At 38.4% G+C, this 72,089-nt stretch overlaps 3 protein-coding genes across 3 annotated transcripts; 1 reads left to right on the forward strand and 2 right to left on the reverse strand.

The window, feature by feature from the left end:
- Positions 1-2,520: 2,520 nt before the first annotated feature.
- LOC111875237 (trypsin alpha-3) lies at positions 2,521-16,656 on the reverse strand. Its single transcript, XM_023871296.2, has 5 exons — positions 16,537-16,656; positions 14,213-14,283; positions 10,422-10,510; positions 5,711-5,849; positions 2,521-3,085 (listed from the first exon to the last, which is right to left on the reverse strand). The coding sequence occupies exons 1-5, from the start codon at positions 16,628-16,630 to the stop codon at positions 2,678-2,680; spliced, it is 801 nt and encodes a 266-aa protein (XP_023727064.2). The 5' UTR covers positions 16,631-16,656; the 3' UTR covers positions 2,521-2,677.
- A 17,845-nt stretch (positions 16,657-34,501) lies between these two features.
- Positions 34,502-41,150, forward strand: LOC111875236 (trypsin-1). Its single transcript, XM_023871295.2, has 5 exons — positions 34,502-34,554; positions 36,221-36,306; positions 37,325-37,413; positions 38,314-38,446; positions 39,785-41,150. Exons 1-5 carry the CDS (start codon positions 34,512-34,514, stop codon positions 40,190-40,192), a joined length of 759 nt encoding a protein of 252 aa, XP_023727063.1. The 5' UTR covers positions 34,502-34,511; the 3' UTR covers positions 40,193-41,150.
- Positions 41,151-51,636: 10,486 nt separating this feature from the next.
- LOC111875238 (trypsin alpha) lies at positions 51,637-56,438 on the reverse strand. Its single transcript, XM_023871297.2, has 6 exons — positions 56,332-56,438; positions 55,777-55,862; positions 55,588-55,676; positions 53,745-53,883; positions 52,466-52,565; positions 51,637-52,034 (listed from the first exon to the last, which is right to left on the reverse strand). Exons 1-6 carry the CDS (start codon positions 56,375-56,377, stop codon positions 51,724-51,726), a joined length of 771 nt encoding a protein of 256 aa, XP_023727065.1. The 5' UTR covers positions 56,378-56,438; the 3' UTR covers positions 51,637-51,723.
- Positions 56,439-72,089: the final 15,651 nt, after the last annotated feature.

Genomic DNA, 72,089 nt, shown 5'->3' on the forward strand with positions numbered 1-72,089 from the left:
TCACTTTTATCGGTAATTATGAGTTATTATTAGCAATTTCCAACATTCATTTCTAAATATAATAAGTAAGTACTTTTTAAACATTTCATGGGAATCGTCACCTTCACCGCTGTTACATATTTCAATAACCAGTAGAAAATGTAATAGATTATACCGTGATACAATGTATTTTACTACGTAATAAATGATGGCTTACATGTCTTTACATTGCGCCTTTTTAAATGTACTTTGTGCAAAAAAAAGGTAAAAGTATTTTATGACGAAAAGGGATTTCACGCATTAAAATCTTAATATTATTAGCATATTCTTCATTTTAAATGTTAAATATCTTATACATTTCGTCTAATGACTTAGAAGGACAGTATTCACAGGTTTCTAGAATATTTACCAATGGACATTGATAATTATGAATAATAACGGGAAAATGTTCATAATTACTGGTAAAAGTGTCTATTGCTACGATATTTATCATATTTCCTGCTATTTTTTATATTTCTATACAATTGTTGGTTATTATCCATAACTAATGACTTATTCACATATACCGTAACATACAGTAACATACAGTTAGTTTGTTCAGAATTACAGTCATGAAGACGGCCATTTTATGACTCCTTGTACTTTGTTATTATGGGTCATAACTTTCAACGACTCACAGTCTTGAAATTCATGTTCGACAGATGATAAATAAGTATAAGGGCGGCCGCACACCAACTGCGTCAAGACAAGCATCAAGACATAGACAAAAGACGCAGGCTTGCTTCGTTCGTGATTCAGACTCGAGTCCGCACACCAAAGTAGCACGTGTTTGCGTCTTATCACATCTTCCCTAGTTGATGACATGACGTCATGCCGATACCGTACACTGGTGCTGTTCCTTGAGTACTGATGTCTGAGTCCTGACGCACAGAAAAGCAACTTACCGAGTCTTGCTTCACGTGTCTGCAGCATGAAGCTGACGTCAGCAACATGACTCAGACCGGTGTGCGGCTGTTTTCATAATCTCATTCGTTTCAACTGTTCTCCTTTCTTTCCGTCATGTCGCAGACATCATGTCTTGACAGTTACATGTCTTACGCATGCCGGTGTGCGGCCTACCTAACACAGTTCCAGTTCCATACGACGGTATGCACAGTATAGACTTAATGTTTCAGTTGAACAACAATTAGCGAACTTTCTTGTAATTTCGCGAAAAAACTACAGGTTTTAATTAAGGTTACAACTCTGCAGAACATTCCAAATCCTATCTCTCTTCAGTGTATACAATAAATCTTTAAAAAATCCAAGAAAAATAAATACGTCGGTAAATTTTCTCTCTTCTTTTATTAAAATTTCTTTTACTGAAACAATTGCAACTGTTCCGCTACGTCCTTCCTTAAAGCCACATAAGTCGTTGCCTAATTTTTTGCTGCGTCTCTTAATCTATATGAGAATATCAGCATGTTAATTTGATTCCGCAGATAACGGCGACACATTCCCGTAATTGCCGGCTGTATCTCTAGGACCGGTTCCATAAATATTAATAATTGTAACTTTATGCCAGGAACTTTATAAGACTCATAATAGTATTATCTTCATACTTTCTAGAGAGTGCTTCCATACTGTATGTGTATCCAATCTATTGTTTCGCTACTTTTGTTCTTGCTTCCTTTCATGGTTTCCTCTAGTTTCTCGTACAATGTAGCTCGCTCTTTTTCTACTGAATTTGCTCCCGCTATCCTCGCAAATTTATTTCTTTCAGATGGTCCCATAAGGAAAATAATTTGTATGTGTGTCTTCCGAAATGAAACGTACACAGGCCTTGCCGTACTATTCTGAAATGAATAATTTGAAGGCTTTAACACCTCTGTAAAAGTAAACGTAAAGTTGTCCCTGTGCTTTACCAATGAAGCAGTACGTCATGAAGGCGTGTAGGGGAGTGGATGCATAGCTCCTACTTTTCTTGATCTGGACACTAGCTTGAGGTGAGTGGTCAGCTCCACGGTTTAGCTGCTTTACCACCGGGGAAAGAGCCCCCGGTACACATCGGATAGGAAGTTGGGTGAACCCCAGTGGCGGTCTGGGTGTTGTGGAGGAGAGAAAATTTTCGGCCCTAACGGTACTCGAACAAAGTACTTCTGTTTATGATTAATATAATACTAAAATTCATACTCTTGAAAATATGCAATTCTCTGGAAGGGAGGAGTTTGCGACATTTCGTGTTCTCTCAGCAGTGACCGTGGAGATCCCTGTGATATGAGACCGTATTGTCTGGTATGTCGTTATCAATATTTCGGCTGATTTATCCTTGCTCTTTTCGGGTAGAAGTTAAGATGGTAGTGAAAGGAAGTGGTGCTCTTGCAGGGAGGGTGATGACAGGACAAGGGCCGGAAGGAAGGGTTTCACGGTCTACCAGACTACATGGCGTCACATCCCAGAAGAAAACCTCCGAGAAGAAAAAATGCATGATCATATTCTTTTTGACAAAATAAGAAATATGATTCAATATTCAATAGATTGAAAATCACTCATGTGGCTTATGTGAGAGTTCCAAACGGCGTTTTCTTTAAGTGGTTATACAATATTTTCTTTGCATTTAACAAAAACTATCATCAACTTTTATTTCAGTGCGTTTTATTGAAGAACATTGAAACTAAGCAGTAAGCATTACACATCGCAATGATATGCTCACTACTATTCAGATAGTCAAGCCAGCGTAATCTGCAATCCAGCCCCTAAACTTGGTGACGTCAGTGTACACTGCCGGGTACTTCCCGTCTCCACAACCGAAGCTCCAGGACATCAATCCTATCAGCTGCTCGTTGTATACCAGAGGGTCCCCCGGATCACCTTGACAAGGACCCCCATCTCTGCTCCCGGCGCAAAACATACGCTCCGTCACGGGGTTCTGGATACCCTCGTAAAGGTACTTACAGTCATTGAAGTACAGAATAGTAACGTTCCTCTCGTTAAGCACAGAAGACAGCCACGCGCCAGAGGAAGTGGCACCCCATCCGCTTACCGTGGCAACGTTGCCGTCGAAAGGAACTTCCGTTCCTATGTCAAGACTGTCTATTGTACTGTCGAAAGGTATGTCCTCGGACAGCTGAAATTGAAAATACGTTACATATTTGTACGGGCGATACGTGAAAAACTGAAAGAAAGCACAAATAAAGTTAAAGCAAAATGTTGTTCATTTCACTACAGCTGCTCCTTTTAATATGAAAGTATGTACAAGATGAAATACTGGAATACACGTTCTTACGTCACGGTCAAATGGTTAGCACTCTTATTTCGTATTCTGGATTTCCGGGTGTAAATTGGGGCTATATTGACTGAGGTTTTTAATAGTTTCCGTCAGTCCCTTCAGGTACATGCTGTGACAGAACCTCAGATTAGACAAAGGCCGTTTCCTCCCAAACCATTTCCAATTCGTTAGCAATCAATCATTCAATTCTATACAGTCTTAGCCACTGAAAACGTCATTCAGTGAATCAATAATAAATAAATAAATAAATTAAATGTGTATTTTTAGCCTACTTTCATTATTTTGAAACATAGAAGGAGGCTAATGAGATCACCTCTCTGTCTCTCTGTCTGTGTTCCCCCCCCCCTTTTTTTTTTCTTGGCACTACAGCCCCAGTGGGCCTAGGGCTACCTCCATGAACTCCGTTCACTTCGGTTTTTCTGGACCTTACACATTCGGTAGGACTCCTTGGGCGGGTGATCGGCTCGTCGCAAGGCCTATACCTGTACAGAAACACGGAAAAACGCACACACACAAACTAAACATCCACGCACTGAGTGAGATTCGAACCCATTATCCCGGTTTCCAAGCAAGCGAAGACAGTACATGCCTGTTCCCACCCCTATTACCTGATACTAATTACTCTTACAAAATAAGAATATTCAGACCAAACTGAGAAAGTTTAAACAAGATGAACAATGACAGAAAAAATCTTCGGCAAAAAGAACTTTTCATTATAACCAGAAATGAGCCATTCAACTCGAATGGATGACAATTAGACTATAAAGGAAAATATGTACGTATTATGTATATACATTTTTAGACCTACGGGATAGATGAATGAAACTATTGTCTGATAGTATTAAGATTTAAATCACTTGAGAGATGACAATCCTGACGATGACGATGATGATGGTGGTGGTGGTGGTGGTGATGATGATGATGATGATGATGTTGATGATGAAGAAGAAGAAGGTAATAATGATGACGACATGTGTAGTCGAATTTCACTTGGTCTCCAGAATTTTACTAGAAAGCCTTTTGGTACTTGATTACCGAGAGCCTCCACACTACCGCGTCAATTTTCTCTGGGCTGCTCCTCTTGGCTCTGCTGTGGAAAGGAAATGGGCAGGGCGCAGCAAGTGCCTAACTAACAGGAAACATTGACCCTAAGCTCCATATTCTCTCTGCAAAACATTAAGGGAGGAGGGTCCTGGAGTATGAGTAAAAAATGAACATATTTTGAAATTTCTTTTCATTTTTAAATGATGTTCTGACATTTGAAGATTGTAAATCGCATCAGTACATCTTGATGATCTCTAAAGTCGCGAACCGTCATTTCAGTACTTTTAAATAAATATAAATAAAATAATTTGAGTTCATATTTAGGCAAAATATTTTGGTTCATGGAGACCAAAGACTGTCTATATATCGTTGACTTTACAGACTTTGTTCAAGCGAGGGAATACAGTTCATGCCTTAGACTGCGCGACCACAGGGATCGGCACTAAAGATTATAACTTATAAATGTCCTGACAAAGGACTGCCGTAGATACGCATCTGAAGAACTCTAAGCAAAAAGAAGTGAAATATACAATTCCAAACTGTTTCTTGAGCTTCACTATAAATTGGACTTCGTTCTTTCTAGGCATGCAAAATTTATACTGATATAACTTGGAATCAACTTAACCATTCTGCATGAAATTTATACAAAGTGTACAGCAACGTAGACTAAAGATTTTCAAGAGAGAAACCTCAAAATAGGGCATAGGAGCCTCACAGTAAAATAATTATTTCAACCTCGATAAAAATATAATGAATTAATGTAGCTAATTTATAAGCGAATTAAAGAGCGTATAGGAATTCATTCCTGAATATCGAATCTCTGTCCTTCAGGAGTATTTATAAAAGCTCATGAGATGCCTAGCTCTAAGATAGGCTAAGATGTGTCACAATAATTTAAATACTGCATTTGGGGGTCAGTATACACCACAATTGGGAGATTTAAAATATTTTCATTAAGTTATCACAAAACTCATCACTTTCTGTAATGTTAAGAAGATCACAGACATTTTCATACACATAGGAACAAAGAAAAGGATTGCTGTTTTACTTACAGTGCCCCCCCCCACAGCAAAGCATGACTTCCTTCAGAAAGTAGAATGGAGCGGTGCGCGAGCATAACATCGTAACTTTCCCCAAAATCACTTGAGCGAAAGCTCATGAAAACTGAGGTGGACAGTACCATTTTCTTGCCCCTATGTTGGTTAGACCACAATATACGTAACCTGACTGTAAGTGTTGATGCAAACATGGCGGTCTTGTTATTTCGGCTTCTTGTTTATTTATTTCTTTATTTGTTATAAAACAATGAGACTGAATCCCTTGGTTCTGGTGCCTCAAGTGGGCTCATTCTGGCAACCTGATGGATGTAGAACGTTGATAGACTGATAATAACGTTATTTCGATTTTAGCGCTGCCTACCTTGACAAGAGCGATGTCATAGTCCATGATTTGATCGTCGTAACCTGGGTAAGGTACGTAAAGCGAAACATTACGAAGTGTTCCCAGGATTCCTCTCAGTACAGGGCCAGCTCGAACAACAAGGTTTGCGTAATCTGTTCTAAATGAAGAAAAAATTCATTGTCATTTAAATAAAATTGTAAAAGAAATTATTGTGTTCAGAACTCTGAAACATTTTAGTCGGAAAAAATTTCACGGACGTTTCAGAGGAACATACATTTTCCATTCTCACGGATGAACAGTTAACCAAGCAAGTATCCAGCAAAGAAAATCGAATCCCGTAATGGAAGATGCAGGCTTGAAGGACCAAAACAAACTCCATACCTCCTATAGCACCACACAAATCTATAGTCTCCAAGAGGCTCACTGAAAGCTCGAGGCTGCGTCCCCTCTTCGAACATGCCCAAGAAAACAGAGGGAGCAGGACGCCATCTGGGTTCTTGTTGCTTGCAGCCTCTCTTTTTCTGGGGCTTCCTCAGCTCATTCTTCAACCCTGAAGATGGAAGCGGTATATTCCTTCTAAACGTCGAGGAATTGCTACCGTCACATCCCAATCACGATCATCGCTATGGCAACCTCAGATCCAAAACTTCCATTGTATACAACATGCAGTAGTATAATTCAGGTAGGATTATCAATTATAAGCTTTATTCTAAAATTATCGAATTATTTTGTAATTGTGGAAATGCGTTATTTTGCGTAAACTTAACATTTATTATTACGAGGAACCCTTTACTTGTAATAAAGAAAGGAATTAATTTGCAATTGTTCAATGTTACTTGATACTTGATACGTACTTATTCAAATTGGAGAGAATCCAAAATTTTTACTGGGTAAATAAAAAGGTAATATTAAAGATTTAATATTTACTGCCATTAGGAAATTAAATAAATTTTTAATATTTGGCTCAACGTTATAATGTAATGGAGCGCTTAATTAAAATAACAGCACACGCCTGCTTTCAGTACAACCTAAATCAGTCAAGATTTCCTTCTGCTCCTTCTTAATTTATATTTCTTTAAAAATTAAATATTTTTTTTTGTATAGAATTAGAATTTATGAAAATGTGTACAATACTTCGGCAGCAAGGTCAAGGAATTTTAATTAAAACATATTTATATGTTAAATATAAATCTGTATATTTAGAAGAATTAAACTTCGTTTAATTTCTGAAGATAATGTCAAACATCGGTAAACTTCGTATATGATGGGGAGACCATGGCGATTTTTAATATACGTATAGGAATTTGGAAACATACGCTTGGGATTACCCTATTTTATGGTAAATTCATAAGTCATGGAAAATTTATACTGGGCATTAAATATGTGTGACATTATCCAATAAAAAAATTGTTAAAAATGTGTTGCGCACAGAAAAATATTTAAAATTTTTTTTTATTTTCGTAAAGTGCAGAAAGACCTGCATTTATTCACACATAAAATTCTGTTATTTTTTCCGAATTTATTGAAAATCATGATAAAACCAATTCAATTTCATGAAAGTCTGTTCAGTGATTCTCTAATATAAACTGATGAAGCAAATTATATAAGCGTCCGTCAATTTCGTAAAGAGGATTAAAAGTAGAGTCAGTACATGAAATTATGTAACAATATGGCAACGTGACGGGTAGAAACTCTGCAGTATGGGCCATAATTTCTCTCGTACACTTCGAAACTTTTCAGTTTCAACAGATATATACAGAATTTTTCGTTAAGTATGTTATAGCTCTTGGGGCTACATTGTAACATACGTGTGAATTCACTTGTACTTGCTTTGAGTAGCGAATCAATAAATTGCTGGATTCTTGTTTGCATAGAGAACTGTATTTATTTTTATTGCCAGTGGGATGGGACTAAGTCCCTTGTACTGCGGCCACTTCTGGCCTGTTGTACTAGCCCCAGATGATAGGTGAGGATTATTGTGGAACAAATGGTGGAATGAAGACTGGCAGGGGAACCCGAAGTACCCGGAGAAAACCTACCCCAGTGCCACTTTGTCCACAACAAATCCCACATGACCAGACCAGGGATCGAACCCGGGCTGCTGCGGTGGGAAGCCAGCGACTAACCGCTTAAGCTATGGTGAAGCCCTAGAGAACTGTAGATAACAAATTAACTCTGGGGGAAATTTGAATTCGCTTTTATCACTTTTTCTTAGTATGATCTTAAGTGGTATCAGACTTACGAAACATTCTGAGATTAGCACTTATGATTAAGCGACTTATCGATAATCAGTAGGTCTAAAAGCAGGTTAAAAAAGTGGACTTCGTGACCAAGATTAATAATTCATTTTGTAATTTAATGTTCCAATTCCTAACTAGAACCAACATCGTGAGGACGTAAGTGTGTATGAAGGTATATCTCCACACTTTAACAGAGGAGTCAGCTATACGTGGCTTTCCCCCGTGAAGAGCTAGTCTATATAGCCTCAAATGAATGATGAATGATATACTGGACAGGAATTTGTTAAGAAAGCGGTCGTTGCAATTCTGACATTTGTCTGGAAGGACTGGCGAAAGCCGTGAAAAATCGCAAACAGAATATCCGTTCTCAGCCGAGATATTAACCTCTTACCTTCCGAATGCGAGTCTATAAAATTATCGCTGAGCTAACCTGCTTGGTAATTCTCTCGAGAAGTTACTTCGTGCAAATGTACACTTGAGAAGATTGAAATGAGGAAAACAGAAATCACATTAATTTCTCCTTTCACATGTCAATATGTTGTAATTTAATTAAAATGTTTACACTGTTTGGCCGTGCTTCAAACGAAAGTTCTGAATGTTAACTCTACTTTTGGATTTCTAAGCATTAAATCAATATGCCCTTATATTGCTACACATCATACACAATAATTTTATTTTGGAGCTGGGAGTTCATCATTCAGCTAAAAAGCTACAATTTACGTAAACTTAAAAATCAACTACAACCATTTTGTCCACTATATCTCAGAATATTTTATAAATTTGACAAAACAAAATTTTAAATTTTAAACTTACTCCATACATTTCGAATTCTAGAGGGTCACAAGCCATTAAACCTCAGGTACCCGCGTTAGGTGAACCCCAGAGCCGGTCTTGACATTGTGGAGACGAGAAAAAACTGGCCCATACCTTGAATCGAACCCCGGCCGTCCAGCCCATAGCCCGTCACTATACCGACTGAGCTATCCGCAATCATAATGTATCAGTAGAACTATTAACTGATAAAATAAGTTATATAACAAGGACTTTTAGTTTCTCTTCAAATTATTCTTTCATTTTTAATTTGTTCGTCGTTTAATTAAGGGTTTCTGAAAGATTTAATCCATTCCGAGTTTCGGGGTGAAAATTTGCCTGCACGGAGAAGAGGTTCATTTGCAAAACTTAAAAAAATTGTGTGACGTGTATATCCATTGGTAAGCAACGGCTAGGTAAACAAGCCTCAACAACAGATAAACTGTTTTCTATGGAGTAAGCGCAGAGACCGTTGCTATGTAATGGTTCTGTAAACACCCTTCAACAATAGAAACTATATTTTCTGTTTGGTCCGTACCGGGGGTTATCTTGAAGAAAATCGACGCTAGAAAGCAGTTGAGGGTTCAATTGTGGAGTGTTAACCAGCGGGCAACTGAAGCTGAGGAGTCTCTTTCGCTAAGATTCGTTACCAGGAAATGCCTAGTGAAAACACTGTAGAGGAATAGCCACTGTGGAGGGCTGTTACTAAGTGGACTGAGAAGACAGTGTGGGGTGATTTATAGTGTGTAAAACATCAATATTGTAATAATTATTTGTAGTTACGACCTGTAAATGGGCAATATACGAGTATCTATCCACCAAACCAAACCCCGTCTATAATCACTATTACACGTGACAATAGAAATAGTAGGGTAGTGCCTGACTCGGTCCTGAAGGCGAAGGGTAGCTACGAGTGAGGGGACCAGTAGAGGCAGTACCGCTGGTACATGAAGAGCGGGTGGCTTCAGCACACCGACGGAAAACGGCGAAGTGCTTCACCTCCGAATGCGGTTCGAAACTGCCACTACAATGATCTAGCAACCTTAGACTGTTAGGGCCACGACTGCGAGATGGTTGTGATTAACTGCAGGAGTATAGGCCTCTACAGACGATAGCGTCTCATGCTGTGCCGTCACAGCGTGAAGTGACTAACACGAGATCGGTACATACAGAAAGAGCACACAGGCTTGAAAGTAGAATTGGAAATCTCGTGAAAAGAAACAGTTTTGAGCACATAGACGTAAACGGATGATCAATATTGAAAATATTTTTTATAAAAAATGGTGACGTTAATTATATTATTAATTACGCTAGCAGTAAGTGCACTTACAATTAACTGTCTACTATTGGGTTATGAATTAATGCACACTCCTTCTTTAATAATTATAATGTAGACTTAACTGTTTTTTAATTTCTAATTTAATGCCTAGAGAAATATTATTTTTTTCGAGCACTTCAGAATCTATTCTCCTGTATGGTCACTCTAAGATATATTAGCTTAAATTTATTTATAACTTTCCTGCGAAAAGTGTGATTTGAATGAGACCTGAGTATCAATATTTTTTTTTCGCTTTCTCAGAAAACATTCTTAATCGCTTGAAGCCGATTGATGGTTTCATTCTTGCTATAGTAGCTTGTTTAAATTATTTCGAAACGAGACGTGGTCATGTCTTACTTACCCTATGAGACAACTGGCAACAGTCACTACCCATGACGGGCTCACAATGACGCCGCTACACCGATATATGTTGCTCAACTCTAAGGAGACCTTCAACAACACAAAGAAGAAAAGTCATGAAGAACAGTACTGATTCTGCTCTGATTTCCGAGGTGCACACGCATACACACACACACACACACACAAAATACAGGATTTCAGGTTCTCACAGCCGTGGTTATGAAGAGTTTTGCCTTCTAAGATATAATGCCGGGTAGTCCGCTGAAGTTGACATGCCGTTTCGGAGGAACATTTCAATTCAGTTTTCGGGTTTGAAGAATAAATATATCGGATATATGTAGATAATGGATATCTGGCAAACATAACATTTGTATATTGAATAAAACATTCTTGCAAACCTTTAGAAAATTGGGTCTACTTAATTACATAAAACATTATTTTGTAGAGTTCAGTCTTCTTGGATATAAGACCGTATAGTCCTTTGAAAGTCAACCGAGATTTCAGAAGGATATTCAGGGTTGCAGGCTGTGCTTGCTGCCTCGTGTCATTGTAAGGACAGAGCTTACTACTGGTCCACTGTTTCGCTTTCTTCTATATTATGATATTATGACATTCTAAACACAGCAAGTGTCGCATTAGTTTGACTGACTATAAAATTAGAAGAAAATATGTCTTCTTAATAAGTATGATGCAGTGCAGTTCACGTCTTGTTAATGAGTACGATGTACCACGAATTATGCAGTACAGTTCACGTTTGTTAATAAGTATGATGCAGTGCAGTTAACGATTTCATGTTTCTAAACGTGCTTAAGAAAAATGAAACTCGGGCACTTGAGGAAGAAGTCAGTGTAATCTCGTGTGCAGGATCTCAGGTCCTCACGCCAACGGATATGAAGAGTCTTATCTGCTGGGATATAGAACCGTATGTTCTGGCGAAATTCAATAAAAGTTTTGGGGAAACACGTCGCCTTTTTCTTGAGAGTCGAAGAGAAAACCAAGCAAGAGACAAGGATGAAGCAGTCAGCACGGCATTTATATCACAGAAGATAGAACTCTTCATAGTAGTCACGTAATGTCAGCTGAGGGCCAACTTCAGAAAGTGCGAGTAACACATGTGAGTAGACTTTACGTAGGACGTGGTATCAACACCAGTGCTTGACGCTGCAGATATAGCAAAACATGATTTCCAAAATGTTTCTGTGTGCGTAATTATGCTTGCTTAAAAATGTTTGCGGAACTAAACAACCGAGGTAGAACTGAAATATAAACATGGCTCTATATAAGATAAACAGAAATTTGTGAGTTAAGCTCACCACGGCACTGACTATGTCGATTTTTCTCATTGGTTGTTTGTATTACTGTGTCGGTGTAACATATACAGAGCGTAAATGAAAATTGGGGACAAATTTTTGGCATGAGCTCCAAATTACAAAATAAGAATGAATGTCATTATTAACATATATTCAGAAACACGTAATTTGTGAGTTATAGCTGGAAGAATACTGAACTTGCTTGGTGCTGCTCCGGCACATTGTAGCCCCGCTGTGCGAGATGTTCTCAATAACACGCATCATAGCCGAGAGATAAGTAGAGGAGGACCCACTGCATGGCCTCCAAGCTTGTTAGATTTGAATCCTCTGTGGAGACACCTACAACCCTTGTGTATGCAGCTCCTGCTGACAACGAAGGGGCTTCACTGTCGCGCTGTGGATGCCTGTCAGACTATCAGTATCTACCCCGGCATCTTTGAATGAGGAGGCGGACCATTATGAGAAGTATCGTGGCGTGCACTGAATCTCATGGAGGACAATTTGAGCACTTGTTATAAATGTACTCTTTCAGCTATAACTTACAAATTAAATGTTTCCGGACATATGTGAATATGGACATTTTTTCTTACTTTTATACGTGGAACTCGTTACCAGTGTTTGTTCTGGTCCTTCAGTTATTCCCTGCTTATCAAACTTCAGAGTTCCACATCCCCGAAAGCAATAACATTCACGCTTACAGTTATTTGTAAACGAAATACTACAAATTCTGTAACAAGAACATACATGGAAATAACTAGTGAGAATTGTATTTTTTTCTTATAACAAAAATTGAAAAATAGTAATTATTATTAGTGATAGTTCAAGGGGTTAAATTATCATAAAAATTTCGGGACAAACATTATTAATGCACCAACGTAACCCATGAAGTCTGAGCCCCCAAAGTCACACACTACTCGATCTAATGCTACAGGTTCAATATTATGTGGATTATATATGTTGGGCCCTGAAATAAATTGTCTCTCTGCGGTCACAAATTCAAGCTGACGTTTCGGCCAACCTCTTCCCTGACGTGCCCCTCAACCCTCAAGATTTAAGCGTTAAGTTCATCAAAAATATCATGAACCTTTACCGAACTGCACGGCATTTAAGCCTCTGTGAGGACTCTCAAATCTAAAACATAATATTTACTTAACATTTAATTAAGATTTTTTCTTCATTCTGCATGTGTTGCCTATATGGACTACAGGCTCCTGCCCACAGGGGTCCTTATAGTGAATCAGAGGAGGAGTGCTGAGAGTTTGCAGCTGTCTGTAATAAGAATATCAATCAAACTCACACTCTTCTTCAATTTGTCCCCTCCGATACTGATAAAGATGTAATTCCAAAATGTGTGCCCTACAGCCATAGTAAGGCAGTAACTTAAATGTTACAGTCTATGACTTAGAGACCAAAATAAATCCATGCAGAAAAATTTTCTTAAGAAGTTAGTATTGCCCCCCTTTTTTTGTGAATAAATTATCCGCTTCTTATGGAACCCGAATATTCATTGCCGTGTTTCGAGAGATCGCCGCTGGATTGCGCTCTGAACAGATGAATCGAATCCATATCATTTACATCAAATTTCTCTAAGTTCCATTTAAATGTTATTCTCCCTCCTCTTAAGCAACTTTATGTTCCAGTTTTTCGACCTTATTTTGTATGCTTAACTTTCTCTTTCGTTCTTGCTACATACGAAGCGTATCTGTTCTTCTTTCAATTTATTTCCCTACATCAATCAGTTTTATGCAACCTGCTGTTACATTCTCCATCTTATGCTGAATTTTTATATAATACTGGCGAAAATTTTTAAATGCTCATGTTCTTGTGCTTAAAAATTGAAATCCAGCCCGCCTACTTCTTTGGAATTGAATTTCAGCTCAATGAACTTAAGGATTTACAGCTTTCGTACTGAATTACATTTTCGACGTTATACAATGCATATACGAAAACTTGAAATTCCTTGCGAAATTTCTATCATCCGAGACCTGAGGTGCAAGCAAGAAAATAATTTAAATGCGGTATAACATATATAAATATATGAAATGTTCGATTCCAAATTCTCCCTGCGGTGAGTATGAAGAGTGGTACCAGCGGCGTTGTAACGCCGTGCAATTCTGAGGCATCTCGTCGTTTCGGAAGAATCTGTCACCCCATATTCAGAATATATCAGTAAGTCAAGGAAGGAGCCAGCAGAAGCACGCGGCACCCACCTCCATTAGCAAAGGTCCACTAGAACCATACTGTAACATACAATTCCTGACGGTTCCTTGCTTTGTTCAGTCTTCAGCCTTGAAGAAGGAGGCTATATTTCCCTCCGAGGTGTCGGGTTCTCCTCGAAGTACATGGTGTTGTAACCCAGAAGAGCTTGCTGAATATTAAGACTGTATTTCAAATGCAGATATCAAAGTGGTTTATTTAGGTTGAAATGTGAATAAGTTAGTTTATCAGAGACCCAGCAGCGGACCGAAGAATTATGAATTACCTGGTAAGGTATCGTTGTTGCGTCAGTCTCGCTTCCACCCAAAATTCTGTTCGCTGGATGAAGTTCACTACCTGTGAACAATAGCAGACAACTTGCTGAAATACGGGGGGATTACACAAATACCTGTAGTTAATGCTACATACACTACCCTTCATGGCTACAGCTTGATGTAGCCTGGAAATCTAAAGAGTATGGACTCGTTATGATACAAACAGACGTTGATTTTACATAATATTACCATATAAATTCCTCATGACACTACACAAACCGGTTCTTACGGTTTCTTCGCTTGCGTATTTCTTATTTTTCCTTCTACCCTGAAGATGGAAGCGATACGTTCCTCCGAAACGTCGGTTAACACCACATCTACATGGTGCCACATCCCAGAAGAATGTTTTCTTCATAGTCACAGCCGTGAAATAAAATATACTTGATCTATCATTATTTACCAATATAATCTTTTGAAATAGGCACTTAAAATGTTTATATTGGATAAATTTGGGGGTCTGGAACAGAATTATTAAATTTACATTATTTCAAATGGGGAAATTTAAGTCGAAAATCGAACAACTTTAAAGTCGAGTAGTCTCCTGGAACGGATTGTTTTCGAGGTTCGAGGTTCCACTGTATTTATTTTATATCATAGGTATAGTAATTTCAGTAAGATACCGTAATGTAGTGTCAAGAGCTTAAACACTGGTACTCCAAAAATATAAATTGTAACGGACGTAATCAAATACTGAAGTATTCAATTATTTCCTCGTTGTTCTCTTTTTGTATTTGGATTTAGTACTTGCAAGGGAGTGGTTTGCCTGTTATTATTCATATGTCAGTAATTTGAATCACGACTGGAATCTATAAAATAATGCTCACAGAAAAAAATAAGAACATTAAATTTCGTCTGTTGCTTTTGAGTGCAAGGATTGTTCCAAGCGTTCTTCAGAGCTTCAATAGGGCACTGTCAGTCCTGATGTGACTGCAACGATTTCAGGCCATAACCATGAAAAAAAGTGCGAGCACGGAAGCGGCACTCCTTGTCGGTCCCTTTCATCTTCTCTCAGGCAGTCCACGAAACCTTGAAATGCGGCGGCCATGATGATTACAGCGCTGTCTCCGTATCTACTGACCTAGCCAAAGGGAACTTGGCGTGACATGGCACAACACGGATATACTGAATTACTGGGGTTTAGGACTTCATTGTCAGGAATTTTATGAAATAGAGGACACGACGTTACCGAAACAGATCCAGTTTCTGTAACGTCATGTCCTCTATTACCTAAAATTCCGGACGATGGAAGAAGTCTAAAACCAAAGTAATTTTGTGTGTCATCCACCATTGTCAGGACCCTTTAGAATCTACGGATATACTGCTCTTCATCATGGTCAACTCACTGAAAATCGGTTCGCAGAAATCCTATAGTAATTGGAGCTAGTACACTGTTCTGTGTCGTAAATAAATCTATAAAATATTTCGAATTTTAAATCTTACTTCTCGGAAGAAGTTCATCACGTCTTTAATATTATTATAACTCAGGTCTTGAGAAATACGTAAGGAGACGCCGAGAGAAATGAAGAACATTTTAATGGTAAAGTGTGTAATCGTAAAGGGCCGTTCATAACTCAGGGTGTTAGTAGCTGACTTCCCACTTCGGCTGCCCAAATTCGACCCCAGGTCAAATCACATGGAAATAGCAGTGAACAAAGTGGTACTAGGCCACGCTTTCAACCTGTCGGATTCTCGTGCCACGTCTCATTCCACTAAATTCTCCATACTCATCTACACGTATCATCCGAAGCTGTGGGCGATGTATGAAGTGGGATCGGTCTCCCCATACACAACGAAAAAAAAAAGAATTTAATGATAAAATTTATACTTACATATGAAAATAAATTTCTGTATAAAAACATTTTTAGAAAACTATAGCCATCAATTGCTGACACTGAGTTTGGCACGATCCATTATATCCGAAATACTTGAATTGTGAAAATTACAGGTTTCTTTCCTTTGGCGCTACTGTCTCAAATTTGGGCCTTGGCATACCTCCATGAAAATCTCCGTTTCACTTCGATTTAATATATGTTAGACATTTGGTAGGACTCCTTGGCTGGGTGATCATCTCGTAGCAAGGCCTCTACCTGTACTCAAACATAGATAAACGCACGCACGCGCACACACACATACACACACCAAACATCCATGCCCTGAGTGGGATTCGAACCAAAGATCCCTGCTTCCATGAAGACATTGCATGCTTTAGACCTCTCGGCTACCGTGACCAGTGAAAATTACAGACTATTGCTCACTAATTATTTTCCAGACTTACCAAAGCAAAAAGCAAGAAGCGTTGAACTGACAGCCAAAATGTGAAACATGACGATAATTTTCGAACCTCTTTGAGCTGCACAGATGTCCAACATCTGACGGAAAATCCAACAGATCCCGTGTGCCGACATCACCGCGTTATCTGCAAATGCAGCTTGTATCCCACTTATCTTATCACGGTAATCAATAACGGATTAATGTGTTTTAGATCTTCAAAAGAACGAATTAGTTTGGGAACATATTCAAGGTCTACAGTTATTTTATGCAAAAGTGTTTTATTTAAAAGAATAAATTTGTTGCAGGAAAATAAATATCATGCCTTGTTTCTCACTTTCAGCCACATTCACATTCACTCTTGAAACACTAATAGTTGCTCAGCCTTGCACTAAATTTATGGTCTGTAGTGGAGCTGGAATTTCATTATCATGTTCACAAGAACAGAAGGCTTGTCGTTATCACGAGTTGCAAGAAGGCAGCCTACACGCTTCCAAACCATTTAATTAATAAAAATGTTAATATTATCTCCTTCAATTAGGTCTTCCAAATTATTACTTCCCTTCAAGTTTTCTAATCAAAAATTCATATGAATTTCTCACATCTCCTGAATCTGCTACATGGTCATTCCATCTCATCCTTCTTGATCTGCTCTAAAGAAATCGAGAAAAATAACACGTTAATGAAGTTCCTTGTTATGCAGTTTTCTCCAGTCTCCATGCTTCCTCTCACTTACATTTAAATATTCTCTGCAACAACCTCTTCTCAGACATCCTCAATGATTATTCTTTTCTTAGTAAGCAGTCAGAGGCCGCGCCATAGTTCACATGGTTAGTCTCTTGCTTCCCATCGCGGCGGCTCGGGTTCAATCCCGAGTTTGGTCAAGTGGGATTTGTGGTGGACAAAGTGGCTCTGGGGCAGGTTTTCTCCGAGTACTTCGGTTTCTCCTGCCAATCTTCATTCCACCAATTACTCCACAATCACCCCCACCTATCATCTGGGGCTGGTACAATAGGCCAGAAGTGGCCGCAGTACAAGGGACTTAGTCCCACCCCACTAGTAATAAAAAAATAGAAAGCAGCCAAGTTTCAAGTTCACAAAATAACATTTTTGGTGAAATACTTTCAGTATATTTCGTTTCATCTAAAGATTATTGAAATCTAGGATGTAATCCGTATAATCTGGTTGATATTTAACGGAGTTTCAGAGAAACATACTGCGTCCATCTCCAAGACAAACTAATTTTAGACTGAAAATACTAACGCATGAAAAGCTACATTAAGGAGTTCTATATTCAGGGATATGACGTTATACAGTAAGCTGAAAGTCAACCAATGTTGCGGAGGAAAACGTCGTTTTTATCTACTGGCTCAACGAATAAGCCAAGCAAGGAACGTGTGAAAGATAGAGGCAAGCATATAAACAATTCTTGGACATCATTACTTTTGTAATAAAGTTCCAAGCAGTTAGACAGGCTAAGACGTAACTTTAATTAATTAATTAAGTTACACTTTATGAAGATGCATGGGGTAGTGGGGATATAGATCTCTGCATTCTTAAGCTCGCAGCTAAATTTAAATGATAAAGTACACACAATTGTATTTTATAAATATTTGTATTTATGTAATATGACGGGAGACTGGAGAAAACTTCATAATGAGGAGCTTCATAACTTGACCTTTTCGCCAAGTTATAATTAGAATGATCATGTCAAGGAGGATGAGATGTGCAGAGCATGTAGCATGAATGGGAAGAAGAGAAATGCATATAGGATATTAGTGGCAAAACCAGAAGAAAAGAGATCACTAAGAAGACCAAATTGTAGGTGGGTAGATAATATTAAAAACGATCATAGAGAGATAGTTAAAAGTGCTTTGGATTGGATTGATCTGGCTCAGGCTAGGGACCAGTGGAGGGCTCTTGTGAACACGGTATTGAACCTTCGGGTTCCATGAAATGCTAGGAAGTTCCTGAGTAGGTGCAGAATTGGCAGCTTCTGAAGAAGAGCTCTGCTCTACGAAGTAGTAGCCGAGCGGTCTGAGGCAAGTACTGCCTTCGCTCGCTCGGAAGCCGGGATCGTGGGTTCGAATCTCACACAAGGCGTGGACGATTGGTCTGTGTATGCGTTTATTCTGTATCTGTGTCGTCCTCTGTTTAGGCAGAGCCCTTGAGAAAAGCTGATCACCCGTGCAAGGAGTCCTATCGTCTGTAAAAATTATCATGAAGCTGGGAAATCAGCCCTATGCTCCAGAGTGGGAAGAAAATGAGAGGAAAAAATGAGTAATAAGAAATGAAGGATCACATACTCGTGCATTTCATATATCATAGCTTGGGAGTATATTAGTAACAATTACGGAACGATTCTTTAAAAACGTCATGAACCTAATACGTTTCTACATTACTACACAACAATACATATTCAGTCCCATTGGACCATGGTCAGTGTCTCATTAATTCAAGTTGTCATTACGGTTTCTAACAGAACGGCATTTCCACCTTACCTGAAGCGAACACATTATCATACAACGCGATGAAAGTACATATATATCCCAAGTTTAGAATGTACCACTGATAAGTGCATCATCACGGTTTTATACTTTTAATTTCATAAATTTTAATATATAAAAATAATATAGATATTTTAAAGGAGTCTCCTTATCATCTCCCTTGGATTATTACTGTATGTTTAAATCACAGAATTTCAGTTACATTTAACACAGGGATATAAGCATAGGTTTCTTCTTTTCGGCTCATTTCAAGGCTCTGCTAGTGTCAGGCTGAATGCAGTTAAATGGCTGGAAGGCTGATGAATTTGAAATGATTTAGATGGAAGTAGTTGTTGTCTGATGGAGGCGCTGTCCCAGTATTTGTCTGGAGGGTCTGAGAAAGGCCAGAATTGCCTCAGCAACGACAGACGGTGTCCCGACCAATGTTTATAATGGGCACGTCTAATGTTGTTTGGTTCATACGTGGGATGATGCTTTGGAATACAAATGTATTCATCCTAAAGCAGATGAATACATAAGTTTGAGAAATACGTAAGTATACATAAGTGATGTGTTATCATGAAGACACAGAAGTTGGCCAGCTGGTCCAGAAGGTCACAAGCTGGAAACCTACGGTATTGATTAAGATGTGAAAAAAAAATTGTGGCAGCTACTGATATAAGAAGGTCAGTACAAAGAAAATTAAGAAACTTCCTCATGTACAGTTGATTGATTGACATCTAAGCAAATTGTTGCTCAACAGAACGTTGTTGGTTACTGATTACCGAACAATAACGAAATCTGTTCGACCGGAAACCTGGTTTACACGAAATTGACATTTCGTTTTTAGTCTCCTACTGCGCGTGCGGTTAATTTCATGAATACACCAAACAACCTAATTGTTTAGGGAGATGCTGTCCCTAAATTAGCGGAGTTTAACTGTAAATTCGCTGAGTCTGCTTTCGGGAAAGTCATTCTTTATAATGCCCATTTGAAGGGTACCTATTTTTGGAGCTAGAATTCCGTATTCACCGGACATCTACCTGTGACGAATATATTTTTAAATATCAAATATGTATAAAATCAGTCCAACAATTTAGGCTCCAGCTTCAAAATATCGAAGTAGATATTTCAAGATCATAATATGTTCATGCATATAATGTGTATTAGAAAGCAAAAAGGGAGGAAAATAATGTTTTTTGACAATATTTTTGTCATGCAAGTCTAATATGAACTCTACTTTTAAAAGCTGTGTTTTAAAGAGAGGATTTGTGAATTACGTAAAAAAATTCAACGATATATTTTCAGCCTTTATTTGAAATGTATTTCCAAGCTTCACTCAAAATTCAACCAAAATGATAAAAAGTAACTTATGTCTCTGTACAGGAATAAAAATTGGCCTAATTATCATTAGGTTTTCAGCAAGAGAATTGCGTATGCAATGAGGGAGCACCTAGAAAATGAGATATCTGGAAATTGTGGTTATTTCAAATTTGGCCACTCTTGCTGTGAACAATTGTCGGATTAAATAAATCTGTTTCCTATGATTTGAAAGATAACCACTTCTTTCGTGTTTAAATTGATTGTAAATTGTACATTGTGTTTTTGTAGATTTTCTAGAACAAACACAATAAATTTTCACTGGCTTGAACAAAGCTAGACATAGAAAAATAAGAAAAAGCAAATTGGAAAACCAACACAGTCAATAGACAAGGAAGGAATAAGACAAAATATAGAGGTACTGTATATAACCGAAAATATAAAATGTCATAATAGCATTACATACCAACAGAATACAGCTGTTGATTCCACATTAAAGCAAACTTCCACGACAGTATTCCGGACTCATAGAAACAACATTTTCAGCAACAGTGCACGCTGTAGGAATAGTAGAGCTATAGTAATTCAAAAACCAGCAACGCCAAGAACAATATTTCACAACGTAATTAGGAATAGATTTTTTGGCAAGCAACGCCTATCTTAATTTTAACCCAAGTACGAATATTCTGACCTACTGACAAAATTACTACAAAAAAGAAAAAAAAACAGTTCCATCACAAAATTATCCAACTATCAATTATGTTCTTAAATGTAAATACTGGCCACCATATAGAAACAAGAGTTAACTTGTAAAATGAATGTAATATCAGCCTGGTGATAGCCCATTACTTCGAAATATGCATCAACATAAAATTAAATGCATATTATTTATTATTTATATACCACATTGTCTCGACGGAACTACCACATCTACTGCGATACACAGCACACCTCAGCCTTCTCTGTACTCTAGTTACATGGGCATAAGTAAGAGACCATCAATTCTAAAAATAAGAGGCACAGGATAATAATTTGAAAACGAAAATATGAAACGTTCGTTAATAAGATGAAAGGATATATGATTAATATCCTAATATACCTGCTTACTACTCGAAGAAGGGCTGGCGAATACGAAGAAACTTCAATCAGTTGCTTGTCTCGGAGGAATTTAGCTGACGCCAGTGATGGAACTTGCCCTTCTCCTGAGGGCTGGTACATCAAGGTGCACACCAGGATACAATATTAACTAAATTCCCCTCAGTAACCAGTGAATTTCCAGACTCTCCTTGGCTGGTGTCTCTGCTTCCTTGCTGTGCTCGAACACAGATCATCCAATAGAGGCTGCTACATTTGTTGGCGTCGACGACATTGACCTTCTTTTGTTGCAGTTGTCGTGAACAGATTCCACGTAAGAAAGACTGCCCCATCTAGTGACAAGAGCAGGTGTTCCAGCAATGGGTGTTCTCAAGTCCAGTGGCGCTGTATTCGAAAGGCTTGAGCACCTAAAAGAGTACACAGTATAAGGAAAGAAACCAATGGGAAGAAACTACTTGGAGACCAAAGCATAGTGGGAGAATAATATTAAAATATAAGTTCTGAGGTTTTCATGAGCTAAAATTGATATTATGTTCTTTCGAGTTTTGCTATTGTCCATGATACAACACGTATCCTAAGCTCGAAGAACGCAATATGTTTACTATGGTACAATCGATCTTAAAGAAACATGGTGTGAGAGCGTGAGCTGGATTCATCTGGCTTAGGTGAACATCCACTACCAGGCTGGGTACATAATAATGAACATTATTCAAGGCGAATAATTTCTTATAATCTGAACGACTATCATCTTCTCATGAATAAATGGGGTACATGTAATCAAAAGACAAGGAAGGAAGTGTTTTTGCCCTCAAATTCAAAGAAACGCATTTCTAAGCAAAGAAACTGATGGAAAAATATATTTATTTTATACAAGAAGCTATTCAAAAATTGAATATGCGATAAAGCACGTGAGCGAAAAAAGCACACATTTTCACATAAATAGAACCACTCCTTTAAGAATGGTAAAGATCATCTCGATATGTTTCATCCACAATAGACTGAAATCATATTTACGTAAGTGGTCAGGACTTCCGACCGCACTTCATACAACTATCACAAATTACGTAAGTTTATGCAGAGGTAAAGCACCTTTATTACATATTTCCACAAGGAAGCCTTCATACAACATATCCTTCTATCATTTCTAACTCTCTAGAACAGACTTCTCAAGAAGTTAATAATCGCTCGGTTGATCAAGAACGTTCCTGCCTTAGAACATAATGACTGTGTTCGCAAGAGCCTGCCTCTTCTACCAGGAATGTCCGAAGCAGAATGCCTCTTGAGCTGACAGCAACAAGCCGAATGCTCTGTATACCTTCACAGAAGTCTCCACCCCAAAGCGTTGTGCAGAATCGCACTACAACGTTCATCTCATCCACAGACCACAATGCATTTAGACAAATTCCGTTACAATAATTTGTAAAGGGGTAGAGTTGATTGAACTGCTGCAAAATGGGGCGCAATAGTGGTTTCTGTGTAACTCTGAGACGAACTTCAATGTTACGTAACAAGAGATAAATAGAGTGACTGTACTGAGTTAAACATTTGATTGTATATGTGCATATAACATCAAATCTTTGTATCTTCCCGCTTCCTTGCGTCCTGTGTGTCTAATGTTTGCGCTAGGAGACCACAATATAATCCCTGTGCTATGTCTACCACTGTTTTGTAGTTAGGTAACTACGCATATGCAGTGTAACAAACAGAGAGAATTCTTTCATACTTATTCTCCTTGCTTTGTTGGTAAGAAGGAATACGTAATGCGTGATGCCAGATCCTTTACATTTTGAAACCGTAATTCAATAATCCTCAAGAATAAACTTGGTTTGTTACACGAAATTAATGAAGTATTCATAAGAATTTGAGCTGTTTCACATTGATAATGTTAAAGATAAACGTAAAGGCAAAGTTGTCCCTGTGTTTAATTAAAATCCATGTCATGAAAACGTACATGGGAGTCAAGGTAGTACTCTACCAGTCTTTAAATCAGCACTTCATGCAGGTAAGTGGTCAGCTTCATGTTCCGGCCGATTTATCCCCACAGAAAAATAAGAGGCTGGATTGCCTTCAAGATCGTCTGGATGTTGTGGAGTGGAGAGAAATTTCTTGCCACTGCCCGGATTCGAACCTCTGCCGTCCAGCCCGTAGTCTGTTGACATATTTAATTGAGATAGTCCGAGTATTTACATTGATTATGAAATTTATCAGAGATGCCTGTAGCTGAGTAATCCAGTATTCTATTCACACAGTTACAAGAATTTGGATTTTATTACATATGTGCGATATCTTAGGCCTATCGTTGTGTGTAGTATTTTACAGTGTATTGTAGGAAAACACCAGGCAAATAGTAGACACTTCAGCTAATTATACGTAGTGCTCGGAAACTGACACCAAATTACTTCTTTATTAGAAATCTACGTCTCGCGTAAAGTTCTCTTGGTAATGCAATGTTTCCGAATGTCCTATGGTAGAATAAAAGTCTCACAGATGGAAGTAAAGACTAGTAAGGACAAAACCACACGCTGTGGAGGAAACACGGAAACCAGGGGCATATGGCAGTCATAACTGAAAAGTAGGCTACGAACGTCAGGGGCAAGCTGCCGAGACAAAACTCCCTGGACAGACATACATTTATGAACAATGGACGACACCTCGTGTGAGGTGAAATAAAATGCACCAAAATAACTTTAAAGGATTTTATCTTAATTTATCTTGAAAAGAGAACTACAACGTGTGATTTTAACACGTACTAATATAGTGTACCAGTTTTAATACAATTTAATAAAATATTTGTAACATATCAAGACACCTGAAGATGGCCATTTGGGGCCGAAACATGTAGTGTCAAGGTGTATAATGTTAAACTAAAATTGAGTGGTGAATGGAGGAGTGTTGCAATATTGACAGACGATAAATAATGAACGTTAAATTGAACAATTGCAACGGGATGCTGAAATACAGACTCACAGATCTATTGTTTTGGTTGCAGTAAACTTGCAGTAGCCTTCATGTCTGCAATATATATATACATTATGTGTACTTCTTTTTGAACACACCCCTCACCTCCTATTCGAAAGGAGTGTATGGTATTATGAACCGCTTCTAGCAGTCATCTGCAGGTGTGATGACTTCAGCTTCACGGAGACGACGTTCGGAAAATGTTACATCAGCGTACTCTGCCTTTCACACAACGTTACTAGCTTTATAGGAGCTTAAATTACCTTCAAAACAATATGGCATGAAATAAAGTCACGTGAGTGTAGATCGAAATTAGGCTTTTTGTTTGGAATTGAAGTGCTGTAGGCTTACATAGACGCAAAAACAGGTATACGTTTCCGTGTTTTCTCTCCGAAAAAGAGCTATATATAAAATAGCTGCATGGTGTTTCAACATTTATGATATATCAAGAGAGTGCGAGATTTGAGGTCCAATCTTCTACCCTCAGAAATACCAATGTCTGTTTCCCAGGTTACATTGTGTTACGGCCCAAAATGCAATAACCTTCATTTTCGGAGAACAATGATTGAAAAAGGATAGAGGAAGTTTTCGTTTTAGAGTATTGTGACGTGCCGCCTAAAATCCGGAGCGAGCCTCCATTGCTAGACAACGGCCCGGTAGTCACGTTTCCTGCACAACCGAGATTATGTTTTCGTGATAATGACCAGGTAAATGTTTAATCTCACAGCATCGGGTGGATCATTTTCATGACAACAGAGGGATTAGCTGTTTGATTCGGTGTCTCCTAGTCGGTAGGCCAAGCGATTCTGAAAGAGGTCAGAATTGCACATAGAAGTGAGACGAAAGACAGAAGTCAGAATTAAAGCCAACAGTTATAAGCAGCGTTAAGAATTGAAGGGAAGAGTTCAGAAGTGAATTGCGAGAGACGACAGACTAGCCAGGTAACATCGTCTGGAAGACGTCATGTTTGATTGATTGTGATTGTAATTGTAATTGTAAACATCGTATCCAATAAATCGCTTCATCTTATCCGGAACCTTTAAATTTCTTGTCGAAATACCAGGATACATGACAGTATTTTCCTTTGTACATTTTCTGGTAAAAGAAACAACCTTAAAATCTTTAAGTTTCACTTACTCGGCGCTGTATGCACTGTAGCTAAGTCTCTGTCATTCATATTCATGTAAATTTTGTAGGGGTTCTTAAGTATGACGAGAGCTGAACCGTAGTCACAGAATAACGGATTTAATAAGATTTGTTTTCTTGCACAGGTTTGCTCTAGGTATGTTCCGCTATCCGCTAGGAACACGAATGATCCCAACGTTTCATAACTTTGCATAGTTGTCCAGCAAGTTTTTTCTCTGGCAGCAACATTTCTGATATAATTTATGGTTAGAATTTCTGACTGGGTACCGTCTGAAACGATTCACGTGTTCATAAATTTTCTTTTTCTTTCTGGTCAAATCCGTAAATGGCACCTTAAATTAGAGCACGGCCACTTCCTTCCACATCTTCTCCCCTTCTTTATTGGCCACGATTTATCGCTAAATCACTCGGCACTGTAAAGTCTGGCTTCATGATAACGTCCATAAACATCTAGGAATTGATTCATTTCATAGTGGTATTATTATTATTATTATTATTGGAGGGGGTGGGTTTCCCCATGCACCGCGACCAGTGGTCTATTGTACATCCCCCTGTGATATTCTACCAGTCTCTATACACTACCGATACTGGTACGTGCCATCAGTCCCGACTCAGCCAGCGAGTTCGGCCTCTACTGGCTCAGCGGTATCTGGATGCTTCCCCCATCTACCAGAGACTTTAGAGACTATTGTTGGGCGGGAAATGTCCTTATAATTTGGCTCAGAGGCCTCCTTGAGGCATGAGGTTCTTTTACTTGCCGTAAAGCCACGACACGGGACCCACGGCTTAAAGTCCCTCCCGGAGGACTTGTTCCCTGAATTTTTCCGCCCTTAAAAATTCCACGACTTACGTCGGGTTTGAACCCGCGTACCTTGAGTCATAAAGTGGGAACGTTACCTCTAGACTATGGAGGCCGCTTTTCATAGTGGTATATAATTTTGCAAAGCAGCGGCCCCTAATAGGTAGGCGACTGTGTGCTGCGCTCATTATGGTACTATATGTGATGGGCAACATTTTTAAAAATGCCATCATTTCTATGTTTGAGGCATATGCATAGGCGCATTTTATTGTGTGCATTAATGGTGAAGCATATACGCGTACTTTTAAAGATTTGGAAACTGTTATCCGTGGCATATGTACATACGAAACATTAGGGATAGCATGTTATTCTGATGTCTCGTAAATCTGGTATGAGTGCTTTGTTACTGTAGCATCCGTCCATTACTGGGAGCGCAACATTTACATCTGCATTGGCATGTAACACGTGTTTGTGAGGGAAGTCCAACACAATAAGCTGGAACTGGAATGTAATAGCCTTCATCAGCTGAGTATGGCTCAATGTATCGGTGAAAATGCATAGGAGTATGTAGGAAGATAAAATTTATATGAAGATGTCACTTCGTGTCCGTTCATTGGGCGATCTCTACGGCTTCTTCATGGTAGATGATGTTAATATTTAAAACTTTTCTCAGAAAGTTCATGAGTGCTTCATGCACTATCAGGCCCATTGTCGTCGGTTATATCACCCTGATAGAATTAAACGACGATTAAAAAATTATGAAACTTCTTAATAGCATTTTCTCAGTCCTCTGGTTATTTTCTGTCTCTCGTTTCGAAATATTCACCTCACCACACTCAAATTATATAATGATTTTAAGCGTCCTGTATAACGTTTATTTTGACTCAGTTCTTGGGGTTTCACACTATGTGGCAGTGGGAAGTACGATCTTCTACCTGCAAGATTTGTATTCCTGAAAACAATATGTAAAATTAATTAATAGATCACTGATATTTTGAGAATGATAATAAATTTAAATTAACTGCATAACTTCGCCAGGATATTTCATGCCCCCTAACCAAATAATCGCCCTCACAGTGAAAAACGCCCCACATATTGGGAAGAATTGGATTATGGTGCCAAGCGGCGAAGTGGATTCTCGGAGATAAAGATAATTAAGCCATATTAAAAGGGAAATCAGTGATTCGGCTATGCTTTTTGCATCCTTAACAGACTCACACCTAGGATTTCTAATATTCTTCGGCATATAATATGAAAAATTTTAATATTTAGACAGGATTCATTTTTTGGCTTACATTTAGTTTCCCTTCCAAACACATGGATTATATCAGTTTAACAATTTTGGATGAAGGTCATGAGTGGTGGACTGGACGTAGATGTCAGCTGCTAAGTATTTTGCGGTTTTCGTATCCAGAAAGTGAAGAACACCAGAAAGCAGACGTGAGTCACAATAGTCTTAAGGTCGAAACCAAGATTCGAATGTGTGTTTCTCAAACACAAATCATACAGAGTTACGGCTTCACTCGCTTAACACTCTAATTCTATATAATATATAGACACTTACTTATACGAATATACATTATACGAATCAATTTCACTTCAAGGTCGAGCCATTTTATATTGTAAAGCTGTGGAACTTAATATTCATTACAGAACACGAAACTCTATACCTGATGTGCGTAGTTGGAGGTATCAGCTGGCCTGCCTCCCACAACACGACAGTCCAAGCGATGATGACACCGAAACTGCAGCCTGACTGTAAATTAGTCACTAATTACCAACAATTCGTTCATAGTAGTAAGGTTAAGATACTAACACTCCTTGAATTACACATTACATAAATGTCATAAATAATATATTCACATTATAATAAAGTAATAATTATAACAATAACTGTAATTGAAAATAAGAATTAAGTCAGTAGAAACCATATCAGATTACTGCCAAGACAAAAGAAATTTCTGAAGTAAAATACATAACAATTATTCAAGAGAACATGGGCATGAACAAAGAGATTGAAAAACTAGTAGAATGCAGGAAAATCAAACCGTTAGATCAATGCTACGAAAAGCTATTCAAATTAAATAGAAGAATAGGATAACGGACGGAAAATTCATTGGAAACCTGAATGCCCCATTTAACAACGGAAAGAACAGATACATTTTACTTAAAAAAATTAGAACCTAAGATTAGCCGAAAGCCAGATAGCGGCTATGAAATAGTGTATATGGAAAGAAATATTCAGTATTATGCAGCAAAGATGCTAATAACTGCAGGTGATATTAAATGTAGAATTTGAGAGAACTGTGATGTAGTAGAATACTGACCAGCGGGATTTCCAGGCGTAGCAAAGGAAGAGCATGCAACTTTTGAAAACATTTACATTCCAGGCTCAGTAAATAACTAGAAGTGAATACGTGAAGGAATACTTTCTGTTACATATACGAAAAGCAGTTCAGTTAGGTCTGCACAATGAAGTGAGTAATCTGGGACCCGTTATATAAAACACACAAACCCACACCATACAAGAAACCTGAAATCATTCTTACAGGAGAAACATATTTTTTAATTGACGTTTCTTTTCCGTATGATAGGAAGAGGTACTGAAGAAAAAGACTCTAAGTAGTTATTGTATTAAAAATATTTGCTGATTAAATTACAATTGATGTGAAATATGAAAATGAATACAATACCACTGATCACAAACACGACTGAGAGAATATTAAGATTATTTGAGAACACACGTATTTTGAAAACAGTTCTTTTAATTCTGGACAGAGCATGAAGAGCAGGAAGAAAATCCCACCTTTCCATCGAAAACAAGTTACTAATCTACAACACAGTCATCAAGCCTATATGGAGATACAGCATAGAACTCTGGGGCTGCTCCAGCAATTCCAGCATCGCCATTATACAGCGTGCCCAGTCCAAACTACTCCGATCCATCACGAACGCACCACGGCATGTATCCAACCGCACCCTACATACTGATCTAAAAACTCCTTACGTAACAGAAGTCATCCGAGAAAACAGCACCAAGTACTTCAGCAAACTAGAAAATCACTCCAACCCATTTCTTCAACCACTACTGCAACCTCATGAAAATCGAAGACTCAAAATAGGTTGGCCATCAGATCTAACGAACTGAGGAAAACGTCACTGGATATTTATTCCGCACACGCCAGAAGAGTGTACAATAAATAGTTATTAAATTGGACATCAGTCAGCACACTGACTTATAGATTGTACAGTCTGATAGTCAATAAAAGAGAGAAATAAAAAATATATTTTCCTCAAGTGTCCACACCTGTTCCTTCTGTTACACTCATCAGAATGTCCATACTGTCTTCAGTTCTTCCGCATTCCGGTTGCTTTGATATGTGTGAATGGTTATTTACAAGAAGTAATTAATTTCAGTTTTAGTTTCCTTCCACCGAATTTGGTAATCTTTTCCATTATCCGTCACACATCCTTGATATAATCTCTGTAATAATATTTTATGCAGCTATTGATATTTACAGTAAACATTCATGTGTCCTCTGTTAAATTTTTCATATAAACACGAATGTGTTCATGAAATGTAATTCAGACGCTTGGAATTTGAAGTTCCCACTACGTGACCACGAAGACTACGTTCTTCTAGATTTTCATGCAGTCCAGAGAGAGCCAAAAGTTTCGGAGAAAGAGTCGCCTCCTTTTTCAATGTCGATGAGTAAATTAAGGAAGTAATTAGCAGAAATAGGTCGAGGACTCATATGAGCTCGCCGCTTGTCTATGCAGATTTGTTGATTGTCTTAACGCTTCAACCAAGAAGTTGAGGAGGTAGGTTCCTCCGAAATGTCGAGCTGTCTCCGAGTTACAACCCAATACGCAGTATTATTCATAATCCAAACTCTTCATATTGTCACGTATCCCGGTAACGCGACAAGAAATTAAGGGGATCCGGATTAGAAGAAGCTGTTTTTTGGATAACTCCTTTACAATTAAAATTAAAATCACTCTGATTTAATGTCTTCCATGAGATGCCACCTGGCTACTCTGTCGTCTTCTGGTTCTTAGCTGAGCTGGTTTATTCTACTCTCAGCTCTGCTCCATTCGCCTGTGATCTCTTCTCCGCTGTGCTCTCCTCTGTTCTCTTTGATTTCTTATATTCTACAGTTGGACAGCTTAGGGGACTCCTTATTCAAGGGTTCCGTTTCGTGTGCTCGATGTATCAGTTGCTAGTGTATTCGTTACCGCGGGAACTGCACTAGTCTTGGTTTAACTCCCGAGGTAACGGTCTGTTATGTATACGCTGTCTCGAAGACGTGCATGGACGGTTGCAGAGCAAATGGGCAATTCTTTGTCTGGCTCCATTATTTCGGCTTTTAGTCAGTGTTTATTGAACATTGCTCAACAATGGTCTGTTCCAGCTTGTTGTCTCTGCCACGTGTTTTAACCAGCCGTTGTCTAGCAATGGACACCAGCTTTGACTCAAGATATTCCGGCTTTTAGGTTGCACGTCACAATATTTTAATGCTAAAATTTCAAAACTGAGACATTGAACGGGGCTGAGCGTAGTTCAACAGTGGCGCTTTCGGCTTATCTTTGAATCGTGGTCATCCCTGGGAAGTTCATTCTATTTTCCTATCGCCTTCATTCTCTCATCGCGACAGTTATCTGCCGGCAAAGAATTCTGTAAATTGCTCAGCTACATAAGGCAAGATAACCTCATTGTCAAGTTATAGACGTGCATTGTTTTATAGCAGAAGATGCTTACAAAAATGGACACACGTAAAGAAAAACTCGAGATCTTTGGATAATTCATAATTTCAAAATTTCTCAGACGACATTTCTCTTTCACGCCCTTGGGCTCTTGTCTCTCATTTTGCAGTTTCATGGTAAATTCTACAGACGATGGGGCTCCTTAGATGAGTGATCAGCTCGTCGCAATTCCTCTACCAAAACACAGGACGACACACACAGAATAAACACACATACCAAACATCCATGCCTTTTGTGTGAACCGAACCCACGATCCCGGCTTCCGAGTGAGCGAAGATAATACATGCCTTAGACCGCTCGGCTACGGTGACTGGCCATATTACATGGACATAAATTAAACTGAGAACGAATTCCTTCCACTATTAGCTGTGACGTCATTAATATTTTTGACGAAACTCTTAAGTAGTATATACTTGCGTGAAATACATTATCAAATGAACGAATCCGTCTTGGCATTAAGAAATAGTATGTAACCGTAGAGTCCCGTTTCTTCAACCAGCAAGGAGAATGACGTGCACTTAAGATCATTATTGACATATTCACGTAAAGAATACGGCGAATAGAATGATAAGCTACAATGGCAAACTATCCTAAGTCAATTATTCAACCTGCTTACGAAAGATAACTACGTTTTCTCAAAGTGTATGCACTCATACGATGGATCAATTGATTGTAGAATAGTATTGCCTAAATTATAATCGCTTTATCAATCAGTAAATGATGATAAGAGTAACACAAGCTTCCGGAGTGTATTCGATTTCTGTAGTACATGCCTATCGACTCTATCACTGACTCAGGCCACGTATGATAACAGGGCCGTACAAGATTTCTCAACAGAGGCCACAAGTCCTGGCTGTAGGAACTAAGGCAGACAGCATGATTTCTCCATTATTGTAAGTAAATAGACAATGGAGGCCGCGTCATAGCTCAAGCGGTTAGTCGCTGGCTTCCCACCGCGGCGGCCCGGGTTCGAGTCCGGGTCTGGTTAAATGGGATTTGTGGTGGACAAAGTGGAGCTAGGGCAGGTTTTCTCCGAGTACTTCGGTTTCCCTTGCCAATCTTCATTCCACCAATTGCTCCACAGTCACCCTCACCTATCATCTGGGGTTGGTACAATAGGCCAGATGTGGCCGCAGTACAAGGGACATAGTCCCACCTCATTAGCAATAAAAAATAGACAATGGAATTCAATTATATTACGATTGTATTAGATAACGCGGGAGCATCAACGTCTCACAGCCCTATGGGCCTTCACGGCCTGGTACAAGGATAGCTTTACTTTTTACTTTACATTATAGTAAGAAAAACTACGATACTTATACAAATTGCTTCCCACAAAAAATGTGACTAAATACATTGTTTACGAAAATCCCAGAGTTCCTGGCTACAGATCCAGAGATCCCGGGTTCGATTTCCGGCGCTACCAGATTTTCTGAGATGTAGTGGTTCTGGAACGGAGTCCACTCAGTCTCATGAGGTTAATTGACGGTCTGTTTCAAGGAAATGCGGCTCCGGTCTAGAAACCCGAAATTAACGGCCGTGAGAATTCGTTGCGCTGACTACGCGACACCCTCTGTCAGCAAAAGTTGGCACTTACTTCGCGGACAAGCGGCGATTGCTCGGTCGGTATAGTTTCAGGGCACACGCTGATATGGATATTTTTCTTGTTTTATTTAACTCATGCTCAAAAATATTTCCGCATCTTTTATTTACACTCTGTACAAAAATGAAACACCTTTCCCGAAATATACTTCTCACTATATTCTTTAGTAATCACTACTCCCGAAGTGTGAGTTGTGTTGCTTTCCTAAGATCTCGAAGTTCCCGAATTGTACACGTAATTTGTTTGATTTTCTATAGACTTTGCTGCTCTCGAATTATACCTCATGCTATTTGCTTTGCACCTTTATGTTGCCTAACATTAAATCTTGAGCTCTCAAGCTGCTTACTTAGATATGATTATTATGCAACACATAAATTTGAAAGAGGAAAGAAATATGTAAAGTGGCTGTGGAGATATGGACTTAGTTAATGCTACTCTTTTGTGGTTTAAAAACAATGCTTATTGAGTAGTTTCAATATAGATCACATTTATTTTTATTTTCCGGTCAACACAGAAGCAGGTAGAATCGCTATCTCGGGCNCCAAGCTGCTTACTTAGATATGATTATTATGCAACATATAAATTTGAAAGAGGAAAGAAATATGTAAAATGGCTGTGGAGATATGGACTTAGTTAATGCTACTTTTTGTGGTTTAAAAACAATGCTTATCGAGTAGTTTCAATATAGATCACATTTATTATTTTCCGGTCAACACAGAAGCAGGTAGAATCGCTATCTCGGGCAGAATGCAAATTTCATATCCGGTTTATTTCATCACGTACTTCGTGTAAATATAAATGCAAGCCGAATGCATTCACCGCTGTGTTATACAATAAGTACATATACTGCATATTATAGTATATACTATATTGTATTGGCCTTTTATCAACTGGATAATATTGATTTTTTTTTACTGAAGTTATACGTATTGAATATTTTATGTGAATGAACTCCACTGAACATACTCTGCCTGCCGTGCGTTCCACTGCTCTTCTTGAGGCGAATTGGCTTTGAGGTCATTTTGACACTGTTATACTAACGAAAAGGGATTGTATTATGTGGTATAATTAGTATACGATATATATAGTGTATAACAAGTCGATTACAGTGGCCGCACTTTCTAAGGCATGAGGCGTCTTCGCCTTCTCGGTTCGAATCCCACTTGAGGCATGGACGATTATGTGTGTTTATTCTGTGTTTGTGCTGGCTCGTGTGTCGGTAGCGAACTTGCGGCGCGCTGATGATTCCCCTTTCCAGAAATCCTAGAGCCAGAGATAGGTAACATATAACAAACAGGTTTATACGCTATGCTTATGGTATATAAGTTCTTGTTAATTACATGATATAACGATTTTAATTAAAAGTCAAACCTCAAGATTTCACATATATAGCGAAACATGCCATCCTAGACAGTAATTGCACCTGATATAAATAGTTCTATGTTGGCAGGAATATAGTAAATATTATCTATAGTGATTTACAAAAATATGAGTAACATGACGTATTAAAATGCATTATTTTAAAGGTTTTGTTATATCGCCTTGTCAGTTACTTTCCTTAAGTACTAATTACGCCATACATATGCACTGATTTAAATCAGTTTGTACTTTCCAGTTAGTGTTTCCCATTTAAAATTTCCCTGATATGAATTCTGATTCAGGCCATAAAGATACCACATACGTAATCTTGATTCGCACGGATATTCCAGGACTTGTTTGTGATTTATCGGAAGAGATATGTACGACGTAGAGTATATAAGCAGTAAATACAATAAGATAGACACTTCCTGCTGAAGTTTGAGCGTATCAGCATGATTCCCCTTGTGATCTTCACTTCACTGTTCTTCTGCGTGGGTAGGTACACAAATGTTCTTGTAAGATTTGAGGTTTTCACGGCGGTGACTATGTAGAAAGCAGTCTTCTGGGATGTGGCGTCGTGTAGATATTGTATTAACCGACGTTTCGGAGGAACGTATTGCCTCCATCTACAATATCTACACGGCACCACAACCCAGAAGACTACTTACTTCAAATATGTTCTTATTTGTTTCGGCGAAACTTTAGTAATAAGCCAATGAACTCCGTATAACTGTAACTTGTCTCTCCGTTTTTCTTCAGTCATCCGAGATCTTCTGCGCACTGAATGAAGAACATTCGAATAGATTACAAAGTTTCTGTATGCTATGTCAATCCTTTATTGTAGTCGAAACTATTACGGTGATGGGGAAGTCTTGTATATTTGTTGGTACCTGAGTCAGGTTTCAAATGACACAAGTAAATTTCATTCTACTCTCATATTTATGTTTAAATAATAATAAGAAAAACATATAATATACTCATATGTATGATTCCACTCCTTTTGGTTTCTCTGTATAAATATTATGATGCAAACATTTGCCTGCCGACAATCATATTATAATATGCATTTAACTGCACCCTTTAAGCGTTTCCCTGTAGGTGATATTCAAGTTTCTATAGTATAGTCTAGTAGGTCACAGTAGCCGCACTGTACTGCCTTCGCTCGTTCGGAAGTCGGGATCGTGGGTTCGAATCTCACACTAGGCATGGATGTTTGGTGTGTGTATATGTTTATTCTGCGTTTGTGTTGTCCTGTGTTTAGGTAGAGGCCTTGCGACGAGCTGATCACCCGTCCAAGGAGTCCTACATTCTCTAATAATGAGCGATGAAACTGAGAAATTAGCCTTATGCTCCAAAGTGAGCGCGAAGGGAAGAAATAGAATATTATAGCCGAGAGTGAAGTACAGTTATTACTTGTGAATTCATGTTGTCCACTCCATTCTACGCGTCTTTAACCTCTCTCTACGTATAAAAATACGTGTTTTATTGTATTCATTAATGTTTGGTTATGGTGTTTATGTCCAATATGGAGGCGGATTAGAATACCTCCACCTTAGCCCTGCGAGTGTAGAAGGTGACGAAAAGAGAAGTCCATACGTGGGGCTATAATTGGGACTCCCTAGCACTGGGAGATCTAAATACAGAGACCTGATCCTCCAGGTTGGGGGTTGGACGCAAGACAGGCGACCTTGCTCTGTACAAATTTACTGTTGCGAAATGCAAAATAGTAAAACCGGATGTCTATTTCACGACGCAGTAGACAGGTCTGGCAGAATTTTGTAAGGAAGGCTATGGCTCAATATAAGCTGTTTTGCCACTGATGATGATGGTGCTTATGTAGCTCTAAGATTGCAGGTTATTTAATATAATCGAAACGTCAGATATATGAAATTTTTAATTTCATTCTTTTTTTTTTTCAGTAAGTAAACTAATATATGACGGCGGGATACAAATTAGAATACAATGAATTATTTCGGTATGATTCCATTCAAAGCGGATTAGCNGACGGCGGGATACAAATACGAATCATCTCCAAGGGGAACGACGATTACTTTGCCAGTTTTAAATAAATGGAAAATTATTTTGATAAAGTCACGTGTCATAAGGATTGAGCATATAGTACAAAACTCAGTATTGCAGACACTAATGCTTGCATTTACAGGAACTGTTCCCCTTGCCACACGTCATGGGCCTGATGGGCGCATTGTGGGCGGCAGTCCTGCCAACATTACCAACTATCCGTACCAGGTACATTATTCTTGTATATTATTCAATTGCATTGCTCTTATACGTTGCTGTACAAGTTGTGTATAAATAAGCAACGACATTTATTTTTACCTAGGCCAAGCCAGTGCTATTACAGGTATGAAGAGTTTAGAAGTTAGAAAATTGTTTCGTATGAAAATTCCAAGAACCTTCGTAGCAGAAGATTTTTATAATAAAGAAATTCTCGAATTTAAATTTCCTTTTTATTTACTATATGAAGATAAAAAGGAATTGACGGCACATCAGACATAAGGAGAAGATAGACAAATAAGTAAACCACATAGAACACCCCATCTGAACTAAGGAATTACCAAGATGATATCATTCTAATTTTTCGTAGCGAAATTAGCTGAATTGATGGAAATGGAAAATACGTATATTTGAATAGGAAGGAACGCACGGTATCTTCCAGCGGTTTCCAGATACAGTGAACCTCTGACGGGCCCAGCAAAGTATAAACTTCCCCATCCGCTTGCAATTCCTATCTGATGAAAGCAGAACAAATTTAGGAATTATTTCGTTTTAAAAAGCCTATATGGTGGACAAAGACCAAAATATAATGTTCCTCAGATTTTCCTAATATAAAACGATAACATTTAAGGGTTATATAGTTTCAGACATAATGCCGTGTAGTTCTTTGTAAATCAAACGGCGTTTCAGAGGAATGTATGGCCTCCATCTTCAGGGGTGAAAATACGTTCAAAAAGAAACCAGCATGAAGCAAATAGCAAACACAATTTAGACTTCAAGATGGAGGCGACATATTCCTCCGTAGTGTAGGTCGTCTTTCAACAGACTAGACGGTGTTATATACCCAAAGATAGACGTCTTCATAACCACAGCTGGGAGAACCTCAAATCCTCTAGTGTAGCATTCCTTCCAATGATTCTGCATCTGGATATACATGTACAGCCTTGGTACCAGCACTCCCCTATAAAAGAATTTGAAGGAATTAGTGATTTACATATATTCTGATCGTAATATTTACATCCTCTTTTAGCTGTCTTTGGAATTTTTCTTCATGCATAGCTGTGGCGCTTCCATCATTGGCGCCAACTGGGCAGTGACAGCCGCTCATTGCGTCGAGGGGTGAGTGTTCGCTTCCTGTTACAATGTTGACGTTTAAAAACTGTAGCTTTGAATATCCAGGTTGCGGCCAAACTGAGTAATGGTGAAACAGGATTCCTTATAGTCCAACAGAAGCTAAACGACCTTCGGAGGAATACACTGTTATAATCTTCAGGGTTAGAGATATGGCAAACAGAAGTAATGACAAAAATGGAAGCAGCTTGCTGTTATGTGTATTAGGTGCTGTGTTCATCCTAAAATCCCATTTAGAAAACTTGGATAAACGGCCGTGGGGATTCGTTGCGCTGACCACGCGACACCTCTATCCACTAAAGTTGGCACTAACTTCGCCGACAAGCGACGGTCGCTCGGTCGGTAGATTTCGCTTACGGGATACAGGTAACGGAGATCCTCCTAAAAGTCCTTCATTTCCTACCCATCATACAGTGTCACATCCCAGGAGAATGTATTCTTCGTGAATATTGTTATGAGAAACTGAAACTCAACACTGATGAAGTAGTCAGTAGATATGAAAAAGATGTCATTATTACTTGAAATAAATCCGTCTTTAGAATTTTTAGTAAAATATTTTTATGAAAATTGCATATGTCTCTGAATCTTGTCTGTTGTAAAAATATTTAAATACGATATTATTATATCAGTAGTTCACCTTATTTGTTCCTATTCCTTTTGTCCTTCCAAGATGAAGAACGTAGTTGCGACAGTACGTTGTTTGTATTGTAGTGTTTTAGGTTGTGATTATGTGCAGATCCCTGAATAATCTACACCAATCCCGCGAACTTCAATAACACTGATAACCACCCAGAACACCAGACGTTGTCACAACCCAGAATACCACAATCTGAACGCTCACCGCCAATAGAACAAAGTGACTTCTAACACACTCGCTTTTATAAACAGGTTGCCGCCCGCATCAGTGCGTCTTCGAGCTGGAAGTAGCACCAAGGGGGTCGGTGGTACGGTGCACCCTGCGTCCGAAGTTGTTATGCATCCAGACTACTGGGACGCCGACTATGACATTGCAGTCATCAAGGTGAGATTCTCGCAGAGACAAATGCTTTAGGCTTCACAGGACATTGTAATACACGTGAAGATTTGGTTACGTATTGAGAGAAAAGTGATACGCAACATCCGGGAATCGATCTCCTCTCCTTCAGTCAGTAGATACTCAGTTTACGGACTTGGATATCACGGCAATCTATACGGAATATTATAAATCATATTTTTAAAAATGAAACAATATTTATATGATCGAAATATTTTGTTCTGTTGTGTACAAAAGCAAGAAAAATATTAAATATAGCGAGACTAATTGTAAGCAGTCAAATACAAATCGGCGTTTTTTTGTTAATATATGTTACATATTTACAATATACTCTCGATTTTATTGAGTAATACGTAAACTTTCTGTAAGTGGGTGTCTTGAGTAGAGAAATCATCCACTGACGATATTCTTACAGGACATGTAACGGAATAATAATGGCTTTAGCTTTCATCATCTGCTGGTTGTGGTAGGTCAGGTGATCCGCTTCTTGGGTGCTGATTCATTGACTTGTATTATTTTAAAAAGTATACTCAGTTGAGGCACTATGCTACAAGCCAGAAGATTGCCGTTCGAGTCCCGATGAGGTGGATTCTTTTCAATTGACCTAATGCTTCCAGCCGCATCATGGCCCTGGGGTAGACTCACCCTCTAACAGAAATGAGTACCAAGAATATTCCGGTGGGATAAAGAGCGGCGCTTAAGGCTGAAAACCTTACCCCCATCTGTGAACCCTCTGTCTAGTCAATGTGGGACCCTCAACGTCTCACAACCCTATGGGCCTCTACGGCCCGTTACAGGGATACCTTTATCTATTACTCATTTGTGCGATAGATGAAAAGATAACATTAAAAGGGGTCATAGATATAAGGTCGAGACTTGAACCGAGTTCGTTTCGTTCGGTTTCATGTGCTTTTTTTATTGAGGACACAGCGATGGATATTCTGCTTCCATGAAAGACCTCAAGAAATTCTGGTCTCTCTGAAAGAGTAATAGTTACTGAAGTACGAATTTGCTTTATAGAATTAGTTACATATATGATGATAAAATTTTGGACGTTTCATATTCCACTCTATAAAGCACACATGTTGAATCTCTTTGACATTAAATAACTGTGTTTTGTGCAAATTATATTTATGGCTTACATGTGATTATCTATAATATAAAGCGATTATATCCCAGATATATCTTCTTAGTGGAGATTGACTGGTTTTAATTCGATATCGGAACTTACATTATAAATATTCTTTACACGAATTTCATAATTCAAATGATCGAAATATTCTGTTAGAATAAGAAAATTAAATACCTTATTAATGTGTTGCACAGGTATCAGAGCCATTCGAATTCAGTGATAGCGTGCAGCCAATTTCAATGAGCTCAGTGGTCCCTCCAACTGGAACTCCAGTCGTGGTCACTGGATGGGGCAGACTCAGTACTGATGGATCCTCCCCATCGCAGCTGTATCAGGTGCTGATTAGCGTGATGGACTATGACACGTGTAACTCTGCTTACCGGGAAGCCGGAGGCCTCACAACACGAATGTTCTGTGCCGGGGTTCCTGCAGGAGGAAAGGATTCCTGCAACGGGGATTCTGGTGGCCCTCTCATGGCCAATGGTGAACTCTCCGGCATTGTGTCGTGGGGCTACGACTGCGGAGAAGCTGGCTTCCCTGGTGTTTACGCTAATGTTGCTGTTTTGAAGAGCTGGGTCACTTCAGTCACTGGAATTGAGTGACGTGAAAATAGCAATCACAGTTGCGATACTCATGAATATAATTCATAAATTAAAATATTTTAACAATTATGTAATAAATGTACTAGTGGTATAAAATTTGAAGAGTGGTATATTTTTATCTCAGAATATATATCTTAATTTTAGTCATCACCAAATCTTAAAACCATTTATTCTAACTTTAAAAATGGCAGTTTTATTTCCGACAGCAAAAAAAGGCCACAATTTTAGGTTATCAGACCTGCCACCCCCTTTCATGCGTAAATAATAATATTTAAAAAAAAAGTCCCTGAGACCTCTGTATGCAAGTGTTTGTTCACTCTGCAGTACAATAAAATATCATCTTATGTCAGTGCAGTCAGATATATCAATTCTATAAAGGTCGAAATTTCAGACGTTTGGCACTTGTGAGTTTAAGATGATGATTATATCAATATAATGTGTTTCGTGTTATATTTATATAATTGCAGTGCTTTCACGTTGGATTCTAAATTGATTAATTAATTATGAGTTAATAAAATATATTGCTGATCATCAAATTAAATCATAAATTAATATGCATTCAAGTGCTCAATAACAAGACAAGTTTCGATTTTCAGATAATCATAAACAGAGGTTTTCTACCTATTATTAAATGGTCTTATTATAATAGTTAAGGTTTCTAAAAGATCGCTGTTCTTCCTCAAAATATATATATTGAATTAATAAACGAAAATATTGTTCAATGTGCTGATGTTATGCTACCAGCATGAGTTTATGAGGCAGAATATTATTATATTTACCATATCCTATTCATATGTTATAGCAGTTATTTATATTCTTGTATATATAACATACAATTATATTGTCCCGTACTAGTTTTCATTAACTGTAATATAAGATTATAGGATGGACAATTATGTAGGAACTTCGATTACTGTACTAAATGCTGGTTAATAAAATGCCCCCGTTGATAACTTTCCAAGAGTCGAAAGATATCGGGTCATTGTTTAAATACACGTACATAACCTGTAGTTGGTTGAGGCACTGTGCTACAAACAGGAAGGTCGCTGGTTCGAGTCCCGTTGAGTTGGATTTTTTCAATTGACCTAATCCTTCCAGCCTCACTATGAACGTAGGGTCGACTCAGCCTCTGACAGAAATGAGTACCCGGAATCTTCCTGGGAGTAAAGAGCTACCGGAGCGTAAGGCTGACAGCCTCACCGCCATCTCTGAGAAATTTTCTAGAGAAAATGTGGGAGCCCCGACGATTCACAACCCTATGGGCCTCAACGGCCTCTTACAGGGATAGCTTTACCTTTCATTATATTTTTACCTTTATATTATAATTAGAAGACTTTTAGTAAACTTTATTAGTTCATAACAGTGTTTAGAATATGTATGTGTTAGTAAAGAATGAACATTATTTTTAGAATTTTACTATTGTTGTTAAGGGAGAGCAGCTTTGATTATGTGCTCTGCGCGATATATGAAATGTTCGCCTTGCAGCAGAAAGCACAGACCGTGTTGTGCTCGGAATTTAAACCTATTATTCGATTTCAACGCGAATTTATACGTGAGTTTGGTGTGAGATCACCTGATGACAAGAGAACTAGGAGATGGTACGAGAAATATGGGCTGGCCGACAGTGTGACAAAGGATGGCATAGGACATCTCATGAAGTTGTGGATCGCGCTAGACAGGCTTTTACACTGACTCCGAAGACGTCGGCCTCATTGGCGAGTACATAATTGCAGATGTCGCAAACGGCTGTCATCAGAATTCTTCGAAAGAACCTACGTCTAAAACCGTACAAATCACAAATAGTCCATAAATTTAAGCACACGAAAAACAGCTTAGTTTGCAGTTTTGACACACATGTTGCCGCAAATTCTGGAACAAGATAATTTCTTAGGTCGTATTGTCTTCAATGATCAGGCAAGATTTCACATGTCTTATTTGTCAATCAGCATAACTATGTCATTTGAGGCAGTGAGCCTTCCAGAGAACATAACATGAATGGAATTCGCTTAGTGTGGGGTGGAGTCCAACTGGGTCCACTCGGCACGGCGGCCACTGTTTGGCCTATTGTAGCCTACTCCGGGTGATTATGATGATGGAGAATTTGGTGGAATGAAGATTTGCTGGGAAACCAAAGTTCTCGGAGAAAATCTACCCCAACGCCACTTTGTCTACCACATATCCCACTTGACCAGATACGGGATGGAACACGGGCCGCCGCGGTGGGAAGCCAGCGACTAAACATGAATGGGTAGGTATAAGGCAAACTGTAATCTGAAAGTCGCCGGTTTAAAATTCGTCCCGACGATTGCTGGATGATGCATTAACTTGAAAAGCTTTAAACGTTTCCTTTTTACTCTGAACTTTGTGGCTGCCGTGGCTAATGTGCACTGCTGCCATTAATGCAGCCATTTTCTTCAGTCTGTTGTATACCATTGCAATCAGAGTATCCTGTGTAGCCTGCTATTTGAAAACCAACCCTGAAATTCCGTGTGTGCAACTCAAGCAATTTTTTGTTTTCATAAACTCATACACGAGATGCTAATTGCCATGCTCCGCATTAGGAAATCGTGTCATCTCGTTTCGCTAGAAAATTTGCTTCACTGTCGGAAGTAAAGTAAGCCATACCAGGAGTTCCGTCTTGTGATATTACGAAGGCCCCGAATACAAAAATAGAGAAATATATACTAAAATTTAAAACGCCGAAAATCTGAAACGGGGGAGAATCCAATAACTGTACTTTTACATTTTCTGTTCAAAATTATCTCCTCAAAATCTGTCAAAATTTCTACCAGAAAGCTTTAATCATCCTGTATTTTGTATCAGCAGTGTAAAAAGTTGTTTTTACGTTATTATACGGCGTGACGTGTTTACGTTTCCACGTATTATTTTTAAAATACAGAAAATCTTTGTGTGTTCTGGCCATGCTTTTCCATCAGTTTGTTTATCTGTTGACTTTGTTTCAGCATTTTTTTAAAAACTGCGCATGGAAGACGTCCGCTTAAAGATGTCCGGGAATTCTAATTTTCAACCACATTGATCCCTAATATAGCCTAGTTTACATAACAGCATAAATTGAATTTTCCGCATATCCTACGAATGGTCTGGCAGATGTTATTGACGTACGGTATGAGGAATTCTGGTAAAGTTTGTCTGCTAATTCGCATTTTCAGCTCGTACAGTATTACTTATTGAAGAGTAATTTATATAAACCCATAAAGAGAAGTTTCAATTCAACCCAAAACCGTTCCATATAGTTTATCGAAATTCGACATGAGGAATTTCCATGAAAAGGCTTTGGACAGTTGCGATCCCCAGCTATATTTGTCTAAAAGAGCCTAGTTTACACAAACTTTCCATGTTCTTTCCCATATATTCGGGAATTCGTTTCAGATATTGAGTTGGAATTTAATATTTTAACTTAACGTCCATGTATTTATCGTCCGTCAGTACTGCACCACTTGTTTATTCACTACTTAATCTTAATCTTAGTTTAACATTTTACACTTTGACACAACATGTTTCGGCCCCAAACGGCCATTTTCAGGTGTCTTGATATGTTACAAATATTTTATTAAATTATGCTAAAACTGCTACACTGTGTTAGTCCGTTTTAAAATCACACGCTGTAGTTCTCTTTTAAATGTAAATCAAGATAAAATTCGTTACAATTCATATTTCACCTCACAAGGAGTGACGTCCATTGTTCATAAATGTACGCCTGTCCCAGGAGTTTCCGCAGCTTGCCCCTCACATTCGTAGCCTACTTTTCAGTTATGTCTGCTAAATGCCCCTGGTTTGCGTGTTTCCTCCAAAGCTTGTGGTGTTGTCTTTGCTAACATGATAACACGTTTGAAACATAAAGACACCTGAAGATGGCCGTTTGGGGCCGAAATATGTTGTGTCAAAGTGTAAAATGTTAAACTAAGATTAAGAGTAAGTAGAGAATAAGCTGGAGAACCACCCCTTGTCGCCTGTCCGCTACTGCTTATTCAACATATTCACAGCTTCCCTCCAAAACTGGAGGGCGTCTCCTCCATCCGCAACCTGAGGACGCGCCATGCCGTGGTGACAAGGGACCCACCTAACAAATAACGTAAAAAAATAATTATGTTACGAAAATGAACACAAAGCCTCGGACCTGGACTGATTCCTTGCATAAACGACCTAAGCTAAAGAAAATGGATATGAGGTTTGGCACTTGGAATGTTCGAAGTTTGTATAGGGCAGGTTCGATCAGGGCAGTGGCGGAAGAAATCTTAAAATACGTATATAAATTGGATTTAGCGTGAGTACAGGAGATCAAATTAACCATATTTTGATAGATAGGAGACGGCACTCAAGTGTACTTGATGTCCGATCATTCAGGGCAGCAGATTGTGATACTGACCACTATCTACTGGTGGCAAATATTAGGGAAAGACTGGCAGTGAGCAGACAAACAACACACAGGGTTCATATGGAGAGGTTCAATCTCAAGATATTAAATGAGGTAGCAGGTAAAGAGTAGTGTTGTGTTGAAATCTCAAATAGGTTCGCAGCTTTGGAAAACTTGGAAACTGAGGTGGGTGATAAAAAAGCTTGGGAAACTATTAGAGAGAATACAAAAATGTCTGCCAAAGAGAGTCTAGGTTATTATGAACCGAAGAAGCATAAGCCGTGGTTCGATGAAGGATGCTCAAAATTATTAGATCAAAGAAAGCAGGCCAAATTGCATGGTTACAGGATCCAAGCGAGTTAAATGGGGATAATCTGAACAATATAAGACGTGAAAACAACAGGCATTTCAGAAAAAAGAAGGAATATCTGAAAGATAAAATTGCTGAGCTTGCAATGAACAGTAAGAACAAGAACTTTAGAGACCTGTATAGAGGAATAAATGACTTTAAGAGGGGTTACCAGCCTAGGAGTAACTTAGTGAAGGATGAGAATGGTGATCTGCTTGCAGATTCGCACAACATTTTGAATAGGTGGAGGAACTACTTCTCTCAGTTATTGAATTTATATAGGGTCAGTGCTGTTAGACAGACAGAAATTGATACAGCTGAGCCGTTAATACCTGATCCTAGCCCTTTTGAGTTTGAAAGTGCTCTTGCAAAATTGAAACGGTATAAAACGCCAGGTAGTGATTAAATTCCTTCAGAACTTATTCAAGCAGGAGGCGATATATTATGTTCTAAGATCCACAATCTAATTATTTCTATTTGGCATAAGGAAAAATTGCCTGATCAGTGGAAAGAGTCTGTTATTGTACCAGTGCACAAGAAGGGTGATAAAACTGACTGTAGTAATTATCGGGGTATATCACTGCTATCAACTTCATATCAAATTTTGTCCAATATTCTTCTTTCAAGGTTAAGTCCATATATAGATGAATTTTTTTGGGACCATCAGCGTGGGTTTCGACGTAACAGATCAACTACAGATCAGATCTTTTGCATTTGTCAAATATTGGAGACAAAATGGGAGTACGATGAGACAGTACATCAGCTATTCATAGACTTCAAGAAAGCCTATTATTCAGTTAGGAGGGAAGTATTGTACAATATTCTAATAGAGTTTGGGATAGCCATGAACCCAGTTAGGTTGATTAAAATGTGTTTATACGAAACGTATAGTAAAGTCCGTGTAGGTAAACATTTGTCTGATAAATTTCCTATCCAGAATGGTCTAAAACAAGGAGATGCTTTATCGCCACTCCTTTTCAACTTTGCCTTAGAATATGTAATTAGGAACGTCCAGGGAAACCAGGTGGAACTGAAATTAAACGGGACACGTCAGCTGTTGGCATGCGACGATGATACTGGGTGATAATGTAGATACCATAAAGAAAAACACACAGACTTTAATTGACGCAAGTAAAGAGGTTGGTCTAGAAGTAAACACAGAGAAAACTAAGTATATGTTGCTGTCTCGTCACCAAAGTACATGGCAAAATCATGACATAAAGATAGGAAGCAGTTGTTTTGAAAATGTGGAATAGTTCTGATATTTGGGAACAACGATAACAGATCGAAACCTGATTCAGAAAGAAATTAAGAGGATATTTAAGTCGGGTAATGCTTGCTACCATTCAGTCCAGAACCTTTTGCCTTCTCGTCTGCTGTCCAAAAACATAAAACTTAGAATATACAGAACTATAATTTTGTCTGTGGTTCTATATGGATGTGAAACTTGGTGTCTGACATTAAGGAAGGAACGTAGACTAAGGGTGTTTGAGAACAAGGTGTTGAGGAGATTATTTGGACCAAAGAGAGATGAAGTGACAGGAGGTTGGAGAAATCTGCATAAAGAGGAGCTTCATAACTTGTACTCTTCTCTAAGTATAATTAGATTGATCAACTCAAGGAGAATGGGGTGGGCAGGGCATGTAGCACGAATGGAGGAGACGTAAATGCGTATAGGATATTGGAGGGGAAACCAGAAGGAAAGAAACCACGAGGAAGACCAAGGCGTAGGTGGGTGGACAATATTAGAATGGATCTTAGAGTGGTAGGATGGGATGGTATAGATTGGATAGATCTGGCTGAGGATATGGACCAATGGAAGGCTCTTGTGAACACGGTAATGAACCTTCGGGTTCCATATAATGCTGGGAAATTCTTGAGTAGCTGCAGAATTGGCGGCTCTTCCAGAAGGGCTCAGCTCCATTAGTAAGTAAGTAAGTAAGTAAGTAAGTAAGTAAGTAAGTAAGTGAATAAGCAAGTGCTGCAATACTGACGGACGATAAATACATGGACGTTAAGTTGGAGCGGAACTGTACAAAGCCTTTTCATGGAAATTTCTCATGTCGAATTTCGATAAATATATGGAACCGCTTTAGGTTGAATTGAAGCTTACATATTCTTAAGAAGACTGGAATAAAAATTACAGAAGAAACGNAACGGACGATAAATATATGGACGTTAAGTTAAAATATTAAATTCCAACTCAATGTCTGAAACGGATTCCCGAATATATGGAAAAGAATATTGAAAGTTTGTGTAAACTATGCTCTTTATAGACAAATATAGCTGGGGAGCGGAACTGTACAAAGCCTTTTCATGGAAATTTCTCATGTCAAATTTCGATAAATATATGGAACCGCTTTAGGTTGAATTGAAGCTTACATATTCTTAAGAAGACTGGAATAAAAATTACAGAAGAAACGAAAATATGTGTATGTGTCATGGAAACCTTCATAGAGACGTTATGNTATATCTGACGTAGTTGTTAAGTTTACATTGTTCCCTGAATGGAATGGGTGGCAAGTCTAAGCGGAATATAGGAGGTTCAGACTCAGCGTAATCTAACACTACTCGAAAAAAGGTCATAGAAATCTCCGCACTGTCTTCAGCAAAAAAGAATACAAAATNTTAGCATATTTCCCTTATTTTGAAAAAATAAAGATAGACATATGAGATCAACATTCTGTGTGTGTGTGTGTCTTATTCAATAATTTTTCAACTACTTCTGTCTTTACCCTACACAAAATGGGGGACGAAAGCTGCATTATATCTGACGTAGTTGTTAAGTTTACATTGTTCCCTGAATGGAATGGGTGGCAAGTCTAAGCGGAATATAGGAGGTTCAGACTCAGCGTAATCTAACACTACTCGAAAAAAGGTCATAGAAATCTCCGCACTGTCTTCAGCAAAAAAGAATACAAAATATTAATTAATAACAATTTGACACAATAAATAGTAACATAAGACTCAGAATAACTACGAGATGAATCAGAACTACTCCGAACAATATGCTCAGTAGCTGAAATATGCTTCATTACGAAAGATGAAAACCCAAACCTCCTTCGTAGGCCTAAATGGAAACCAAATAACACCAGAGGCGTCTGTGTACAACAGACAAAGAAAACTCAGAGAGATTATGCGTAATATTACGAAACAAACCCCAATCCCAATGTGGCCCATTTACAGGGTACACAATTCAAAACAAATAATTGGAAAAATAGCAAATTTAATGGTAATCCAGTACCCAAAACCTTGTCCCAACATGCAAAAACTTACATCGCCGCTGCCCTCATCGACCGGAGCGAGGAATCCAGACACAATTTAATGCCCCTCTTCGCCAACCAACGGTACGGTAAGCAGCCTACTACTGGACTAAAGGCGTCTCTACTCATAAGCACTCATAAGGGTCTTCATTTCAGATCCAGAAAGGGGAACATCACATAGTAGATAGGACGATGGGACATAAAACGGCAAATGCGTCAATACTCGGACGCCTCGGGGAAGGGGGGATGAAGATCAGGAGGGTACCGGGCCGAAATGCGCTACTCCCGAGCCACATGAAGAGAAAACTTGGTTCAGAGTTGAAATACAAAAGATATTCAGTTCAGTGAGCTACAATATAAAAGCACATGAAAACTACTGACGTCATTTATAACAATCGTGTTTTTTGTTTATCTTTTAATAAAGGCGTATAGGTTATTTTATTTTATTGGTAGAGCTTCATGAGAGAGCGTGTGAATGAGGATAGAACTGTTGCCTAAAAGATTTTAACTCCTTTCAAATTAGATTTCCTTTATTTCGTGTAGCAGCGCTTTATTACAATAAGACACGTAATGCATACTACACAATATACAGGCATGTATATTTATTTCCTTGAGGATTCCATAAGAGTGTCCAGTGAATATTTAATATATAGTAGCCNGTACAATATAAAACCACAAGAAAACTACTGACGTCATTAATAACAATCGTATTTTTCTTTGTCTTTTAATAAAGGCGTATAGGTTATTTTATTTTATTGGTAGAACTTCATGAGAGAGAGTGTGAATGAGGATAGAACTGTTGCCTAAAAGATTTTAACTCCTTTCAAATTAGATTTCCTTTATTTCGTGTAGCAGCGCTTTATTACAATAAGACACGTAATGCATACTACACAATATACAGGCATGTATATTTATTTCCTTGAGGATTCCATAAGAGTGTCCAGTGAATATTTAATATATAGTAGCCTAAAGTAATTTCATTTAATTTAATTTAACTTAATCTGTAACATTCTGCAAGCCTGTAGATATACCGCTTTGCCAATCTCATTAAGTACGAGTATCAGTGATAAGCGTACTGTTGCATAAGAATGTATTGATTGTTTCTTTTAAGACAGACAGCCTTAGTTTTAATTATTCACCATTTTTTTCTGATAAATGAGCATATATATATATATATACACTCCATATTTTCATGAATGAATGAAGGAATGTACAAGGGGTGGGCCTTCTCGGCCCTTGCACCGCGACCTACAGTGGTCTANTTAAAGTAATTTGATTTAATTTAATTTAATTTAATCTGTAACTTTCTGCAAGCCTGTAGATATACCGCTTTGCCAATCTCATTAAGTACGAGTATCAGTGATAAGCGTACTGTTGCATAAGAATGTATTGATTGTTTCTTTTAAGACAAGACAGCTGTAGTTTTAATTATTCACCAATTTTTTTTTTCTGATGAATGAGCTTATATATATGTACACTCCATATTTTCGTGTATGAATGAGTGAATGTATAAGGGGCGGGCCATCTCGGCCCTTGCACCGCGACCTACAGTTGTCTATTGTGCTTTACATATTTTCATAGTGCTGTCTGATACCACACTTCAATTGTATTCTGCACAATATGTGTATAATTCAGTAGTCCTTATTTGGGAAGCACTCTAACATATGAGTATCTTCCTTCACGTGAGTGTATATTTAAAATCTACACAACACCGATCATATTACTGTTCCATTAATTAAAACAAATTGTAAAACTCAAATAACAGAGAGCAGTGGAGACTGGCTGTAGAGAAGGCCAAAGCTGACCCTGGACTGTATCGCCGACTAGTATGTAGGACAAAACTGAAATAAAATGTCCCAAAAGCTAAATTACATACACCCACAAAGCAGTATGTTTATTGCTCTTCTTTATTGTCTTCAGTAATTTTCATTCCGGAGAATACTAAAAGACACATTTCATTCCATCTGGCTTCATTAATTACGTTGAAATATAATTAAAGAAGATTTAAGCCACATACAATTGAAGGACAATATAACTTGATGCAAACAAACCCTACTGAATTTAGCACATGTATCTACAAAGATCCAAAGAACAGGGGCGTTCTCACGGCGGTAAGATCCGCCGAAACAATAAGGAAATTCCCAATCTTCAACAGAGCCGGATGGCTCATTCAGATGTTGACAAGCGCCCAGTAAGTTGAGGGACCTTCTACTCAAACTCTCGTGCAATTTGTTTTATAAATTGCAAATTGAGTCATATAATTCCATAATGAAGCGTAATTTGTTTAGGTTCATACATCGGATTCCCGTTTAGCCCTACCCTTACCATTCAATTAGTACGACTTGAAAGAACTGCTTCGAAGATGAGTTGGACAGTTCTAGTCTTCGGCCGTACTGTTACATAAAAAGGGTCCACTTTACGGGAGGATATAAACGCACTTCTAAATGCATCCTAAAATATATTTTACAGAACCTTCCTCGAAATTTTATATGAAAGTATTCCACAAATCTTTGTTTTGAAATTTCGATTTTACATTATTATTATGCACATGTAAGCATAGTTTGCATGCGGCCGTTAACTGACTTTGCAAATATTCCAGTAAACTTTTTCATAGATTTTTTAAGTTTAATGTGGTAGGTCCCCATCAAACACTCGTTATGATCTGTAATTGAACCTACATTACACAAGACCAGAAGGTGCTTCACCCTCTAGATCTCGAACCATACCACTTGTCCTGAATTTTTTAAATTGGAGACCTCCTTGGGTTTGTATTAAACTTGAAGAATGCTAGATTCACTTCCAATAGTTCCATTTTTAATTTTTTAAACAAAATTTTGGAGTGCAAGCTAGACAATAGTGTTCGTTTCAAGACTTTTTAATTGTGTATTAAAACAGCTATGTGAAATTCCTGGAGCCGGGATACCGTAGTCGGTATAGCGACTGGCTACGCGCTGGAAGTCCGAGGGATCGGATTTCGGGTTTCAGTAGGGTCAAGAATTTTCTCTTCTTTACAGAGTCCAGGCCACTCTGGAGTTCACCCAACCTCCTACCACGTAGGTACCGGGGACTCTTTCCCCGGGGATAAAGCGGCCGGGTAGTGAAGCTGACCATTTACCTCCAGCAAATTCCAAGGTCAAGAAAACATGGATCTGTACATCCGCTTCGTCATACGTCTTCTTGTTGTAGTGCTTAATTAGTGAAGCACAAGGACAACTTTGTATTTTACCTAATGATACTTGCAAGAAATAATATCTTATTTTTGATAATACCAGACTCAAAATGGTTGGGATCTGAAGGTGAAAAACATGTTCTTAATGTTGACAGACAATTTCTAGAATGGGTTTTGGACTGTCAGCGTTAGGAATACTGAATTCACTCCCAAGTCTAGGATGCTGAACGAGTTATTAGTGTCGGGAAAGTGGTATCATTGCCATTAAAATTGATCTTCTGACACCTCAAAATTGTGGAGCACGTTTATTTATTTCCTGTAATGTACACTTCAAACTTTGTTGCCCCTTAAATTACGTCTGTTTACATCGCATGTTTAGCTGACACCAGTTTGTTCAGTGACGAAGTCCTTGAGAGCTGCAACGTTGGAATACACGCCGGGGTAATTCGCTTCAGCACAGCCAACTCCCCAGGATACAATACCGACAAGATTTCCGCCAGCAACCAGAGGACCGCCGGAGTCACCCTGGCAAGCGTCCTTGCCTCCACCAGATACAGCAGCACAGATCATATTCTCTGTGATTCCACCGTAAGAATCATAGGCGGCACTGCAGTCGGCAGAGGCCACAATTTTCACTGTCACCGCTTGGAGTACTGTTGGAAGTGATGATGACCCGGACGAGAGAGTTCCCCAACCGCTCACCACTGAATCCTCACCGGCAGAAGGTGCTTCGCGGGCCAGTGCAATTGGTTGAATTCCAGTTCCAAATGTGAAGGAGACGGATACCTAAGTAAATGGTAATTGAAATCGTAACTAATTACACCTTTACAATTAAGTTTATTTCAGTCCAATGTGACATATAATGCCTTCACCACTTCAGCACAGTTACCTAACATGTTTCGATTCTTAATGGATCATCATCATCAGGAACCCACCAATACATAATTGTTTTATAAGACTATATACACTTAAAACATTTATGATGGTGTGATGCAGTTGCCCATTCTAAGTGTCTGCTTTTTGCTGATGACATCAAAATTTCCCGAGCCATTAGTTCCCCTCATGACTGCTATCTACTACAGTCTGACNGGAAGTGATGATGACCCGGACGAGAGAGTTCCCCAACCGCTCACCACTGAATCCTCACCGGCAGAAGGTGCTTCGCGGGCCAGTGCAATTGGTTGAATTCCAGTTCCAAATGTGAAGGAGACGGATACCTAAGTAAATGGTAATTGAAATCGTAACTAATTACACCGTTACAATTAAGTTTATTTCAGTCCAATGTGACATATAATGCCTTCACCACTTCAGCACAGTTACCTAACATGTTTCGATTCTTAATGAATCATCATCATCATCATCAGGAACCCACCAATACGTAATTGTTTTTATAAGACTATACACTTAAAACATTTATGATGCTCACTATATGTAGTTGTTAATTTTCCATTATCGAAATAGATGTTTGACGTAAACTTTTATAAGAAGGACATTCTTGAAATGTATTACTTAGAAGTGTAGTAGTTGCAATCACTTCCATAACTTCCTACTACTAAGGAAGATAAAACATGATCCATATTGGTTCACGAACAAATTTCTTAACTTAAAAATAAGTTTTTACGCATATTCATAATATAATTTTAACGTAAAGGAAGGCTGCTGAGGCGAAACAAATTGAATTTTATATACAGTGCAGTGGAAAATTACCTTTTTTAAACTATGTGTTATGGAAGTGATTGCAACTACTACACTTCTAAGTAATACATTTCAAGAATGTCCTTCTTATAAAAGTTTACGTCAAACATCTATTTCGACAATAGAAAATTAACAACTACATACAGTGAACATCATAAATGTTTTAAGTGTATATAGTCCTATAAAAACAATTACGTATTGTGGGTTCCTGATCGTAGAGGTATACCTCTGATGATGATTCATTAAGAATCGAAACATGTTAGGTAACTAAGTGCTGAAGTGGTGAAGGCATTATATGCCACATTGAACTGAAATAAACTTAATTGTAAACTTAATAGTGTGAGGGACCAGAATGAAACAAATCTAATTACACCTTCTTTATGATACGTATGTCCCAGCTTTCATGCTTTGCAACATTGCAAGTTTGTGCATGGTTTATATGGTACTGAGTAGGGAGTAATCTTACTTCCTTGTAGCAAAGCATATTTTACATATATGCCAGTGACTTTGTGTTAATTAAATCTTTATTTCCAAATTATGTTTAACAGTTCAAAATGGTTTCTTAGAAGTTAATGACGTTACCTTCAAAATCCAAATTATATTATTAATTTTAAAGTAATGTCGTGCTTTAGTGACAGTGTAGTCACCGCATGACTAATGATCCTTTCCAAGAAGTGTAAGAATAAACTAAATACACTTACCCTTGCAACTGCGATGTCAAAATCGATTGTATAGTAATCGTACTTTGGGTTAGCTATCAGCTCAGATGCAGGGTGGAGGGAACCGCCTGTTCCCCTTCTGCTGCTTCCGGCCCGGAATTGCACTCGGGAAGCTGAAGCGCTGTTGAAGAGAATTAACGTAAATATATTGTCAAGTGTCCATGTTTCCGTGACTAATAATAACGGGTTGGATTGGATGATTAGATTTATTGACATATCTATTACAGACACTCTTAATTACAATCAATCTACTGCCGAGGAATAGTTCCATTCCCGTTCTCTTGTCTCAGTTCTCTTAAAACTTCTGAACTACTGAACTGAANGGATTTATTGACATATCTATTACAGTCACTCTTAACTACAATCAATCTATTGCCGAGGAATAGTTCCATTCCCTTTCTCTTGTCTCAGTTCTCTTAAAACTTCTGAACTACTGAAATGGACCGAATTAACTTAACTGCTCTGAGTGTTCTCGCTTGTTCTGCCTTTAGAACCTCTGGAAGAACTGGATAGAGATCACCACATCCAACAGCTCCTTTATTATTATGTGCTTATCCGCTGCTGTGGAAACGTGTTTAGCGAGCCGTTGTCTAGCAATGGACGTCTCTGTGTTGCTTTCCTGACTGCGCAATACCGACATTCAGGCGTCATGTCATAATATATTATATTATTCTTCAAGTGTTTGTATATGCAGAGCTCAAAACTGCTCTTGTTACAGATGGCTAACGTTAGAACTTATATGCTCTACAGGAATAGTGTTCAGAATATGAATCTCTAGACGCGATTTGATCCTCTGCCTATTTACTATGTCCAGTAAAATTATGACAAAATTGTGCCACGAGGGTTTGCCCAGGTGCTCCTCCTGCATGCAAGAATTTTCCCGGCTGTGTTGTTTTATAAAATTGTATTTTTCTTGTGATAATAAATCCGGCTTCAAATATCATTTGTTTGTACTCGATACCTACTCACGCCCTTATCAATACAGATATTCACTTAGATTTACAAGTACGAATTAAATTTTTGTAGGAGGATTTTATTGAATTTATAGTCTCCAATAAGTGTTTACTTGAAATAGTGATTTTCATAATGTTCTGTGAAAAAATGTTTCTCGCGCTTTGGTACATGCACTTAAATATACAGAGGGCCAGAGAAAAAAGTGCTCATATTATAAACATATTTTTTGTGAAAATAATGAGATCTAGGACAGTACAGTTTTACACCACATGAAACCACTACCCAGAAAGTGTTCCCCTACTTTTCTCCATTTCACTTCTTTTGTTGTTCGCACAATGTCCACCCGGGATTTTAATGCACTGAAACTGACGCATGCGCACATTTTTGCGTAGTCATGTGAGCTCAACAGAACAAGCCTCGTAAGTAAATCTTTGATAGTTCCGCTGTCATGTGGTGAAATCCGTACTTTTCGGCCTGAGTTTATTTTATCTATGCAAATTATTAAAATGTATGCACTCATTTTTGGACATCTCGAATTATCTTTCTATTTTTGTGATTTGAGGTTCTCATGGGACTGACCAAGAGCAGTACTGCCTTCCGCGATATTATGCATTATAATTTAGATGAGATTTTCCGACGTATTCGTGTATGCTCGCCTTACCGCTGTACCCTGATGGATGACGCAGAGAATTCTTCCGAAGCGGCAATAAATCCCTATCAATCTACTCAGAGTCACATTCTAAAGATTATACTCTTATTAATATTTAATGTTTAAATAATTAATTTATGTTGTTTTACATATAAGCTATGTGATATTGTTTACTGTTTGATCTATCTGTGTAAACATTTTAGTGTTTTAATATAAACTTACCCGTCAACACAGTGAGCAGCCGTCACAACCCAGTTCGCGCTGACGATTGAAGCCCCACATCTGTGGCTGTTGCTGTACTCGAAAGAGAGCTGGAAATAATGTTACTGTTTAGTTCTCTTCAGAACAATTATTTCGTTATGGACATGCAGCTTTAACTACTTAAAGAATTCTTTCATCAGGATGTGTTACCTGATACGGGAAGTTGGCGATATCAACTTCTTCACCGCCAACAATTCGGCCATCAAGACGCGGGCGTCTGAGCCGGGTGACAGCGCCTGAGAATAAAGAGTTTTCCTTTCAAAAGATTTCCACAGGCTTGTACCGCTATGAAAATCATCATTCGATATTTCTTTACAATTTAATTTCCATTTCTTTCTCTCTCTCTTCCTCGCTCTCTCTCCTCTCGCTCCCGCTTTGGAGCATGGAGCTGAATTCTCAGTTTCATGATCATTTTTACAGACGGTAAAACCCTTTGGACGGGTGATCAGCTCATCGCAAGGCCTCTATCTAAACGCAGGACAACACAACACAACACAACACATACACACACGAAATATCCATGCCTTGTTTGGGATTCGAACCCACGATTCCGGCTTCCGTGTGAGCCAAGACAGTACATGCCTTAGACCTCTCGGCTACCGTGACCGACTAATTTCCATTTAGGATTCAGAAATTTAGTGAAGTCCTATAAAATTCACAAAATTTCCTTAACATTATTCACTGTAATGGATACATAATACTTACCAAGGCTGTAGACAACAAGAGAAGCCAGTACTAGAAAGCGAAGCATGTTGTTAGGTGCTACTGCTGACAGTCTGTAATTTCGCTGTCCTTTTATACACTGTTAGCGGTCACTCATCAGGTATAACCAGATAAACCTGTGATTTATCTACTGACCTTCGAGTTTACCGGAAAATCCAATTTCTCAACACATGTTTATATTGGGAATTTTTGGCATATATGTCAGAGATTCAAATTTCATATCACCGAGATTATCTGATTAAAGTAATTGAAGTCCCAGACATTCGATCCAGTTGCATAGAGATAATATCGATTCAACATTCTTTCCCTGCTATATTCATGAAGACTGGTTTACGTACAATCACGTAGCATCATTAAAGCTTGTCCCTCGGCGTCTATAACCGACGATCTTAGGTAATTTTGCTGTACTTATTATATTCCTTCTANNNNGGTGTACTAGTGAAATTAAATCCAGGATTGCCATGGCAAAAGCTGCATTTAGCAAGAAGAAGAATCTTTTTACCAGCAAATTGGACTTAAATTTGAGGAAGAAACTAGTGAAATGCTACATTTGGAGCATAGCTCTGTATGAGCTGAAACATGGACACTTAGGGCAGTAGGTCAGAAACATCTGGAAAGTTTCGAAATGCGGTGTTGGAGAAGGATGGAGAAGATCATTTGGACCGATTATGTGAGAAATGAAGAAGTGTTAATTAGAGTCAGTGAGCAGAGGAATACCCTACACGAAATAAGAAAACGGAAGGGTAATTGGATTGGTCATGTTTTACGCAGAAACCGCCTTCTAAAAGAAGTTATCGAAAGAAAGATAGAGGGGCGGATAGAAGTGACAAGAAGACGAGGAAGAAGACGTAAGAAGATGCTGGATGACCTTGGGGACAGAAGAGAATACTGTCATTTGAAGGAGAAAGCTCTAGATCGCATTAAATGGAGGAATTGTTTTGGAAGAGACTGTGGAGCTGTCGTCTGACAGATTACTGATGATGATGATGACATAGAAAATTTTATTCTAGGAATGTGGATCCCACTTTCGGTTATCATCAGCCTGAACTCAATTTATTTTAGTGTGACTACTATAATTTCTACATAATGGCCATTATCTCCAGTTTATTCTAAATCTACATGTAGGACAAATCGGATAAAAGCACTCAGTGAAATGTACAGTAGTTCAGTTAAAACTGATGCTATTGCATATATCTTTATAGTTCGTTGTTAAGATTCTATTGTAACATTGTGAAGACATTGTTGATTTCATCTAGCTTCATTGTCATAAATAACAAAAAACAAAACAAACTTCGTGATCTTAGTCCGCAAGCGAACTATACCGACCGAGCGACCGCCGCTTGTGGGCGAAATTTAGTGCCAAATTTTGCTGATAGAAGGTGTTGCGTGGCCAGCGCAACGGATCCTCACAGTAGTTAATTTCGGTTTTCTAGACCGGAGCCGCTATTTCCTTGAAATAGCCCCTCGATTATCATCACGAGACTGAGTGGACCCCATTCCATACCCACTACTTGTTATAAAAATCTGGTATCGCCAGAATTCATAAATAGAACTTAATATTATTGTCGTAAATGACCAAGTTTTTTTGCAGTAAAATTGATTACGTTGGACAAGGCATTACTTCGCTTTTTGTCTGATGTTAACAGTTTTTTTCTCTTGTTTGTTTCTTCATGGATGTTTGTCTGTCATCTTTATCGTTGTTGTTATAGTAGATGATGTTGAGGATGATGCGTATGTAAATTATTACATAATTCGTGGACTGCCTGTTTCGGGTAATTTGTTCAGTTGCTGTAGCAGAGTGTGGCGTATGCAATATTCTCGCTAGCTAATCTTACTACAGTAGATGCTGGTTACAATGTAGTCTGTATAGTGTTGAGTATGTAATTATATTGTTAATTATGGAAGACGTGAAAGCGTGTTAATTTGTTATCGAATAATGGGCCTGGGTTGTTTTACGACAAACGCCGCCTACCGTACACTTAGAGTAACGAAGTAATGTGTGATTTCATACAAGCCTAAGGAGTACGGCCGTCTTTGATATGACGTCATGGAGCCTACAGAAGTTTCTGAGGAACAAGCTGTTCTTCTCGTCGGTGTAATCAATAAGAAGCAAACTTGCCATGTGGATCTAGAGTATTATTTTCTTGGCTTAATTCACTCACCAAAGATAGAGGAAGCACGCTCCTCCAAAATGGTGGTAAATTTCTAATACTGTAAACACAATCGCACTATAAAGAAACAGTTCGTGTCATAGTCTCCGCCTTCAGAATCTCAGATGTAACAAACAGACATACATCAGACCTGATCAGGTCCATGTGCAGGTTGTTATGAAGATACTAATGAAATTTGGGATTCCATAAAAGGTGTTGACTTTCGGAGTATTTGAACAACTATTAGCTTTTTAAGAGTCACTCTGCTGAATGTAGATAATGAATGCAGATACTAAGAGGCCATCGATACGTCTTTGTGTAACAATACAAACATCAGGATGTAGCTTGTCTAGTCTTTCTGATAAAATTAGTTGTGCGTCTCTTGTCCTTCGACTGTCACACTTCACAAAAGGTAGGCGCAAGAGCAGTGATCATATCAGTGATGAAGCAACAAGACTGATTAACACTTATCTATCGAGGGGCTAACCCAGACTAGTGACTCTCAGATTCTGTTCGGCAGTACCAAGAGTCTGAATATCGCATTCTAAAGGTTGGCATTCCCGATTCGTACGCTGGAAGTGTCGAGTTCAATTCTCAGTCTAGCAACCGGATATCCTGGCTGAGATTCCCAGCGCGTTTAACCAGTCACTCCAGGAATATGCCGGGATAATATTTCGAAACAGGCCACTGCCTTATTTCATCACGTCCTTTACATTAGCCATAAAATCGTTCGATGATATATGTTCAGAACTGCCGACAGCATAGCTTCATGAATAAAGCTCACTTCCTCGTGAGGATGCTAATCCTCAAGTAAAGACAGTAATGGTGTACATCAGTCTGAACGCCAACCCGAACTCTATCTAACACTTACAGAAAATAAAAATATGAAAACTGACTTAATTACGGTTAAAAAAAATTTCTACTTCATTAGTTCAGAATAGAATATCTCATTTGTTTATTTATGTTTGTGTGTTATTTCTTGGGGGTCTTTTAATTTTTCTATCAATTAAAAACATAGCTAAATATTAAACATGTCAACCTCGACATTTTAGTCAGGCTTGGTATGAACTTTGTGCAAGTAGAAATACTTTTACTTTGCATTTTGTTGACTTTATGAAGTGGCGACAAATGCATGGCTTTCATCTGAGTGCAGGTATATCACCGATGATTATTAATATATTAGACGAATTTTGTGGAACATGAAAGTAGGACGTGGAGCACAAAGATTAATGCTAGGCTTTTTTAAGTCCGCCCTTTATCGCTGCAGCACATCACTTCCTCAGCCTACTGATGAAGAAGACGATGTCCGGTTGCAAATGGCAACTTTGAGTATACTGGATGACAAGTTTGTTGATTAAGTAATATTTCAAAGTTCAAAGTACAGTAATAACTATCTAACTTGGTACGCTTTTTGTATGAATATTTATAGAGAAGATTCTAAATAGGTAATCTCCACTCACTGAAGTATTTATAATGAGGCTCAGATACCCGAGTTGGTTTTACATTGAAATGTGCACTCACTCACCCGAAAAAATTTCCTAACACAAAGTAACACACGCGGAAGAGAAAGGAAACGAACATAAATTTGCTCAGCCATTTCCTCTTGCGCCCTGCTCTCATATATGTCTTTTAGAGGATTTTAAATTTGGCGATAATTCCTATAGCATTGTTCTGCTATATTTTTCAATGATTTTAGCATGATCTAATATATTGTAACGCATATACCCATTACTAGGCAACAACTGAAAGTCAAAGTCAGAGTTATTTTAAGACTGGCGGTTTACCGCCAATCAGTTCGTCTTGGAGTCAGGCCCGTTGAGGCCCACGACCAGATAATTCTTTCCAACTGAACTCTTGCGATAACAGTCCTTATATAACATCCTCTCTAACAAGAAGATGGGTTTATCTCTCATGAATACGCTTGGCTTTCCGTCAAATTTCCTACATATAATATATTATTGAAAATTCTTCCTTTTGCACTACACAAAAGTCCTCTTTCAGTACAGGCTTTACAGAGCAGATCATGCCTAACGACTCAGTAAACAAAATCGCAATAAATAAGCAACCAACAATAGAGGAGACCCATTGCTAGGCAAGGCCTCAATACACACACGTATAAATAGAACAGGTGTTGCAAGAGGTGTTTCCTATGTGGGTTCGCGCCATGCCCATTGTTAAGCAATGACTCGGTAAACAAGTTCCAACGAATACGCAACAATAGAGGACGTCTATTGCTAGGCAATGAATGCGTTTTCTGTGTTATGGTCCTACCCGAGGCTATATAAGCAGAAACCCAGACCGGCTAGACAGAGTCGGAGATCGGAGTTTAAGGAGTCGGCAGTCGAAGGTGATAGGAAGGAGTCAGACTGTGCCAAGAAGACTGTACATGTGCTTTAGTTACAGTCATATTTAAAGTTACGGTGAGACTGTGATAAATCCGTTGCTAGGAAACGGACAGTGAAGGCTAGTAAAAGCACACTGAGAAAATTCAATGTGAAGTGACAGGTAAGAGCGTTATACTTAGTTATACTTACGACTTCTGATTGATCAATAGATCCGTTTACCAATCCAAACTAATACACGTGGCAGGTTCCCACAATATTTTGAATAAATGAAAGAAATATTTCTCTCGGTTACTGAATGTTCATAGGGCCAATGATGTTAAGCAGATAGAAATACATGCAGTTGAAATTGGAAATGTACGAGTATAAATCGGTATGTAGTGCTCAAATTCCTGTGTAACTGATTCAAGCAATAAGTGAAATATTATGTTCTAAGATCCATAAACTAATTAATTCTATTTGGAATAAGTAAAAATTGCCTGATCAGTGAAAGGAGTCTATTATTATGCAAGTTTACAAAAAGAGTGATAAACCTGAATGAAGTAATTATCGGGGGATATCACTGCTATCAACTTCATACAAAATTTTATCCAATATTCTTCTCTGAAGGATAAGTGCATACATAGGTGAAATTATTGGGGATTATCAGTTTGGATTTCGACATCAAAGATCAACTACTGATCAGATGTTTTCATTCGTGAATTACTGGAGAAGAACTTGGTCTCTGACAATAAAGGAGGAATGTAGAATGAGAGTGTTTGAGAACAAGGTGCTGAGGAGAATATACGGACCGAAGAGAAATGTAGTGATTGAAGTTTGGAGAAAACTGCATAATGAGGAGCTTCATAAATTGTACTCTTCTCCAAGTATAATTAGAATGACCAAATCAAGAAGAATGAGATGTGATGGACAGGTAGCGAAAGCCAGTAGGAAAGGGTCCACTAGGAAAACAAAACGTTGTTGGGTGGATAATATTAAAATGGATATTAGAGAGATAGGATGGAGTGGTATGGACTGGATTGACCTGGATCAGGATAGGGACTACAGGAGGGCTCTTGTGAACACTGTAATGAACCTCCGGGTTCCATAAAATGCTGGGAAGTTCTTGAGTAGCTGTACAACTGGCGGCTTCTCAAGAAGGTCTCAGCTCCACTTAGTTAGTTTATAGAATCTATGTTAGTTTTTGTATGAGAAAGTTTTAGATTTTAATTTTTACAATATAGCTTGTAGTTTACAGGACCTACATCTACTATTGTACCCGAGCGCTCTGTCCTTTTAGTGTTATAGCACACTTTGTGGTTTTAACGGCACAGTATATTAATTTATTAGAAATTTCTAAACGTTTATATCTATAATTTATATTTTAATATATAGAACTTACAAATATTATTTTATTGCAATGTTTAGACTTGAAATTCTTTAACATACAGTGTAATGCGTACGGATTATGCCAATTATTGTAATCGAAAACATTAGAAAATTCTACAACATAGATTGCAGTCTACTGACCCTGCGTCTCTTACTTTGTTCGAAAGTTATAAGCTTCAAAGTCTACAGCATACCTATGCATATTGTGGTATTCGCAAACGTATACGGGCACTTATATTGAACTCTGTAACGAAACTTGTCGTTAATGAGGGCTTGTTTCCGTAATTAATTTCGAAAATATCTCCTCTAAATTTCAACGTGACAGATTGTAGGTTATAGGGCCTACATCTGCTATTGAATTGTCATGTTTTTTACTTTGAATCCCATAAATTAGCTTACAGCTAAATTCGAAAAATTTAACTTCAAGATTTTCAGCACAACTTTTAGCTAATGAAGCCTACGCCTGTTATGGAATTCACAGATTATTTACTTTAAATTCTATAACCTGGCTTGCAGCTCATCGTTCTTACGCATATTATTGTATTTGAAAGCTTTTAAACTTAATTTCTGTTACATGGTATGATGCTTCCTGGAATCACTAGACTGACAGGAACAAGCTCCATTCCTTCAGTTTCACGCAGCCACGGTTAGGCTTGACTGCGTAGTGCTTCTTCAAGTGTCCCTGGAGCGAACGTGTATATTGTAGTCATTACTATTAACGTGTCGTGTGTTCCTGTGCGTCTGTTCCTGGTTGAATTACGGACTTCAATATTATAGACATCTGACATCCCTTACGCGGGATAACTCATGTTCTATCGACTGAATGTCGTGTACATTACTGTCCTGTCAGTGGAACGGATTTAAAAAGTTTATAAAACGCTAATTTTGCAGTAGAAATATATTTAAGTAGTAGATACTAAACGGTTCTGACGATGGTGCATAATACTCAGAATTAAGGGGGTTTCGGACTTTGACCATCGTCCGGCGTTCTAAAATCTAATAATTGAGGTTAACTCTTTCTAAGAGATAAAACGGAGTACTTTTCTCACACGCACCTAAGGAAGGAAACAGTTCAAGTCTCCGAAGCGTTCTACTTTTTGTTCTTTAAAATACCGGACGATGGACAAAGTCCACAAACACAGTAATTCTGAGTGTTTAATTAACAAACGAAGTAACACCATGGAGCAGATTCTTTCTTGGGAAACAGTGATTATCTCATTTCATAGGATCTCGGCTAAACTTTCTCAGTAATGAGATCTATCTATCTATCTATCTATCTATCTATCTATCTATCTATCTATCTATCTATCTATCTATCTATCTATGGCTCTGCAGTCCTTATGTTGGACCCTGGCCGATTCTTTAGTTTACTAATCTTGTACACATTTGGTAGGACTTCTTTGACGGGGGATTAGCCCGTCGCAAAGCCACTACTTACACACAGAATAAAGGCACAGAGCCAATCATACCTTGAGTGAAATTCGAACCCACGAGCTCGGCGTTCGAGCAAGCGAAGACAGTTCATGCCTCAGACGTCGCGGCCACTGTGATTGGCTAATGAGGTACATAGGAAGGTTGGTCTTCATGCACCAATTGTGAATTGGTGACTCGGGTGTATAGAACTTGATATTCCGCTCAGGACGTACCAGTTAGGACGCCAGTTAAGGCTAGCGGGAAGAACAGTGAGTAATTTTCTTACTTGGATAAGGGCGAATCAAATTAAGTAAAGATTTATGGAACCAGCATAATTAATAATTATCAGAAGATTTTGTCTTTTCATTATCAATACTTTGTCTCTCGCACACTCGATATGTGTTATGTGCACACACAGTAAAGTTCATGCTACTCCCTTCCAGTACTATTCATCAGATTTGCATAATTAACGTCAGGTACAGTGTATGTCAGCCGATCACGGTAGCCGAGCGGTCTAACCCATGCACTGTCTTCGCTCTCTCGCAAGCCGGGGGTCATGAGTCTGAGTCCTATTCAGGGCATGGATGTTTGGTGTGTGTGTGCATTTTTCTGTCTTTCTATTATCTTGTGTTTAGATATAGAGGCCTTTCGACGAGCTGATCACCAGTCTAAGGGGTCATACCCTTTGTAAAAATGATCAAGAAACTGGGAAATCAGAGTTGGAGCAAGAGGAGAAAACAAATAGTGTATGTCAAAGCCGAGATTCAAATTTTCTCATAATCTCAGTTTGAAAAATGGTAATAATATCGAGTGGAACACAAGATATCAGTTGCAGTTGGTTATTGTATAAAATTTACTGACTTAACAGCATTCTGCTGCTGATAGGTAACTATCCTTGACGCTTAATGTTACACGCTGAATGACCCCGAAATAAGTCATCATCATCATCATCATCATCATCATCATCATCATCAACTGCAAGGTTCAGGCCTCTTGGCCTGTTCTTTCTTAGGGTTAAACGAATGTACACTTCCACTTCTTTGGTGACTTCTCTCTCTCTCTTTGTGTCTCTTTCTTCCTCCTTTAGAATTACATTTAAAGAACCTCATAGAAAATGGATTGACTGGCATTCTTAAATTATGTTCTCAAAATTGTGCTAGTATTTTAACTTTCTCTACAAGTTAGATATATTTATTTATTATCTAATATCCACGCCTCTTTCTTCTCATTGCATTTTAGGATTTAATCAGTTGCTACGTAGAAAGATTTTATGAAGGTTACGATATTTTGGGAATTATAATTAATTAAGTTTTGTTATAACATACCCAGATTATCCAAAGACCCCTTAACCAACTGACCGTGCCACGAGGGAGACGCGGCCCACACTTTCACAACTACTTCTCTATATCATCTCAAGGAGTCGTCGTAGAAAACGTTATCCCGGATCGGAAATACTAATTTGAGGAAATCAGTTAGACCTACGTATATGCTGTCCATAACTGTAAGTAAAACTTATTATTATGAAATTTTGCACTAATATTCTCCATAATCGATAGAAGATTTCATGAAGTTGGATTTGCTTTTCTACACGTGAAGTGTAATGGTGCGGAATGGATTCCCCTAGCTCACGATTGAGTCCGATGGCGTGCGTTTAAGAACATGGCCAATATCTATCGAGTTCTATAAGAGGCAGAGAATTTTTTTACTAGTTCAATGACTCTTAACTTGAAGGATTTGGCTCCGTTATGTCCATTAGTTATGAGGACCAATTTTAAAATCTTAAAAGCCATTCCGATTTCTGAATATAATCTGACATATGAATTCTAAAGGGTTCTGACGATAACACTCAGATTTGCTGGGCTTTTGGACTTTTTCCACCGTTCATTGTTCTATAAAATATAAAACGCAACATTTTGGAAACTGGATCTCTTTCCATCCTAAGGTGAGGAGGGAAGACACTCAGTTGGATCCTTTAGGAAGAGCTAACCTGCTCCTGTGTTCGAGGTTAGCTCTTTCTAAGGGACCCAACTGAGTAAGTGTCTTCCCTCCTCACCTGAGGAAGGAAACAGATCCAGTTTCCGAAATGTTGCTTTATCTAGTTTCTAGAATACTGGACCAAAAGTAAAAAACCAAGCAATACTCTTAACACATTTCCTCATTCTAGAACTATTGTAATAATGAGATCCTTTGCGTCATATAAGCTACTGTTTTTTCAACATTTCTATGTGAAATAGGTGAAGTAAATAAGGTCCATACCGGTAACGGCAGCCGAGCGGTCTAAGGCATGCACTGTCTTCGCTCGCTCGGAAGCCGGGATCGTGGGTTTGAATCGCACTCAGGGCATGGATGTTTAGTTTGTGTGTGTGCATTTTTCTGTGTACAGGTAAAGGCCTTGCGACGAGCTGATCACTCACCCAAGGAGTCCTACCGTATGTGTAAGATCTAGAAAAACCGAAGTGAACGGAGAAGTTCATGGAGGTAGGCCTAGGCCCACTGGGGCTGTAGTGCCAAGGAAAAAAATAAAATAAAATAAGGTCCATATCAAATCTGAAAATGTCTTCAGTTCCTCATTTATTCTAGAAAACTGAAATCGTGGGCATGCGCATATCAGTAAGCAGATTCTTAAGCAGAAAGACGGGTATATAATTTGTTTCGCTGATCTGCAACAGAAGAGTGGAATTGGGAATTTAATTCATAAAATAGTAGGGGGTTCCCGGGAGCATTAGATGTTGAAAATTTCTGAATTTACGTTGTGAAAATGAGGGCTCTCAATCGCCCATTCTCACTTCCTTTCAGAACCTTACAAACCTGTACATTCTGACACGTGGCTTTTGCTTCTCGCTTTTGGGGTTATCTGGGTTGTTAACATGAAAATTATGTTCTTATGAGTTCTGACACTGAATAGTCTGGTTTCAACATTTCGGAACAACATACTAACTATGTTCAGGGTAGAATAATCCTGTGTAACATTGAATCAGATGGGGAAACCGAAATCCGTAGTCAAAAGGGCACTGCTCTGATTTGTGAAAAACTCATCTATACATATCGAACCGAAGACGGGTTATCCTGACTGAGGTTTTGCAGGGTCCCTTCATCCTCTCCAGGAAATTTCCTGGATAATTCTTCAAATTAGGCCACAACCACTTCTTTCCAAACCTTTCTGACGTAGTAATAATCATAATATTCCAAACTTATAAGCATGTGAAGTAAGTACGTAAGGTGAGTAGAACTTGCAGGAAGTAGTCGTGGCATATTTCATTTGTCTCTAGTATTTAAATTTCCTTTCACAAGGACCTCTGGGACCCTCTGAGCGAAACGTTTATCGATCATTTGGCTGTGTGGAAGCAATTCTATTTAAATCAAAGGTTCACCAAGATGCGACACAAACACCCGTAGAAAAGACGCCTAAGAGAAATTAATTTGAGGAATAACAATCAACTGGGCGACATTTGAATGAGGCTATCTTCCAAATGGAACTATAGTGCTACTGTTAGGCCCATTGATTTTTCTTATTGTGAAAGATATAGGATTGTTCAAGGTCACGCCACAGCTCAAGAGATTTGTAACTGGCTTCTCACCGCGAGTCACGAGTTCACTCTCGGCCGGATTTTCTCTGCTATTCATCTTTCTACAATTGCACCATATTCATCTATCACCAGGCCCGAAGATGTGTAATACACCAGGTAGCATATTATCGTAACCTGTCTTAAAATTTGGGGATTCATCTTCGGTCCAGCATTTGGTTAGCCACATAGTAAATCAGTATTGTAAGAGAACTGTTGAAGTAAGTACAATAAAAGTCAAGATTGTAAGTAGCGAAAAATTAGACTGTAACTCTTATAACTTTGGCATGCTTTAACGTGCCAACTACCAGACCAATAGACGACTAGACACGCTTGTTGTGAAATTCCAAGGGGCAATTTTGTCACATATTTTGATTTTAGTTTTGATTTACACTACTATATATAAAATCCAGTTTTCTGTCACAGTCAATCAGTTTAAGAAACTGCACTTCATAACAAATTTTGAAGGTCATTTATAGCTTCTAACTTGCGTATATAAACCATCTCTCCCTTTCTTAAAATTATAGCCTCAAAATTATTTTAAGAATTATTTTTCGTTATAAATCATCAAGATTTATTTATTGCCGGTGTAGGAACAATGTTTACAAAATCTCCTGATTCCTCGCAGCTGTTTCCTGTAACCTTCACAATGTTTTCAGTTAGGCTTCTTTTTTTATTTCATTGCCAAACAACAAAAGCAAGACTACGAGCTGACGCAGCCAGATTTCTATTTCGTCTACTGGTGCCATCGTGTGCCTGCCTAACGTTTCACTCGGGTTTAAAATATTCTGGTTCCGCCCTCTGCTCTAGAGCTGTCCCCACACACACCTACAAATGGAATGGCATTGGGCCACCTGAAAAATATAATGGGAGTTAAAAAAGAAAATAAATTGTATGTTTTTTTATTTATAAATTCATACTACGTGGATCCCAGTGAAGTTTGAGCAGATAAAGACGTATGGGTAAAGTGTATGGGCTTTACAGTAGTTATCATCGTCTTTGGTGCTACATGTAGTTACATGGCAAAGCGATATGCATTCCCTGCGCTGAAATTAATACGAATGACAAAATTCTGCAATTGGTCATACAATTTTAAGTCATAAATCACAGCTTTTTTCTCCTAAGAGACATGTCCATAAAACGAATTTCCGGGTATAAAAATGTCGACAATTTCTAGAGGAAAGATAGGTCTCCTATTCACTTTTCTATTATAGAGCAAGTTATTGAATTATTTAATTTTACAAAAATTTTATTCCTGACAATAGGATTAATGCAGAAAATTTAATAAGCTTTTTTTCGGCCTGTAGGCTGACTGTTTTAAAGAGCTCTACATTCTGGGTTACAATGCGGAAAAATACATTGAAATTCAGCTGACGTTAATGAGGCATATTGATCTCGCTATGTACACGTACTTCATGTTGGTTTCGAGCTTGACTTATCCTTCGACCCTGCAAATGCAGGCGATATATTCTTCCGAAATATCGATTTATTTCCAACAGACCAAATCACGATATATTCTGTACTTCTTTTGGCTTTTTTTGGACTTCATCTATCATCTGCTGTGTAAATGTCAAAAGACCACGACGTTGCGGAGACTGGATCTGTCTCCGTCTTCAGGTGGGTAGGATAGGTTAAACCTACTCAGTTGGGCCCGTTAGAATTAGCTAGTCTCAATCACTGGACCAGCCTATACGGCTAGTATAGTCTCGTAGAAGGGGAACAAATTTTAAACACACCTGTCTCACATAAAATTTGAGGTTTTCACGGCAGTGACTATGAAGAATTCCGTCTTCTGAGCTGTAACGCCGTGTAGACCTTGTGTGAACCGACGTTTCGGAAGAACGTGTCGTCTCAAACTTCAGGGTAGAGCTTGAGGTTTTCACGGCGGTGATTATGAAGAATTCCATCTTCTGAGATGTGGCGCCGTATAGATCTTGTGTGTACGTATGTTCCTCCGAAACGTCGGTTCACAGACGGGATTCTTCAAACTTGTCTCAGTTTCATACCCCGAAGGCGGTGGCAGCAGATTCCGACGAAACGTGTACCTTTCTACAAGAAGACTACTATGTGAAATGTGCCACAAGATGATGGTCTTCATATTCAGAGCAGTGAAAGCCTCGGGTCTCGTGCAGGTTTCTTTTACTGCGTTAAGTAACTAAAGGTTGTACAAGAGCTGTCGAAAAATTTGGCCCAAAATATTTTAATATAGGCTTGTAGGTATTTAGCAGAATTCACTCCGTGTAGACCTAGGAATATTAAGTACAGGAAAACAGACTTTAAGCATTGGATTTGTTTGGACCCCTATAGATTAGACTTTTTTTATTGCTAGTGGGGTGGGACTAAGTCCCTTGTACTGCGGCCACTTCCGGCCTATTGTACCAGCCCCAGATGATAGGTGAGGGTGATTGTGGAGCAATTGGTGGAATGAAGATTGGCAAGGGAAACAGAAGTACTCGGTGAAAACCTGCACCAGCGCCACTTTGTCCACCACAAATCCCACTTGATCAGACCCGGGATCGAACCCGGGCAGCCGCGGTGTGAAGCCAGCGACTAACCGCTTGAGCTATGGCGCGGGCGTATAGATTACACTTACTAATTGCTGAATTAGTAAATACTACAGCAAAATCGTGAGAGAAGTACTGTTTCCAGATCTGTTGTTTCGCTTATTGCCTACTGACTGCCGTCCTGCGATTAACTGCTGGTGTGTTGGCACGAAAGCGGTGTAGCTGAATGCCTGATAGTTAATTAGAAAGAAAACAAGGAATTCTGGATTACGATAAGCCATTTTCAGGGCCCAGCTACAAGGAATGCTGACGGCGTTTGTTCTAAATGTGTAAGTGGGCACACTCTCTTAAAATTGTGAGTCTGATTGAAGATTAAGAGTAGAAATACTATATTAAGCGCGTTACTGATCTGACACCTGAACAGTGTGAAGTCGTCAACGACAGGCAGACAGAAGAGTGCTCATTTCTTTGTGAAAGTTCCCATGAGTCCCAACGCGATCGTGACCTATGCACCGTTGTTTCTGACGCTCCCTCAGTCGGTAACGGAATTGTAGTTGTGGCAGGCGGCCACCTTCCCTTCTTTCCTAACTATTTATTGAAGTTAGATTGTATCCTTTCATCTCTTCACTCAAATGTGTTACTTGTAACATTGAAGAATATTTTTGTTGTTCAGTTTTAAGGAAAACTAGTAGTAGCATAAGATAAGCATTATTCTGCTTCTATTTTCTGGAATCCATTTCGATTTGAAGCTCAGTTCCACTGATATATATTACGTTTGTGTTGATATCAAGTTTCTTTTTGTATAATATTTTATAGCTCGATATTCATTGTCAGTTTGTATCATACGTTTGACCCTATTGTCTTGCACAATTTGTCCTGACATTCGCAAAAATCTAGTGAAATTCCACATAGACGCAGGTTTTTATATAATTTTAGCCGTTCAGTAATAAAGATATAGAAGATCAAGTAAGACAGAGAATATTTTTAAAATTTGCGACGAGTATTTTACGATGTGTTGGTCGTTGACATGTACCCTGTACCGAAACGTGCAATGGGAACTGGTAGCCTTACACATTATTCAGGAGACCTGGCTGTTAGAGTAACGTCAGCGGAATAATTAGCACATTATCGAATTAGCGAGAAGTTTAAGGGATGTTCAACAGGAGTGACATCCGCCTACGAGAAGGTATCTCACGACGTTAGCAGTGGTAGGATTTCCAAACCACCGCTGTGACAACACATAGCGGTTGCAGCCGTGGGATTCTACATTAACAAGGATGACAGCATGGGAATATTAGATAAACCGCCGAGTATGGTCTACTTCTGTTATGAACGAGAGTATTACTGGGGCTTCTGAACACCTCTTTGCTTTTCTTTATATACATATGTGATTTGTGTCTAAGAATTTCTTAAAGAGAGCTTTTTACCTACACGATTATCCTAAAAATATGCATTACATAGTTGAAGGATTGCCTGAAGATGACCCTTTGAACCGGAAACATGTACATGTATATATATTTTAATAATTTTATGACATTTTAAATATTAAACTAATATTTAATTAATTAAGTGTGAATTAATGTTTTTAAAATTAATATTGTTGCAGTCTAGATGGGAAGCAGAGCTAAAAGTTATACCTCAATGCAACAGGATACTTAAATTTAATAATATATAATTAAGAGCTAAAAGTTTGTGATGATGGATAATGAACAAAAATTTAATAATATTTGAATGTAAATTTATAATTATCAGTACCTAATGTGGCAGAAGAATCCATGACAGAGAATTCCACATCATTTCCAGTGATGTGTAGCATACGAGTATGTTACACCGGAATACATTGCCTCTGATCCATGCAGAATTTAGTATAATTCTGTATATTTCCAAATATTTCTTTTGGTATTTTGATGTATGAAAATAAATATTTGCAATGCAAATGAAATTATTCGGCGAAAATACATTTCCAGGTATTGTACTTAGTGTATGATTGAATTTTAAATGACTGTGGTTTGAAATTTAAACTAAATAAAGAAATGTTGATAAGCGTTATTGTTTGGATATTCGGATATCTTCAATTAATTCTGAAGAAACATGTACAGAAAATTATAGTCATATTGGAAGTTCCGCTATGTAGTTTGATAGATGTGATCCTAATGTGTACAATTTGGCATAAAATGTGCATACTATTCGGTTTATGCTCTCAGATGTGCACAGCATATTCAGAATAAGTTCAAATGCCGTTACAGAAGAAGCGCACCAATTTACAATTTATTTCTCCTCGAGTATTAACACACCATAGGGTTCATTTTATAAGTTTCTTCTGAACTCTGAAAGAAGACACTGATCGATGAAATGTGACTAAAATTAATCATCCTTAAATATCTAAGGCATAAAGAAACT

The sequence above is a fragment of the Cryptotermes secundus genome, unplaced genomic scaffold (assembly GCF_002891405.2).
Source record: "Cryptotermes secundus unplaced genomic scaffold, Csec_1.0 scaffold506, whole genome shotgun sequence".
Classification (NCBI taxonomy): Eukaryota; Metazoa; Arthropoda; class Insecta; order Blattodea; family Kalotermitidae; genus Cryptotermes; species Cryptotermes secundus.

What these genes read in the sequence shown, in the direction of transcription:
- LOC111875236 (XM_023871295.2), top strand. Translation starts at nt 34,512, where the DNA reads ATGATTCCCCTTGTGATCTTCACTTCACTGTTCTTCTGCGTGG. An exon ending in TTCACTGTTCTTCTGCGTGG is followed by an intron (nt 34,555 to 36,220) that starts GTAGGTACACAA and finishes TTGCATTTACAG; the next exon opens with GAACTGTTCCCCTTGCCACA. An exon ending in ATGACATTGCAGTCATCAAG is followed by an intron (nt 38,447 to 39,784) that starts GTGAGATTCTCG and finishes TGTGTTGCACAG; the next exon opens with GTATCAGAGCCATTCGAATT.
- LOC111875237 (XM_023871296.2), bottom strand. Translation starts at nt 16,630, where the DNA reads ATGTTGGACATCTGTGCAGCTCAAAGAGGTTCGAAAATTATCGTCATG. An exon ending in GCTTCTTGCTTTTTGCTTTG is followed by an intron (nt 14,284 to 16,536) that starts GTAAGTCTGGAA and finishes TATTGTTCACAG; the next exon opens with GTAGTGAACTTCATCCAGCG. An exon ending in GTTGCCAGTTGTCTCATAGG is followed by an intron (nt 5,850 to 10,421) that starts GTAAGTAAGACA and finishes TTCTTCATTTAG; the next exon opens with AACAGATTACGCAAACCTTG.
- LOC111875238 (XM_023871297.2), bottom strand. Translation starts at nt 56,377, where the DNA reads ATGCTTCGCTTTCTAGTACTGGCTTCTCTTGTTGTCTACAGCCTTG. An exon ending in GCTGCTCACTGTGTTGACGG is followed by an intron (nt 53,884 to 55,587) that starts GTAAGTTTATAT and finishes TCTCTTCAACAG; the next exon opens with CGCTTCAGCTTCCCGAGTGC. An exon ending in AGTGGTGAGCGGTTGGGGAA is followed by an intron (nt 52,035 to 52,465) that starts CTCTCTCGTCCG and finishes GCGGTTGGGGAA; the next exon opens with CTCTCTCGTCCGGGTCATCA.